The 72,089-nt window shown below is 36.2% G+C and overlaps 1 long non-coding RNA gene across 4 annotated transcripts; it reads left to right on the top strand.

Moving 5' to 3' along the window:
- The first annotated feature begins 50,994 nt into the window (after nucleotides 1–50,994).
- LOC113306651 lies at nucleotides 50,995–54,615 on the top strand. 4 transcript variants are annotated; one of them, XR_003338761.1, is made up of 10 exons: nucleotides 50,995–51,180; nucleotides 51,305–51,353; nucleotides 51,760–51,863; nucleotides 52,397–52,721; nucleotides 53,067–53,162; nucleotides 53,340–53,404; nucleotides 53,530–53,583; nucleotides 53,683–53,781; nucleotides 53,912–53,988; nucleotides 54,269–54,615. It is a non-coding gene; the product is annotated as an uncharacterized LOC113306651 (long non-coding RNA). The 4 variants fall into 4 exon arrangements; XR_003338762.1 differs by lacking the exon at nucleotides 53,067–53,162 and having other exon boundaries at nucleotides 50,995–51,158; XR_003338760.1 differs by lacking the exon at nucleotides 53,067–53,162.
- The last annotated feature ends 17,474 nt before the right edge of the window (nucleotides 54,616–72,089 follow it).

Genomic DNA, 72,089 nt, shown 5'->3' with positions numbered 1-72,089 from the left:
GTTTGGGTAACTAAGTTTACTTCCGATTATTGCAAGTTCAAAATTTGAAAAGTATCAGTTTTTCCCAAATTCTGATTTTTGGGTCATCGTACATTCGGGACTTTACAAAAAAAAATTATCCTCCGAATATTACAAGTTCAAAACAAACCATGCCATGGCTCTAGGTGGTTCCAAGGGCCAATATAGAAGGTTAGACAACCCATATTCGGAAGTTTGGGTAACTAAGTTAACTTCCGATTATTTCAAGTTCAAAATTTGAAAAGTATCAGTTTTTCCCAAATTCTGATTTTTGGGCCATCGTACATTCGGAACTTTAGAAAAAAAATTTATCCTCCGAATATTACAAGTTCAAAACAAACCATGCCATGGCTCTAGGTGGTTCCAAGGGCCAATATAGAAGGTTAGACAACCCATATTCGGAAGTTTGGGTAACTAAGTTTACTTCCGATCATTTCAAGTTCAAAATTTGAAAAGTATCAGTTTTTCCCAAATTCTGATTTTTGGGCCATCGTACATTCGGGACTTTACAAAAAAAATTTATCCTCCGAATATTACAAGTTCAAAACAAACCATGCCATGGCTCTAGTTGGTTCCAAGGGCCAATATAGAAGGTTAGACAACCCATATTCGGAAGTTTGGGTAACTAAGTTTACTTCAGATTATTTCAAGTTCAAAATTTGAAAAGTATTAGTTTTTCCCAAATTCTGATTTTTGGGCCATCGTACATTCGTAACTTTACAAAAAAAAATTATCCTCCGAATATTACAAGTTCAAAACAAACCATGCCATGGCTCTAGGTGGTTCCAAGGGCCAATATAGAAGGTTAGACAACCCATATTCGGAAGTTTGGGTAACTAAGTTAACTTCCGATTATTTCAAGTTCAAAATTTGAAAAGTATCAGTTATTCCCAAATTCTGATTTTTGGGCCATCGTACATTCGGGACTTTACAAAAAAAATTATCCTCCGAATATTACAAGTTCAAAACAAACCATGCCATGGCTCTAGGTGGTTCCAAGGGCCAATATAGAAGGTTAGACAACCCATATTCGGAAGTTTGGGTAACTAAGTTAACTTCCGATTATTTCAAGTTCAAAATTTGAAAAGTATCAGTTTTTCCCAAATTCTGATTTTTGGGCCATCGTACATTCGGGACTTTACAAAAAAAAATTATCTTCCGAATATTACAAGTTCAAAACAAACCATGCCATGGCTCTAGGTGGTTCCAAGGGCCAATATAGAAGGTTAGACAACCCATATTCGGAAGTTTGGGTAACTAAGTTAACTTCCGATTATTTCAAGTTCAAAATTTGAAAAGTATCAGTTTTTCCCAAATTCTGATTTTTGGGCCATCGTACATTCGGAACTTTAGAAAAAAAATTTATCCTCCGAATATTACAAGTTCAAAACAAACCATGCCATGGCTCTAGGTGGTTCCAAGGGCCAATATAGAAGGTTAGACAACCCATATTCGGAAGTTTGGGTAACTAAGTTTACTTCCGATCATTTCAAGTTCAAAATTTGAAAAGTATCAGTTTTTCCCAAATTCTGATTTTTGGGCCATCGTACATTCGGGACTTTACAAAAAAAATTTATCCTCCGAATATTACAAGTTCAAAACAAACCATGCCATGGCTCTAGGTGGTTCCAAGGGCCAATATAGAAGGTTAGACAACCCATATTCGGAAGTTTGGGTAACTGAGTTGACTTCCGATTATTGCAAGTTCAAAATTTGAAAAGTATCAGTTTTTCCCAAATTCTGATTTTTGGGACATCGTACATTCGGGACTTTACAAAAAAAAATTATCCTCCGAATATTACAAGTTCAAAACAAACCATGCCATGGCTCTAGGTGGTTCCAAGGGACAATATAGAAGGTTAGACAACCCATATTCGGAAGTTTGGGTAACTAAGTTTACTTCCGATTATTTCAAGTTCAAAATTTGAAAAGTATCAGTTTTTCCCAAATTCTGATTTTTGGGTCATCGTACATTCGGGACTTCACAAAAAAAAATTATCCTCCGAATATTACAAGTTCAAAACAAACCATGCCATGGCTCTAGGTGGTTCCAAGGGCCAATATAGAAGGTTAGACAACCCATATTCGGAAGTTTGGGTAACTAAGTTTACTTCCGATTATTTCAAGTTCAAAATTTGAAAAGTATCAGTTTTTTCCAAATTCTGATTTTTGGGCCATCGTACATTCGAGACTTTACAAAAAAATATTATCCTCCGAATATTACAAGTTCAAAACAAACCATGCCATGACTCTAGGTGGTTCCAAGGGCCAATATAGAAGGTTAGACAACCCATATTCGGAAGTTTGGGTAACTAAGTTTACTTCCGATTATTTCAAGTTCAAAATTTGAAAAGTATCAGTTTTTCCCAAATTCTGATTTTTGGGCCATCTTACATTCGGAACTTTACAAAAAAAAATTATCCTCCGAATATTACAAGTTCAAAACAAACCATGCCATGGCTCTAGGTGGTTCCAAGGGCCAATATAGAAGGTTAGATAACCCATATTCGGAAGTTTGGGTAACTAAGTTAACTTCCGATTATTTCAAGTTCAAAATTTGAAAAGTATTAGTTTTTCCCAAATTCTGATATTTGGGCCATCGTACATTCGGTACTTTACAAAAAAAAATTATCCTCCGAATATTACAAGTTCAAAACAAACCATGCCATGGCAATAGGTGGTTCCAAGGGCCAATATAGAAGGTTAGACAATCCATATTCGGAAGTCTGGGTAACTAAGTTTACTTCCGATTATTTCAAGTTCAAAATTTGAAAAGTATCAGTTTTTCGCAAATTCTGATTTTTGGGCCATCGTACATTCGGAACTTTACAAAAAAAAATTATCCTCCGAATATTACAAGTTCAAAACAAACCATGCCATGGCTCTAGGTGGTTCCAAGGGCCATTATAGAAGGTTAGACAACCCATATTCGGAAGTTTGGGTAACTAAGTTTACTTCCGATTATTTCAAGTTCAAAATTTGAAAAGTATCAGTTTTTCCCAAATTCTGATTTTTGGGCCATCGTACATTCAGAACTTTAGAAAAAAAAATTATCCTCCGAATATTACAAGTTCAAAACAAACCATGCCATGGCTCTAGGTGGTTCCATGGGCCAATATAGAAGGTTAGACAACCCATATTCGGAAGTTTGGGTAACTAAAGTTTACTTCCGATTATTTCAAGTTCAAAATTTGAAAAGTATCAGTTTTTCCCAAATTCTGATTTTTGGGCCATCGTACATTCGGGACTTTACAAAAAAAAATTATCCTCCGAATATTACAAGTTCAAAACAAACCATGCCATGGCTCTAGGTGGTTCCAAGGGCCAATATAAAAGGTTAAACAACCCATATTCGGAAGTTTGGGTAACTAAGTTTACTTCCGATTATTTTAAGTTCAAAATTTGAAAAGTATCAGTTTTTCCCAAATTCTGATTTTTGGGCCATCGTACATTCGGGACTTTACAAAAAAAAATTATCCTCCGAATATTACAAGTTCAAAACAAACCATGCCATGGCTCTAGGTGGTTCCAAGGGCCAATATAGAAGGTTAGACAACCCATATTCAGAAGTTTGGGTAACTAAGTTTACTTCCGATTATTGCAAGTTCAAAATTTGAAAAGTATCAGTTTTTCCCAAATTCTGATTTTTGGGCCATCGTACATTCGGGACTTTACAAAAAAAAATTATCCTCCGAATATTACAAGTTCAAAACAAACCATGCCATAGCTCTAGGTGGTTCCAAGGGCCAATATAGAAGGTTAGACAACCCATATTCGGAAGTTTGGGTAACTAAGTTTACTTCCGATTATTGCAAGTTCAAAATTTGAAAAGTATCAGTTTTTCCCAAATTCTGATTTTTGGGCCATCGTACATTCGAGACTTTACAAAAAAAAATTATCCTCCGAATATTACAAGTTCAAAACAAACCATGCCATGGCTCTAGGTGGTTCCAAGGGCCAATATAGAAGGTTAGACAACCCATATTCGGAAGTTTGGGTAACTAAGTTTACTTCCGATTAATGCAAGTTCAAAATTTGAAAAGTATCAGTTTTTCCCAAATTCTGATTTTTGGGCCATCGTACATTCGGGACTTTACAAAAAAAAATTATCCTCCGAATATTACAAGTTCAAAACAAACCATGCCATGGCTCTAGGTGGTTCCAAGGGACAATATAGAAGGTTAGACAACCCATATTCGGAAGTTTGGGTAACTAAGTTTACTTCCGATTATTTCAAGTTCAAAATTTGAAAAGTATCAGTTTTTCCCAAATTCTGATTTTTGGGCCTTCGTACATTCGGAACTTTACAAAAAAAAATTATCCTCCGAATATTACAAGTTCAAAACAAACCATGCCTTGGCTCTAGGTGGTTCCAAGGGCCAATATAGAAGGTTAGACAACCCATATTCGGAAGTTTGGGTAACTAAGTTAACTTCCGATTATTTCAAGTTCAAAATTTGAAAGCTATCAGTTTTTCCCAAATTCTGATTTTTGGGCCATCGTACATTCGGGACTTTACAAAAAAAAATTATCCTCCGAATAATATAGTCGTGTTTAGAAATACCAACCTAATCGGTAGATAAAAATTTAAGTTCGCTACCGAATGTCTTATTCTGAGGGAATACGTGTATCGTTAGCAACCGATTGTAGTGCATCATTGATACGAAACCTCAACGGCCATATTTTCAGAAACCTCAACGGCCATATTTTCAAAAATTAGAGCCGTTGGAACTCTAATCTATATAAGGAGGGTAACCCCTCTCAGTTATTATTGAGTAAAAAATCAGAATGAAAAACCTTTTCAATGGCAAGTCCATCATCAATCGACAACATACTTCGAAGATGCAAGCGAACAACTACATCAATTGCAGCAACGGAAGAAGAAATACAAAAAAGGAACAAACAACCCAAAAAGATTAAACCATCGTTAGTGGCAACGAAGGAGGAGGAAGAGGAAATCAAGGCAAAGAAGCGAGGTGAAGAACAATTCCATCATAGAGAAAGATTAAAACAAGTTGAGGAAGAGACCGAATGGACAAAAAATTATTACATTGTGAAAGATCTACCCAAAGAACAGCAGGACGATCGTATATTTTGGATTAACGTTTCATTGGGTGATATTCGTACACACAATTCCGACTCCAAGAAAGACGGACCATCAACTACCGGGGTGCTCGGCTATTAAGATCGCACTCGCTTTTCGGATCCGCATAGACCTCACCGTCTGCATTTGATGTGGTTTTAACTTGGCAACCATTACATGTCCAATTAAATCCAACGGATCATCATGGTTGTGACAACCGTTATCAACTTTATATATTTTATACTCTTTACCTTTAATACCATCGGGCTTATAGAAGATAATCTTAAATGGGCATCCTATCTTCTTGGTATTGCTTCGGTATTTCCTATTCGTCTTCCGTACGTACTTACTATTCTTTCCCTCGTGACTCTTTCGCGTCCCACCTCGCTCACAAATCATTTCAAATCGAGTGTCACTAACATGATTATTTTGAACTACCACGCACATGTTATCTTTTGCCTTGTTCATAAGCCATTCCTTTGCCTCCTTCTTACTTCCGAATGTCTAAACGTGCATAAAACAAAACAAATCTAATAAGCATAACCATTTAACATATAAATTTTGAAGAAAAAAAAAAGTAGTAATGAGTATACCAAATCGTTTGCATAGTATAGGGAAGTGTCGGGCCTCAAATAGAAATCATCAACAAACTCTTCAACGGCCTGCATATGAAAGCAACAAATTATTATACAATAATCGGAGGTTATTAAATAAGTCAAACTGCCGAATATACTATATTCGGAATCCTATCGGTTACCCAAAACACCCGATTTATGCAAATGAATGTACACAGTTTACTGAGTGCAAAAAATGATATAATCGGAATCTAAAATGTATAGTAAAACAACCGAATATAAATAACCGGGAGATAACTTTAATCGATAAACATCCGATTTTCAAGTTTTCGGAAATTTTATTTTGAGGCCACTATTATATTCGGCAGTCAAATAATGTTAAACTATTACCGATTGTAAAGGATAAGAATATTGAGTTTTGAAATTTTTTGAGGAATTCGTTTTTGGGGCCATTAGGAGGTAAATAACTCTACATAACTACCGAATGTATATTTTTTTGGAAAACCAATTTGGGGTTTTTTCTCATATTCGGAAGTAAACTACTATCTTGGAACTACCGAATATACATATTTGGTACTCAGTGTGTTATATTCGTAAGTTTATTCGAGAAATTATCTACCGAATCTGGGTAGTTCATGGCATTCAATTCATGCAATAATCGGTTTTTCTTGTTTACAAAAGCACACAAACGCATGCAAATCGAGTATTTGAGTTTCTTAACACAATACCTGTGTTTTACATGCATCGTTAGCTTCAATATCAGGCGATTCTCCATTTTCTTCCATGAAAGGGTCGTCTAGGTTTTCCTCTCCACAAAAGTTTGGATCATTCAACATATACCCCAAATCGTCTTCGCCATGATTCTCACCTTCTTCTTCATATCCATCCATTTTTGTAGTGATAAAATGGGTTTTCCCTTTTTTCCTTCACCTTCTTCTCTATAACTCTAACAACTCAAAAATGAAAAAGAAATGGAAAAAATGAAACAGAAATCATTCTAATACTGCACCGACTACAATCGGAAGTCTGGGTAAATTTTTGTCTTCCGATTGAAATCGGAGGATAAAAATGTTATCATATCCTCCGAATATATAAGGGTAATTTTGCCATTACGAATTACGCGAGATAAGGGCTGGCTACATTTTCCATTTGGGTGACCTTTTTTGTTTTATTGTTGGCCCCTAAATCCTTTTGAGTGGCCCCTAAAAACGCAAGGTTTGTTATCATGTGCATCCATACACAAGATAACACCCAATCATTGCATTGGGAAGATACAAAAACAAACAAAAAAATAAGAGAGATGTGTTTTCTTACATTGGAGAGTGCAAAACTTCACTTTCAATAAATAAACATTTTGTAAACCGATGTTAATTTGCATTCTCCAGTGCAAGTTTATACCATCTCTCTTATTTTTATATTTGTTTTTGTACCTTTCCAATGTAATGATTATGTGTTATCTTGTGCATGGATGCACAAGATAACAACACCCTAGTGTAATTTAGGTTCAGTTATTTTTTTCTTATGTGCAAGGTGGAGAGAGGAGAGAAGTCAGGAACAATTTCCAATATTTTGACTAAAAAATCTATAAACAAAATAATAAACCAGAGTTAAGGTATAACCAATAAAACAGGGAAGAATGTGAACCTCTCGTTAAACGGGGGCGCACGTAAATGCACTCTTAAAAAGAATACATTAACCCTAGATTAAATATTTGTTTAACTAGTATACCATTATTGTTGAATCACAAATGATTCATACAGTTCGATGAATCCTTTGAAGAAAAAGACGAAGTTAGTCAGTGGCCACCACCTTCTTAATTTTGTTTTGGATTAGTACCAATCAATCTGAAAGAGAATCTAGTGATTAGGATTGTTTTATTATTGGGTGTAAATAAAAGGTCAAGAGATAGTATTTAGGATATATCAAAAAATATGTGGGTGGCAAATAGAATAAATGGGGGTATCACTATCAATTAATGAGGGTGGCAAATAAGAAAAATGGGGGTGGCAAATAGGTGGGACCTTTTTCTTTTTTGATAAAACACACAATTTATCAATAAAGGGAGTCATTACAGTAGGAAGGTAAGGCCCTTGCTGTTTTACTAATCTCACAGATCTGTTTTTCTTTATTCGACTTTTTTTAATTCAAATTCATTTGTTTTGTTCATTCGATTTAACCTAATTTTAAGGGGGTTTTAATCGTTGCATATTGCCTTTCATTCGTAATTTCATCTGATCTAGGTTAACCCTGAGTAGCTTTTGCATCAGGTTGCTTAGACTAATAACCTATTTTATGAATATCATGGCTCTCGCTAGGTTAAATTTGGGTAGCTCGTGCACCAAGTTATCAAATAAGAAAGACACTTGTAGTGGCTCTTGTAATACTTGACAAAATAAGAAAATTTACCGGAATAATCTCGCGATAAGACGCTCCATAAGAGGCCATACAGAGTGGCCATCAACAGATGATTTACTCACATTATTTTCACCAAAAGACATAAATGAAATACCTATAGTATCACGGGCAAAATGAAAGTTAAAAACCCCAAAACAAGAATTTAGCGCAAACAAGTTTTTCAGAATTAAAATAAGGGAAAAATAGGGGAAGATCACTTCTTTCCAACATAAGATACTCCTTACTGATATAACTAAATAAAAGATCGGGCTCCATAAGATAAGAAGTTACTAAATCAAAGACATCTATAATAAAAATACCAAGGTAAAAGCAACTAATAAGATCATAAGCCATAAATAGAAACACAACAGACGATGAAAGCAAAAAATACGCAGAAGAAAAAATGAAAGGAATTTCTACCAGAGTCATCGCTGGGGGTGGGGGGACAAAAGACGAGTGGTTCCAACTTTGAGCAAAGCAGCAATTCCTGAGGGAGAAAGCCCAGCGAATGTAGAATAATTTCAAATGTTGTATTTTCTTCCCCAACCCCTCACCCCCACCCACCCACCCAAATATTAAGCTGGGAAATACAAGTATAAAAAGGACATAATATGGATACCATTGTCAACATTATATTTAAAGGCCCAAAGATCAAACATAAAGATCACAAACCAAGTCCATGTAAAAGAATATTGTAATCTATTTAACAATTATAGGAACTGATGAAAGAGAAATAAATAAAAATAAAACCATATGATAATGAAACAGATGAATGTGTTCTTGCTAGATTAAGCAACTAATGTTCGTTGTAATTTCAAATATTTGGGGTATAGAGGAACACTTTGTGACTATGCAATTGTAGTTTTAATTCATATATGGATTTAACTTATACCAACAATAAAATATCATAAAAAGGTGGAGAAAATACATAAGAATAATGCCTAGATTAGTAAAAGTAATTCTTAGTTCTTGAGAATTAAGTATTCCGAGCCTTTGTTTCTATCAAATGTGTGTAAATTTCAACGGTTTAACGGATTTGATTTCCTTTGGTAACGAAAAAGTAAGGTTATAGCTTGATATATGGATAATAATATTGAGGATCTTAAATTCAAGTCAACAAAATTCGAAGAAAAACCAAACATAACATCAAGGTTCAAGGGGATATGTTGACTCCCAAGGTCCAATAAAACGAAGAAGAACCGTAAAGAAAAACAAAATGATACAAGACATATAACCAAGTGGATATATTAAAGTATAAAACAAATCCTTTGACAAAGCCTAGCCATGTTAGTATTTTTTCTCTCGTTATCTTATTGTTTACCTACATTATGGGTGTTGTTTTCGTCCCTATATAAATATATACTTGTTGGTTTCCTTATCTAGTGAGAAGATTAGGTTATACGAAGTAGTTATTGCCAACTATAGTAGTATACTGATCATAGTACCCTGCTTATATATGTTTTAGTGTCAATTACAACCTTCATTATGTTAAATATAGTGTTCCTTTACTCCTAGTTGAATTAGTCTGCATCGTGTGCAAGTTTTTGTTCCACAGTTCTAGTATATTTTTTTTGTTTGTCTATTATTGCTTAAATGTGGTTTATGTTTGTAATACCCCGATATTCGGCAGTGGTTGGCTGAATGGAATATAAGTAATGGTTTGTCCTTTCCTATCACCGAGGCCTGATGAGTTCACTTGACTGAATTGTGGGAAAAAACTTCTCATTTAAGCGTGCTCGGCCGACAGTAGTCATAGGATGGGTGACCTCTCGGGAAGCTGCTGCAGGACAACCGCAGTAGTGCTGTTAAAAATCCCACACTGCTCGATAACCGCAGTGGGAAAAATATCGGTGTTTCTTGGGATACAACTAGGGGGTCGTTCGCTTGTGCTCGGATGGGGGAGTATGCTGGGGGATTATGCCAGATAATGCTCTCACAGGAGACAAGGAACGTCTACATTATACCGAGGCATTTTTAGCACAATTGGCTCCAGAGTTGGCAAAAAAAACTCAGCAGTTAAACGTGCTCGGGCGGGAGTAATCCAGGGATGGGTGACCTCTCGGGAATTTACTGCAGGATAACCGCAGCGATGCCCGTCAAAATCCCACACTGCCGGATAACCGCAGTGGCTAAGTGGGAACAGTTTCGGTGGAGGGTCGGGTCATTACAAATGGTATCAGAGCCGACGACAGTTCACCTGCCGAGGGTGGGAAGGTACGCTGGATGGGGTTTGCTCCAGGTGCTTCCCATGTATATATATATATTCCGGAACTGAGGACGGCTCCAATTTAAGGCGGTGGTATTATAATACCCCCATATTCAACAATGGTTGGCCGAATGGAATATAAGTAATGGTTTGTCATTTCCTATCACTGAGGCCTGATGAGTTCACTTGACTGAGTTGTGGGAAAAAAACTTCTCGGTTAAGCGTGCTCGGCCGAGAGTAATCACAGGATGGGTGACCTCTCGGGAAGCTGTTGCTGGACAACCGCAGTAGTACCGTTAAAAATCCCACACTGCTCGATAATCCCAGTGGGTAAGTGGGAACAATATCGGTGTTAGTTGGGATACAACCGCAGTAGTACCATTAAAAATCCCACACTGCTCGATAATCCCAGTGGGTAAGTGGGAACAATATCGGTGTTAGTTGGGATACAACTAGGGGATCATTCGCTTGTGCTCGGGTGGGGGAATATGCTGGGGGATGCCAGATACTTCTCTCACATGAGATAAGGAACGTCTACATTATACCGAGGCCTTTTCAGCACAATTGTCTCCAGAGCTGGCAGAAAACTCTGCAGTTAAGCGTGCTTGATAAAAGTTTTTGAGAGTCGTTGTTGTAGTAAATAGGATTCGAACTCAAAGATTTGTGAAGATTAAATTTAAAGGTTTAATAAAATTATATACAAAAAAAAATATTAACAATGGGCGAGAGGTACTGGGACTAAGGATTTGGTCGAATTCACTACACAGGGTCCATTCATATATTCTTTGACAATTTAAAACTCAATAAAATTAACATGAACTCTGATTTTGCCAAGATAGAATCTCAAAACATCGATTGTAAGTCCTAAGAATGATGTATCAAAACACCTAAGCTAAGCATACATCATCAAATTAAATAACAACCAATTAATTCAAATCATATTTAAATTTTAAATTAATGCAAAAGTCATAAAAAAGAATAAAATAAATTTACCCGTGTATGAAATTCACCCTCCTCCATCGTCCCAGTGTTGGGTTTAGCTCATCATGATAAAAACACGCTCAAAATATTTATTTATTGCTCAAATGGTGTTTACAGTGAAGAGAAAAAGAGAAAATGGTGTAAACAGCTAATGTGCGACCCACATGAAGCGTCACAAAATAACGATAAAAGAGAAGTGCTATTGTCGTTGTGGTTCTAAGACCCACACCTATGACCCACGCTGACCTGTCGTTGTCACTGTTGAAGAACGACGGTTCCTGGACGTCCGTTCTTCATGTTCTTCGCGTTCTTCAGCAGCAGCAGCAGGAACCGAGTTTCTGCAACTCGTGATTTCTGATTCCTGAGCTCTCCTCTCAACCCCAAACTCTCGACACCCCTTCCTTGTACCTGGAGAAACTTATTTATACTCAACAGGGCCCTCGAATCTCTCCATAACTTCAAAATATTTCCCATGACTCGGCAGTAAAGAGAAAATATTCTCGGATTGTTTTCTTTCCTTTCTTGCCTACTCACGCTGTCAACCAGTGTTTACACGCTCCAAACATGCTCCCAGATCATCAAGGAATGTGTCAAGATGTTGCAAACGCATGTCATCTTCCATACAACATCGACACAATCCCGAGTATCTTTTCTCAACCACGTATTCCCTGATTTCTTTAAACCGAGAATCAAGCCCAACTGGATCGATTCCAACAACCAAAATAGCTTCACATATCTATATCACGTCTACCCAACCAGAATCAGAGGTTTAGTCTATCTCTAACCCCTCCAAATATCCGATTGAAATCTTCCAGGGAAGAAAAAAAATTTCCCGCCAAAACTGAAATTTGAATTTGAGAAGAAGGACACCCCTTATCCAGTGGTCGCCCCTTATCCGCTGCTGGAGTCCGAATAACACATGTCCCTTGAGGTGTCTTTAGTAATTTTTCTGGGGTGTTTCCAACATTTTTTCTGGGTTCCTCTGGTGCATTTCTGGGGTGCTTCCGGTGCATTCTGCGGTGCCTTTAGTACTTTGTCCTGGGGTGTAAAACACTACTTTTCGAGCCCATTTCGCCGCAAGGACTTATTTCTCTAAAATTTCCTATAAATACATAAAATAACACAATAAATACAAAATCGAGGACTAACAATACATACAAATGAGACATATTAGACACATAAATGTGTCTATCAACACCCCCAAACTTATTATTTGCTAGTCCTCGAGCAAAACTAATATGGAAAATAAAATCTTAACTCACTAGGTGTCCCTAGTGACCGAGTTAATCTCGGGAGGGTTTACCAGAGGTGTACCCACAAAACCAATACTCCAGACCCTAGCTATCTACGCAGAACCTTGGAAGGCACTAAAGAATCTCCTTGGTTGGCATACAATCATTGACTATAAAAGGAAGTACCTTGATGCGAAATTCCAATTGCTGTACACGAGTTTGCACTCAAGCATATTAAAATTCATAAAAAGTGACAGAGCTCTACTCAGATAGTTGCACTATGGACATCATATTCGGAGTCAAACTAATCATATGGATAGAAAAAGGAAATGGAAATAGAAAAATGTAGATGGTTTTGATGTTAACCAAATGATCGATGTTTCACATATCTGTCTGAAGGCCACTGCCAGAATGAACCTATCCTAATGGACTGAGATATCGGTCTGACTAATATCAACAAACTGGAAAATACAAGGGAACCGGCAGTTGACTACACAGAACAATAACCATTTTTTTTTTAACTTAACGACATGAATAGATCTTTTTGATCCAAGCGCATGCTTCTTGTCAGCAGATTACACGATAGTTCCCACGGGTCCTGCATTCCACGCTTGCTTAGGCGACGGAAACAGGGAGAACACTCGCATATTGTTATCCAAGTGTTAATACTTATTCCGATTGGTCTAACTGGTCCGGTCTCTTTTTTTTTTTTAGTAACTCAGTCACTCTAATTCACCCTAGCAGTGGTAACAACTTGAATCGTGTGCCCCACCTAATCACTTAGAGAAACATAGTTTAAAAAGAAAAAAGAAATGAAAAGGACTCAATGAGATATGGTGCAAATATCATGTTATTTCTAACACCTGAGCTCTGTGCTTTTATGAATAGACTCTATAGATGTTTGCATCTAATCAGATTGGTTCCTCAACTCCTACAACCAAGATGCTTTCATCCACTTAGATTAGTTAGTGCCATCCTGAATACGCATAAATCTCTAGGCTCTGGAGCGTATTTATTTATTGCAACTAAAAGATTTTCCCATACCCCCAGACTTAAATCTAACATTGTCCTCAATGTTTTAAAGATGAAACTAAAAGCATGAACAAGGAGAAACTGTTACCATTTGAAGCGAAAGAGTTAAGGAAAGATATTACCGTGTTGCATGAGCATGGGATACCTCCCAAGAAGTGCTAAGTTTAAAGTCTTCAGCCAGACTTAGGAAAGGATTAGTCAACTCGAACCATAAAGTAACAGTCGAAATAACTGTGGGTCTTCAAAACTAAATAGAGCTGACCAAAGGAAACTGCAATGAACCAAGAAAGTGAACAAGACTAGCATGCCCTTACTTAGTTTCCTGATTAAGAAATTTATATCTAATTGTGGTTCAGGTTCTATGAAAGGGTCTACATAGAAAATTTTCATTGGCTGCGTTTCTTCATAGGTGGATCCGAATCATTAGGTCCTAGAGTCTGAAAAAACTCAAATATGATCTTAGAAGCGCACAATAATAACCTAAATAACTGAGGATCCTCTAAGTCAATAAGATTTGACTTACATAATTGACCACAATGAGAGTAGTGGTCATTCTTAAGCAAATGTGTCGATTCTAATTTCCTAAAGCATTTAGGTTTAGTCTCACAACTTAATATTCGACACATTTGGAATATAAACGTTCCCACAGTTGGAAGAAAACTATTTGGTGGGAAAACAAAGTCAATCTGGGGATCATAGCCTGGTCAAACCACATCAACCAGAGGATGGGTTTCTAACGACTGAACTTCTTCCTGGACATCATTAGGTTCGGGAAAACGAGTATGAAGGTAATCTTGTAAAATTGTCGAGGCAGAGATATCAAGTCCTAAGTGAAGGGACTTTCTGAGAGTTAAAGGTAAGGCACTAGGAAGGTGATAATCACCCCCAAACTTAGAGTTTTCAGTGTCTCTAGATAGACTAGTTACAATCTCCCTAATTTCTGGATCATTAGATTCTTGAAAATGGTCAATTGATTCTTCTAATTTATTATCAGGTAGTGCATCTTTACTCATCTCTACGGATATATCTTCTTCATCTAATACTATTGTTTCTAAGTCGCTAGACTCTAAAACAGCATTTTCGGAATAAACCCGTTCCTCTAAACCACTATCGGCTTCGTAATCAAAAGGAAAAACTACATCGTCTAAAACGGTGGTATCCCTAATCAAATCCTCGTCCTTTTGAATAAGTGAATAATCATAAAAATTATTTGGATTTGAACTAGAAATAATATAATCATTATAAATCTCAATTGGATTAATAGATTCCTGATCACTATGCCTACATATTTCAGATTCTTCATTACTACTATCCTCATCATCATAATAGTACAAAGATGATTGAACCTTATCTAAATAAGTAGTGTCTTTTATTCTAGCCTCGTCCTCTAAATTAGGAAAATATTCACTATTGATATCAAGGGTAGAATTAGAAACCCTATTTTGGAAATTTAGATTATTTCGAGCGGCATTAGCCAACTGTTCATTTTCTGCCTCTAGACGTGCCTGAATTTCACTGAGCATAACATTTATACGTTCACCACTCTCGTTTATCATCTTAGAATATCGTGTACACTCTTCTTTTGAACTATTCATTGCAACTAAACGTTTATACGTCCTTTCAATCCGTTGTTGGGTCTCTTCTAGAGATGGAACAGGTTCAGAAATATCATAATCAGGACTAGTTTCCAAAAACGAGTAACCAGTACTACAGTGTTCCTGATTTTCTTGCTCGTAAGACCAATTCGCGTGTGGATAATAATTGGGCTCACCATGGTATGAGCCATTACCTTGAAAAGGTTGGCGTTCCCAACTACTATTCCCACCATGGTCATAAAAATGATGATGTCCATATTCAAATTCAGATCGATACTCATTGTATTGGCTTCTATCATACCAGTTCGACATTCTTAATTGCAAGGGAATTCTACACAATCACAAACAAGTCTGACTCGACCAAATCAAACCTATAAAATTTAGCAAACAAAAAGCATGATGGCTCCACTTAGATTGTTTTCTAGACCATCTTCTATTCCTTCGAAAAGGAATTCGTTACAATTTGAGCACACCCCTCTGGAATCAATCCGAGCTAATGTAAGTTGAATCGAGGCGAGGGAAGCTCAGTGGAGCTTTGATACCCAAAGCCTCACCGGTATTACAAGGCGGCGCATTCACGCATTCAACTTACAGAAACCATCAAGAACTTTGAAGTATGATTAAAAGAGTAACCAATATTTTTCGAAAGATTTTCCTACCAAGCTCGTTACCCTATCGGTCTCGTTCTAATCAAATTTTAAGCTTGGGTTCGCGTTAGGTTTCGTTTTCCTAAGGCGGGGAAGAAGGGAACGGTGATGAAATCCGAACCCTTATCTTATATGGCCAGTTCTTGCCCTTTACTAGGAAATTAAAGCAGCCGGTTCAGTCCTCAACATATAATCACCTTAAGGCAGACAGTAAACCCGCTGACAGGAGATTCGCGGGTGTTTAGAAGTTTACCTCCCGTACCAGACGGGCGAAGAACCGCTGTAGTCGACTCGGGCCACTGACTCCGGTGTCAGTGTGCGAACCCGAGGGGCCGAGACGATATTGTAATCGTCGTCCTTCCCTGCAAACAGTTTATATTTAATTTTTTTTTTGTATAACCCTTCCGTATGGTTTAAAATTAAAATAAATTGTCCGAAGTCCAGTCCAATGAAAAGAAATACAAAAAATAATAATAATAATTACAAAAAATAAAATAAAACGAAAAGTCTCTTAAAAAAATAAATAAATAAATCCTTCTCTTTTTTTTTCTCTCTTTTTTCTTTATTTTTTTTGCTTTGTCTTTTTTCCTTCTCTTTTAGCTTTAAGCTTTGACTCCAAGGTCTTTAGTATCCAACTTCAAACCTGCAATACAAAGACACAACCAAAGAGACGTAAAAAGAACAAATGGAATAATAAAAAATAATAAAAAACCAAAAATTCTACCTAAGCACAAATCCGCGTCGGCGGCGCCAAAATGATAAAAATTTTGAGAGTCGTTGTTGTAGTAAATAGGATTCAAACTCAAAGATTTGTGAATATTAAATTTAAAGGTTTAATAAAATTATATACAAAAAAAAAATATTAACAATGGGCGAGAGGTACTGGGACTAAGGATTTGGCCGAATTCACTACACAGGGTTCATTCATATATTCTTTGACAATTTAAAACTCAATAAAATTAACATGGACTCTGATTTTGCCAAGATAGATTCTCAAAACATCGATTGTAAGTCCTAAGCATGATGTATCAAAACACCTAAGCTAAGCATACATCATCAAATTAAGTAACAACCAATTAATTCAAATCATATTTCAATTTTAAATTAATGCAAAAGTCATAAAAAAGAATAAAATAAATTTACCCGTGTATGAAATTCACCCTCCTCCATCGTCCCAGTGTTGGGTTTAGCTCATCATGATAAAAACACGCTCAAAATATTTATTTATTGCTCAAATGGTGTTTACAATGAAGAGAAAAAGAGAAAATGGTGTAAACAGCTAATGTGCGACCCACATGAAGCGTCACAAAATAACGATAAAAGAGAAGTGCTATTGTCGCTGTGGTTCTAAGACCCACACCTATGACCCACGCTGACCTGTCGTTGTCACTGTTAAAGAACGACGGTTCCTGGACGTACGTTCTTCATGTTCTTCGCGTTCTTCAGCAGCAGCAGAAGGAACCGAGTTTCTGCAACTCGTGATTTCTGATTCCCGAGCTCTCCTCTCAACCCAAACTCTCGACACCCCTTCCTTGTACCTGGAGAAACTTATTTATACTCAACAGGGCCCTCGAATCTCTCCATAACTTCAAAATATTTCCCATGACTCGGCAGTAAAGAGAAAATATTATCGGATTGTTTTCTTTCCTTTCTTGCCTACTCACGCTGTCAACCAGTGTTTACACGCTCCAAACATGCTCTCAGATCATCAAGGAATGTGTCAAGACGTTGCAAACGCGTGCCATCTTCCATACAGCATCGACACAATCCCGAGTATCTTTTCTCAACCACGTATTCCCTGATTTCTTTAAACCGAGAATCAAGCCCAACTGGATCGATTCCAACAACCAAAATAACTTCCCATATCCATATCACGTCTACTGATAGACGCATTTGTGTGTCTATATTAGTCTCAATTCTCTGTAATATTAGTACTCGATTTTGTTTATTTTGATATTTTATATCTTTGTAGGTGTTGTTGGAGAAATAAGTATTTGCGACGAAAATAACGAAATATGGCTGGCCTGGTACCTTCATATATCAGCAGCGTTAAATTGCTTCACTGCCTGCACATGAAAGTGGAAACAAAGAACTGTCTTTGTTTGTTCAAGAAGGTGAAGCCCACTAGTGGGTGAATACTTTGTGGACGATGCATCCATTTATCCATCACATGTCTGTGCGGCTGTATGGCAGAGATGGTTTGCCGGTGGAAGACGATGCTGAGGACTGAATACGGCAGCGACAAGCCATGATAACTGGTGGCTGAACTTGGACTGAAATTTGGTCGAAATGGAGGTTGACTGTGATGAGAATATCGAGTATAGATTGAATTGTGAATGAAGGAACAATTGTTGCTGCTGTTTAGGTTATGAGATGAACGGAAGTTGGTTGGTCAGACGGAGATGAAATGGCTTGTTCAGAGCTGTGGTTGGACACGAACTGCAACAACAATGTCAAAGGAGTGGGTCTGTGGTTAGTTCATTGAGAGAGGGAGATGAGTTGTCTGAGATGGCAGCGAAACAAGGAGCTGAGTTGCAGCTGTGGTGGTGATCGATCAGCAGCGAAGCTGGGTTTGCAGTTTGAGTGTGAACTGAAGTTCAGGAAGAAAAGGTCCGTAATGGCTGGAGTTCTAGGGGTTCTCGACATGAAATTGAAGGCCGGAATGGTGGAATTGTTTGAGATGGATGAGTTGGTTTTGCGGAGAATCGAAATGGAGGTGTTGTTATTAATGTTGCTGCCATTGCATGGCTGTAAACGACGGGTTTGATAAGAATTTGAAGGCTCCGAAGCTAATAACATAGAGAGTAAGTGGATGTGTATCGATTGCCCACAGTGGGATGTATTCGAAAGCATTTGGATACGGGGTTTATCAACTGCTCAATGGTCCGGAGATAGAAGATGGTGTTGTTCCGAGTTTGTGCTTATTTCGGCGAAGCAGTTACTGTCGAATGGAGATGTGAATGAAGACTAATTCTAAGTGGTACTGCGGTTCATACTGCCAAGAGTTTGAACTTGAATTGTGGAGTCTAGGTCTTGGTTCGAGTGAAGTTAATACATATGCAAGGAATTACTCAAGCTCTGCTGCTGCCGTGATATGATGATGGTGATTGGAGTTTGTTGTCAAGATGTGACTGGTGGACGATAAATGAATAGGTGAACTGATGATGCTCGGAGATTCGTGATGAGTCTGCAGCAACGAATACTTGTTGGTGCCGGTTTGCTGTGGTTTGATCGACAGAGAGCTTGAAAATTGGAAGCAACAGGCTGGCAGATGTAAAGAAGATCAGACGTATAGAAGATGGAGTTGGAGATGTGAACGGACATAATGGAACTGGTGAGGTGTAGTCGATTTTGGAAAGAAGGTAGATTTGAAGTCCGCTGGAGTATTGGGCTGGGACTTGGCAGCTGTCGCTAGGTATGGATGAAACTTATTCGTAGCATCACTATATATCAACTGAAAAGAAAAAAAGAAGGGAAGAAAAAACGGACAGGAGGAGGCGCGGCTACAGGCAGTTGAAGAGAGCCGCTGAGGAGATTAGGGTTTGAGGCTTATTTTCTCCATTTTGATTAGCTAGGATTTTATATTCATATTTGTTTATGGTTTTTAAGAAAGCCATGCCTAGCTAATTCCATGTTATGGTTTAGGTAGAACCCAATTTTATTATGAAAACTCTACATTTATATGCTTAATAATGAATTGAATAATTAGTAATTTATCTTCACAAGAGCTTGGTATCTAATTGTTTATGTGATTTTGTTGATTATTTATGCTTTTCAATTGATATTTCGTACTTTGGTTAAATCCCTTGACGTGATATGCTTTAGGATTGATAAATAATGCTTTAGAATCACTACCCATGAAGCGAAGATAATTACAGCGGAGAAACAGTATTTGAAAAAGCATGAAATATATTTTTAACGATTAGTAGAGCTTGCATAATTAATTGGTGGAAACCGAAAATCCTAACCACCCATTTCCATTTTATTCATTGTTAGACTTGTTATTATTTCATTTTGTTCCGAATTTCTGAAAACTCTTTAAAACATCATCTTGTTAATTAGTTATTCTTGGTATTAGTTGGTAGAGTGTTTCACACTCCCTGTGGGAACGAACCGCATTTTCTATCTATATTACAATTGACCTGTGCGCTTGCGGATAAACTAGGTTTCATTTAATCATTTATTTTGGTTATATAAAATCCAAAAAAAAAAAAAAAACTGAAGTGAAAAGGACTCAACGAGATATGGTGAAACTATCATGTTATTTCTAACACCTGAGCTCTGTGCTTTTATGAATAGACTCTTTAGATGTTTCCATCTAGTCAGATTGGTTCCTCAACTCCTAAAACCAACATGCTTCCATCCACTTAGATTGGTTAGTGAAAACCTTAATAGGCATAAATTTCTAGGTTCTGGAGTTTATTTATAATGCAACTAAAAAGTTTCTCCCATCTACCCAACCAGAATCAGAGGTTTAGTCTACCTCTAACCCCTCCAAATATCCGATTGAAATTTGCCAAGGAAGAAAAAAATTTCCCGCCAAAACTGAAATTTGAATTTGAGAAGAAAGACACCCCTTATCCAGTGGTCGCCCCTTATCCGCTGCTGGAGTCCGAATAACACATGTCCCTTGGGGTGTCTTTAGTAATTTTTCTGGGGTGTTTCCAACATTTTTTTGGGTTCCTCCGGTGCATTTCTGGGGTGCTTCCGTTGCATTTCTGCGGTGCCTTTAGTACTTTGTCCTGGGGTGTTAAACACTACTTTTCGAGCCCATTTCGCCGCAAGGACTTATTTCTCTAAAATTTCCTACAAAGACATAAAATAACACAATAAATACAAAATCGAGCACTAACAATACATACAAATGAGACATATTAGACACATAAATGCGTCTATCAGTGCTCGGGCGGGAGCAATCCAGGGATGGATGACCTCCCGAGAAGTTACCGCAAGATAACCGCAGCGATGCCCGTTAAAAACCCCACACTGCCGGATAACCGCAGTGGCTAGGTGAGGACATTATCGGTGGAGGTTCGGGTCATTACAATGTTAATGTTATTTATTTTGTAATTAGAGAACCAATTGTTCATGATTATAACTTGGCTCTTAGTTTGTTAATCGAAGTGAAGATCTTGTCACATTAACACCTGAAGTTATGAAGTAATCAGTTTCACAAGTATAAGAGCCACTCTCATGGTCAAGAATCTTTGCAAGTGATTCCCCAAAGACCGTCAATTGTTGAAGATACAACATTAAATATATTATCAAAATATATGAAATCCAAAATAAAAGACATTGACATGATGAATATTATTCACCCTCCATGGAGATGAAAATCTACGTGGAGAAGAGAGTTTAACAAGTCTCGGGTAGTGGTAAAGATTTAGAAGATGGAAAGTTGCACGAGGAAAATCACACTAAGCACAAGTAGGAAAAGTGGTCTAGAAGTGGTTAATAGCTTGCAAATATCCATTAATGCAGCAGATATATTGAAAAGAAAGAAAAAGGATAGATTGTTCAGACCTCGAATTATTCCTAGAAATAACGACTATGAACATAGATAATTATTTAGACCTTGGTTTCCCGACTATAAATAAGAATCAAAATTAAACTTGAACAAGTTCAATAAAATAATTTTATCAATCAAATCAACTGTGCGGAATAATAACTTTGCATACGTTTAGATAGACTTGGGGAAAAAATCCTAACTTGTGCAACAAGAAAGGATGGAAACAACCCAAAACCGACTCAAACCATAATTTGCTATTTTTGGCAAATTTTAGGTTATCTAAAAAAATTAAAGCACTCGCTAAATAAAACTATTTTCCACAAACGGAGACCCAAACGAACTCCTAACGAAGAAGTTATTAAGAAAACAAGAACTTCCCTAAAACGGAAAAAACAACCTCTTGGAGCTCTAAACTATGGAATTTGGATATATTCTGGTGACCATGTGGATCTATAGATCAACATGTCTTGATCTTTGGGACGTTTTCCATTAAAATAGACTCCTCTTGAGCTAAATTACGACACTCGGGTCCTTAACTTCCAAATAATCCAGCACGCGTGCTATAACTTGCTCATCTGCATCATTCTCCCGGGGTTGAGAGAAATTCGCCCTCAAATTTTTCTGATCATCATCATCTGAATTATCTCCATGATATGGCACCAAATGTTTTACATTAAAAACATCAGAAGTATTGCTAGGCAGCTTCAACTTATATGCATTTGGATTAATCTTAGCAATAATTTCCACGGGACCAATCTTCCGTGCCTTCAACTTATTATACTCACCCACAGAGAATCGATCCTTTGTTAATATTGATGTTAGAGCATTGCTCGGTCGAAATCGCATGTTGTTATCTCAAGAATGTTTGTCAATGTTAGTGATCAAAACTATAAGTCTTGATTTCTAGTCTATTATAGCTAAGTCTCAGACTAGGATAAAAAGTGTAGTTGAGCTCAAGGACTTCATGGCGATTCATCATACAAGTAGAAGAACTACTCAAGGAACCGGTGGAACTTCTCAACAAAAAGGCATGTGAAGACTTGAACTTATCTATCACTCAAAAGTATATCTACTCTATCTCCTACTCTTTGAGACAAGAAGTTGTATGCTATATATATAGACTTTGATTATACACATTTGGTATTTCGAGCCGAGTATACCTCGCTTATCTATATCTCGAAATATGAGTTGGTAAGCTTTTCGATTTAACCAAGTTTATCTTTACCATGTGACGAAAGTCATGATATGTTTCAATCATCTTGAAAATTGCTTTGACGAGAAATGGTGTAACAACTATATAACGTCCTCTAAGAATGTTTCAAAGATTGAAATGAGAGTTTAGATTGCATAACCAATGGTGAACATAAGCATTGTTGTGGAAACACATTTATGTATAAGTCATATTCCTTGAACCAAAGTTTGCGAACTTTGTTGATCAAGAGAACCGGAAGAATGGCGTGTGCCAAGTCCGCGAACTCAGTCCGCGAACTGCCGAAGTTCTCAAACCCGAGAATTTCTGCTGGAGTTGACAAACTACTTGCGTGAAACTAACTCCGCGAACCCAGTCCGCGAACCGGCGAAGTTCTCATACCCGAGAATTTCTGCTGGAGTTTGTAAACTCTGCCCGGTAACTTAAGCCCGTGAACCTAGTCTGCGAACTTGAGAAGGTTATATATCTGAAGATGATTTCTGAACTTAAACTTAAAAATACTAAGGAATGCAGTTTACAAACCGTGGCTATAAAAGTTCATGAACCGATTCGAGTGAATCAAATCATCTTTGCTTCAATTGTGTCTTGTGTAATACATGAGATTTCCTTGCAATTGAAAAACTCTCTAACTAGTTCATTTGAAGTCATTTGAACTAGTTATGGTGAAGAAGAATGTGGTTTATATGGAGTGCTCATATGGCTAACCTTTTGGTTAACTATTGTCGAACCAACAAGTGCATACGTTTGGGTACGGTTAACAAACCTAGAAGCGTGCATTTTCAAGTGTGTATAACAAGCTAAGTTTTTGATCTAACGGTTGAGAAATATTAGTTTGAATATGAATCAGGTTTTCATCTAACGGTGTATATTGATTACTTTTTTACCAAGGTAACTTAATTGCAAACCCTGATTTGAAAGACTATATAAGGAGAACTCTAGTATCTCTGCAAAACTAATCCCCACACTTCACGTATGATACCAGTTTGCGTGCTAGAGTAGTTTCTCCTTTAACCTTTGGTTTTCTTCTTCTAAAACCAGGTTAACGACTTAAATACTTCATTGGGATTGTGAAGCCAGACTGATACTACTTTTATCGTAGTTGTGTGATCTGATCTTGTATCTTCTATCGTACGAGTACAATCAGATTGATTGGCTTGAGATTGATATCTATGATAGGCAAGATATAAAAAGTAATCACAAACATATTCGTCTCATTGTTTGTGATTCCGCAACATCTTGTTTCGCTACCATAAGATTAAGATTGTTGTGAGGTGATTGATAACTCTAGGCTGTTCTTCGGGAATATAAGACCAGATTATCAATTGGTTCCTGTTCACCTTGATTATTATCAAAAGATGGAACAAAATCTTTTAGGGTTTATCTGTGGGAGACAGGTTGATCCTTTGATAGACTTGTCTGTGTGAGATAGATTTGTTTATTGTCAAAGCCTGCGATTTTGGGTCGTAGCAACTCTTAGTTGTGGGTGAGATCAGCTAAGGTAATCAAGTGCGTAGTATCCTGCTGGGATAAGAGGCGTAGGGAGTACAACTGTACCTTGGATCAGTGGGAGACTAATTGGGGTTCAACTACAGTCCAGTCCAAAGTTAGCTTGGAGTAGGCTAGTGTCTGTAGCGGCTTAATACAGTGTGTGTTCAATCTTGACTAGGTCCCGGGGTTTTTCTGCATTTGCGGTTTTCTCGTTAACAAAATTCTGGTGTATGTGTTATTTCTTTTCCGCATTATATTTGGTTATATAATTGAAATATCACAGGTTGTGTGTTGTTCAATCAATTAGAATATCCGACCTTTTGGTTGTTGATTTAAATTGTTTGACACTTGGATATTGATCTTTGGTACCATCCAAGTTATCTCTCTTTGATAAAGACTCGCAGATTTGTATTTGCTTGAGTATAGATCAAATCGAGAGATTGAGATATAAAACTCTTCGATGTACTTGTATCTAGATTGAGTCTGACTGTCTAGTTGATTCTCTAGAAAGTATATTGGAGTTTGTCCATACAAATTGCTAAGTAAAAGATTAGGTGTGGTTGTTAGACCCCCGTTTTTTCAATTGCCCACAAAATCTCCTACTTCAAAATTCACCTCTCTGCGCTTCATATCTGCCGCCTGTTTATACTTCTCATTAGCCCGATTTAACTGTTCTTGAGCCAACTTGTGAACTTGTTGCAATTATTGGATACGCTCTTCAGCTTTAGATTCAACTCTCTTCAAATCAGGAACTGGTGCTAAATCTACTGGTGCTCGTGGGTTGTAGCCATAAACAACCTCGAAAGGACTCATACCCAAACTACGATTTACTGAGCGATTAAATGCAAACTCAGCTTGACAAAGTTTCTGATCCCAACTCTTCAGATTTTCTCCGACCAGACATCGCAGTATATCACCCAATGATCGATCCACAACTTCTGTTTGTCCATCACTTTGAGGATGATATGCGCTACTGAAGTTAAGTCTTGTATTAGCTAACTTCCATAAAGTCGTCCAGAAATAACTATGGAATCTTGTGTCCCGATCACTAACAATTGAACAGTAATTCAGCTACCTTCAGTGCATTAGTAGTCTTCTTGCAAGCAATAAAATGCGCCATCTTTGAAAAACGGTCAACCACCACAAAAACTGAATCATTTCCCCTCTGAGTTCGAGGTAAACCCAACAAGAAATCCATGCTGAAATCTGTCCAAGGTTGACTTGGAACTTTTAACGGCATATACAAACCTGTGTTAGTCGCTTTTCGATACTTGACATATTCGACATCTATCCACAAATATTCCAACCTCACGTCTCATGGAAGGCTAGTAATACGACTTCGAAACAAGTTGAAAAGTCTTGTCTCTTCCCATATGTCCTTCGTCATGTAAATCTTTGAGAATCTTAACCCTTAGACTAGAATCTGGAATACATAACTGATTTCCCTTGAAGAGAAAACCATCATGCATATGGTATTCAATTCTTTCTCCTGTCTTGAGAACATTCGCAATCTCCACGAAATACGGGTCAGTTTGAATAAGATCAGAATATGAATCGAAATCCAATACCTTAGTTCGCATAGTATTGAGCAACAGACTCCTGCGACTTAAGGCATCAACAACTTGATTCTGCGATCCAGCCTTGTTTCAGCACAAAAGTGAATTCTGGTAGATAAGCAGCCCACTTACCATGTCTAAAAGAAAGCTTTTCCTGACTATTAATGTGCTTTAGAGAATCATGATCAGAAAACATTACAAACTCGTTATGAATAAGATAGTGACGCCAATGCTTTAAAGCCTAAACTATTGCATAGAGCTCAACATCATAGGTACTGTAGTTGAGCTTAGCACCATTCAACTTCTCACTGAAATAAGATACTGGTCGTCCTTCTTGACTCAAAACAGCTCCAATCCCCACCTTTGATGCGTCACAATGTAATTCAAACGGCTTGCTGAAATCAGGTAGCACTAACAGCGGTGCAATAATCAGCTTTGTTTTGACAGCTTCAAAGGCTTCATCAGCTTTTTCAGACCATGAAAACTTTCCTCCTTTCATGCATTCAGTGATTGGGGCCATAATTGTACTGAAGTGGGGAATAAAACGTCGGTAAAAAGAAGCAAATCCATGGAAACTTCAACCTTGGACTCGTCTACTTTGATCCCGTCCTTGGTAACAACATAACCGAGAAACAATACCCGATCTGTCATGAAGGAACACTTCTTAATAGCTGCAAACAGTTTCTCCCCGCGTAACACAGAAAGCACTTCTCGAAGATGTTGGACATGCAAGTCCACATTAATACTATAAACGAGAATGTCATCAAAATAAACAACCACAAAAGTACCTATAAAAGGTCTCAATACTTGATTCATGGTACGCATGAATGTACTTGGTGCATTGGTCAAACCGAATGGCATAACTAGCCACTCATATAAACCCTCTCGAGTTTTAAAAGCAGTCTTCCACTCATCGCCTTCAAGAATCCTTATCTGATGGTATCCGCTTTTCAAGTCTAACTCGGTGAACACCTTTGCTCCACTCAACTGATCTAACAAATCATCCAACCTTGGAATAGGAAAACGATATTTGACAGTGATTTTGTTGATAGCACGACTGTCAACACACATCCTCCATGTACCATCTTTTTTCGGGATTAACAAGGTTGGTACAACACACGGACTAGGACTTTGTCGGATCAATCCCTTTTGTAACAACTCTTCAACTTGGCGATGAAGTTCTTCATGCTCTTTAGGACTCATTCTGTAATGTGCTTTGTTTGGCAAGCTTGATCCAGAAATTAGATCAATACGATGTTGAATATCCCGGAGTGGTGGTAACTTATCAGGCAATTCGTTAGGAAAGACATCCGCAAATTCTTCAATTAGAGGTTCAGCTGCAATGGGGATACTACTTTCAGCATGTTCTTCTTTTCCAAACAACACGTATATCTTACTTGCATCATCTATCTCATCTTCAAACTGCTTGAACGATAAGAGATTGGTAACTTCTACAGTAGATGGTTTAGGAACAATCTCTTTACTGGGTACAAGTACTATACGGACATCGTCCCATAAAAAACTGTATGTATTCTTATAACCATCATGATTAATTTTTCTGTCAAATTCCACTACACCAAAACCAGGATTTTGTAACAGTGCAACCTGTCACAGTTTATTTTTCAGTCATAGATACACCTGTGATAAGTCTTGCAACAGTTATAACTGTTATTAAATTTTGTATTCGTGATAATAATTAGAAATATTAAATTCTTTTATTAGTCACAATAATATTTGTTGACAATTTTATAGACAATCACAATTATAATTCAAAGTGATGATTCCACCCAAATATTTCTCCACATCTAAAACAACCCCAAAATTATAACACTTTCAATTTTACTTGTCACTAATTTTCCCACATTTGTACAAACTAACAATTATATTTCATTTCTATAATCAAAATACATTTTTCTTTTTCTTTTTCTTTTTAATTTTCTTAATATTAGAAAACGGGATCAAGACCAAGTCAACAAGTCATGACTTTGTAGAAATTTGACTTTGACATATTTGCTTCTTCCGAAGACGGTGAAAATTATCAGACTAGCCTAATCGGAATAAGTGCAATAAAAATTCTGAAGATTGTGAATATGACCAGACTACCCTTATCGGAAAATAGAAAAGTGAATATTACATATTATTAAAATGACCATATTACCTTTAATGGAAAAAAGTGCAACAAAATATTATGCAGACTGTGAAAATGACGAGACTACCCTTATCAGAAATAAGTGAAGTAAATATTATAGACTGTGAAAATGACCATATTACCCTTAATGGAAATTAGTGCAATAAATATTATGGAAACTATGAAAATAACCAGACTACCCTTATCGGAAATAAGTAAAGTAAATATTACAGACTATGAAAATAACCATACAACCCTTATAAGAAATAAGTAAAGAAAATATTACAGACCGTGAAAATGACCATTTTACCCTTACTGGAAATAAGTGCAATAAATATTATGGAGACTGTGAAAATGACAAGACTACCCTTATCGGGAATAAGTAAAGGAAATATTACACATTTTGAAAACGACCATATTACCCTTACTGTGAAAATGACCATATTACCCTTACTACAAATAAGTGCAATAAATATCATGGATACTATGAAAATGACTATATTACCCTTATTAAAATATGTGCAGTAAATATCATGGAGACAATAAAAATGACCAAACTATCCTTATCAGAAATAAGTAAAATAAATATTACATAATATGAAAATGGTTACTTTACCCTTACTGGAAATGAGTGTAATAAATATTATGGAGACTATGAAAATGACCAGACTACCCTTATCAGAAATAAGTAAAGTAAATACTACATACTGTGAAAATGACCATATTACCCTTACTGGAATTAAATGCAATAAATATCATGGAGACTATGAAAATGACCAAACTACCCTTATCAAAAATAAGTAAAAATAATATTATATACTGAAAATTACCATAATACCCTTACTGAAAATAATTGCAATAAATATCATGGAGATTATGAAAATTACCAAACTACCCTTATCAAAAATAAGTAACGTAAATATTACAGACTATGAAAATGACCACTTTATCCTTAATGGACACATATGCAATAAATATCATGGAAACTGTGAAAATGACCAGACGACCCTTATTGAAAATAAGTAAATTAAATATTACAGAATGTGAAAATGACCATATTACCCTTACTGGAAATTAGTGCAATAAATATTATTGAGAATGTGAAAATGACCAGACTACCCATATTAAAAACAGGTAAAGTTAATATTTTAGACTGTGAAAATGACCATATTACCCTTACTAGAAATTAATGCAATAAACATCATGGAGAATATAAAATGACCAAACTGCCTTATCAAAATAAGTCAAATAAATATTATAATCTGTGAAAATGACGATTTTACCCTTACTGGAAATAAGGTTAATAAATGTAATGGAGACTGTGAAAATGACCAAACTACCCTTAAAGGAAATAAGTAAAGTAAATATTACAAACTATGAAAATGACCATATTACCCTTAATGGAAATTAGTGCAATAAATATTATGGAGACTGTGAAAATGACCAGACTATCCTTATCAGAAATAAGTACAGTAAATATTACAGACTGTGAAAATGACCATTTTACCCTTAATGGAAATTAGTGCAATATTGTGAAAATGACCGGACTACCCTTATTAAAAATAAGTAAAGTTAATATTTCAGACTGTGAAAATGACCATATTACCCTTACTAGAAATTATTGCAACAAATATGATGGAGACTATAAAAATGGTTGAACTTCCCTTATCAAAAATAAGTAAAGTAAATATTATAGTCTGTGAAAATGACCATTTTACCTTAGTGGAAATAAGTGCAATAAATGTTATGGAGACTGTGAAAATAACCAGACTACCTTTATCGGAAATAAGTAAAGTAAATATTACAAACTGTAAAAATGACCATATTACTCTTATGGAAATTAGTGCAATAAATATTATGGAGACTGTGAAAATACCTAGACTATCCTTATCGTAAATATGTAAAGTAAATATTACAGATTGTGAAAATGACCATATTACCCTTTTCCGAAATAAGTGCAGTAAATATTATGGAGACTGTGAAAATTACCATTTTACCCTATATTATTTACGTAACTTATTTCCGTCTATAATATGGTCATTTTCACACTCTATAATATTTACTTAGCTTATTTTTGATAAGGGTAGTTTAGTCATTTTATTTGTCACCATGATATTTATTGCACTAATTTCTAGTAAGTGTAATTTGGTCATTTTCACTGTCAGTAATATTTACTTTACTTATTTCCGATAAGTGTAGTCTGGTCATTTTCACAGTCTCCATAACAATTATTGCACTTATTTCCCCATAGGGTAAAATGGTCATTTTTACAGACTGTAATATTTACTTTACTCATATCCGAAAAGGGTGGTCTGGTCATTTTCACAGTCTCCATAATATTTATTGGACTTATTTCCAATAAGGGTATTATGGTCATTTTCACTGTCTATAATATTCACTTTACTTATTTCCGATAATGATAGTCTGGTCATTTTGACAGTCTCCATAATATTTATTGCACTTATTTCCAGTAAGGGTAAAATAGTCATTTTCACAGTCTGTAATATTTACTTTACTTATTTTTGATAAGGGTAGTCTGGTCATTTTCACAGTCTCCATAATATTTATTTGACTAATTTCCAATAAGGGTAGTTTGGTCATTTCGACAGTCTCCATCACATTTAGTGCTCTTATTTCCCCTAAGGGTAAAATGGTCATTTTAGCAGACTGTAATATTCACTTTACTTATTTTCGATAAGGATAGTCTGGTCATTTTGACAGTCTCCATAATATTTATTGCACTTATTTCTCGTAAGGTTAAAATAGTCATTTTCACAGTATGTAATATTTACTTTACTTATTTTTGATAAGGGTAGTCTGGTCATTTTCACAGTCTCCATAATATTTATTTCACTAATTTCCAGTAAGGGTAGTTTGGTCATTTTCACTGTATCTGTGATATTTATTGACTGATTTTAGTAAGAGTAATATGGTCATTTTCACTATCTGAAATATTTATTTTACTTGTTTCCGCGGTAGTATGGTCATTTTAATTGTCTCTATGATATTTATTTCACTAATTCCTAATAAGGGTAATATGGTCATTTTCACTATCTGTGTGATATTTATTGCACTTATTTCTATTAAGGGTAATATGGTCATTTTCATAATCTGTAATATTTATTTCACTTATTTCCGATAAGGGTAGTATGGTCATTTTCACTATCTCCGTGATATTTATTGCACTAGTTTCTAGTAAGGGTAATATGGTCATTTTCACTGTTTGTAATATTTAGTTTACTTATTTCCGATAAGGGTAATATGGTCATTTTCTTAATTTGTAATATTAATTTTACTTATTTCTGATAAGGTTAGTCCGGTCATTTTCACAATAGTAATCTTTGAACCTGTGATGTTCAATTCTGATGTTACATGTTACTAGAGTTAGAAACTCAGGTCGAACTCTAATAACTGATGTTCATCCGAATCAGAAAACTGAGTTCTAACTCTGCTAATCTTTGAACACGGGATGTTCAAATCTGATAAATTTCATCTTCAGTTCACCCGAATGAGAAACTCAGGTCCAGCTCTATTAATCTTTGAACCTATGATGTTCGAATTTGATATATTTCGTCTTCAGTTCATCCGGACGAGAAACTAAGGTCTAATTCTAGTAATCTTCGAACCTATGATGTTCGAATCTGATATATTTCGTCTTCAGTTTATCCGAACAAGAAACTCATGTCTAACTCTAGCAATCTTTGAACCTGTGATGTTCGAATCAGATATATTTCGTGTTCAGTATATCTGAACGAGAAACTTAGGTCTAACTCTAGCAATCTTTGAACCTTTGATGTTCAAATCTGATATATTTCGTCTTCAGTTCATCCGATCGAGAAACTCATGTCTAATTCCTTTAATCTGATATATTTCGTTTTCAGTTCATCCGAACGAGAAACTCAGATTTAACTCTAGCAATCTTTGAACCTGTGATGTTCGAATCTGATATATTTCGTGTTCAGTTCATCCGAACGAGAAATTTAGGTCTAACTATAGCAATCTTTGAACCTGTGATATTCGAATCTGATATATGTCGTCTGCAGTTCATTCGATCGAGAAACTCGTGTTTAATTCTAGTAATCTGATATATGTCAGCTTCAGTTTATCCGAACGAGAAACTCAGGTTTAACTCTAGCAATCTTCGAACTTGTGATGTTTGAATCTGATATATTTCGTGTTTAGTTCATCCGAACGAGAAACTTAGGTCTAACTCTAGCAATCTTTGAACCTGTGATGTTCGAATCTGATATATTTCATCTTCAGTTCATCTGATCGAGAAACTCAAGTCTTATTCTAGTAATCTGATATATTTCGTCTTTAGTTCATCCGAACGAGAAACTCAGGTCTAACTCTAGTAATCTTTGAACCTGTGATGTTCGAATATGATAAATTTCGTCTTTAGTTCATTCGATCGAGAAACTCAGGTCTAATTCTAGTAATCTGATATATTTCGTCTTTAGTTCATCCGAACGAGAAACTCAGGTCTAACTCTAGCAATCTTTGAACCTGTGATGTTCGAATCTGATATATTTCGTCTTTAGTTCATCCGAAAGAGAAACTCAGGTCTAACTCTAGCAATCTTTGAACCTGTGAGGTTCGAATCTAATATATTTCGTGTTCAGTTCATCCGAACGAGAAATTTAGGTCTAACTCTAGCAATCTTTGAACCTGTGATGTTCGAATCTGATATATTTCGTCTGCAGTTCATTCGATCGAGAAACTCATGTCTAATTCTAGTAATCTGATATATTTCGTCTTCAGTTCATCCGAACGAGAAACTCAAGTCTAACTCTAGCAATCTTTGAACCTGTGATGTTCGAATCTGATATATTTCGTCTTCAATTCATTCGATCGAGAAACTCAGGTCTAATTCTAGTAATCTGATATATTTCGAACGAGAAACTTAGGTCTAACTCTAGCAATCTTTGAACCTGTGATGTTCGAATCTGATATATTTCGTCTTTAGTTCATCTGATCGAGAAACTCAAGCCTAATTCTAGTAATCTGATATATTTCGTCTTCAGTTCATCCGAACGAGAAACTCGGGTTTAACTCTAGCAATCTTTGAACCAGTGATGTCCCAATCTGATATATTTCGACTTCAGTTCATCCGAACGAGAAACTCAGGTCTAACTCTAGCAATCTTTGAACCTATGATGTTCGAATCTGATATATTTCGTCTTCAGTTCATCCGAACGAGAAAATCAGGTCTAACTCTAGCAATCTTTGAACATGTGATGTTCGAATCTGATATGTTTCTTCTTCAGTTCATCCGAACGAGAAACTCAGGTCTAACTCTAGCAATCTTTGAACATGTGATGTACGAATATTATATCTTTCATCTTCAGTTCATCCGAACGTGAAACTCATGTCTAACTCTAGCAATCTTTGAACCTGTGATGTTCGAATCTGATATATTTCGTCTTCAGTTCATCCGAACGAGAAACTCAGGTCTAACCCTAGCAATCTCTGAACCTGTGATGTTCGAATCTGATATAATTCGTTTTCAGTTTATCCGAACGAGAAATTTAAGTCTAACTCTAGTAGTCTTTGAACCTGTGTTATTCAATTCTAATATATTTCGTCATCAGTTCATCCGAACGAGAAAATCAAGTCTAACTCTAGTAGTCTTTGAACCTGTGTTGTTCAATTCTGATATATTTATTCCTCAGTTCATCCGAACGAGTAACTCAAGTATAAACTCTAGTAGTCTTTAAACCTGTGTTGTTCAATTCTGATATATTTCGTTTTCTGTTCATCTGAACGAGAAAATCAAGTCTAACTCTAGCAATCTTTGAACCTGTGATGTTCGAATCTGATATATTTCGTCTTCAGTTCATCTGATCGAGAAACTCAAGCCTAATTCTAGTAATCTGATATATTTCGTCTTCAGTTCATCCGAACGAGAAACTCGGGTTTAACTCTAGCAATCTTTAAACCAGTGATGTTCGAATCTGATATATTTCGTCTTCAGTTCATCCGAACGAGAAACTCAGGTCTAACTCTAGCAATCTTTGAACCTATGATGTTCGAATCTGATATATTTCGTCTTCAGTTCATCTGAACGAGAAACTCAGGTCTAACTCTAGCAATCTTGAACCTGTGAGGTTCGAATCTAATATATTTCGTGTTCAGTTCATCCGAACGAGAAATTTAGGTCTAACTCTAGCAATCTTTGAACCTGTGATGTTCGAATCTGATATATTTCATCTGCAGTTCATTCGATCGAGAAACTCATGTCTAATTCTAGTAATCTGATATATTTCGTCTTCAGTTCATCCGAACGAGAAACTCAAGTCTAACTCTAGCAATCTTTGAACCTGTGATGTTCGAATCTGATATATTTCGTCTTCAATTCATTCGATCGAGAAACTCAGGTCTAATTCTAGTAACCTGATATATTTCGAACGAGAAACTTAGGTCTAACTCTAGCAATCTTTGAACCTGTGATGTTCGAATCTGATATATTTCGTCTTTAGTTCATCTGATCGAGAAACTCAAGCCTAATTCTAGTAATCTGATATATTTCGTCTTCAGTTCATCCGAACGAGAAACTCGGGTTTAACTCTAGCAATCTTTGAACCAGTGATGTCCGAATCTGATATATTTCGTCTTCAGTTCATCCGAACGAGAAACTCAGGTCTAACTCTAGCAATCTTTGAACCTATGATGTTCGAATCTGATATATTTCGTCTTCAGTTCATCCGAACGAGAAACTCAGGTCTAACTCTAGCAATCTTTGAACTTGTGATGTTCGAATCTGATATGTTTCATCTTCAGTTCATCCGAACGAGAAACTCAGGTCTAACTCTAGCAATCTTTGAACATGTGATGTACGAATCTGATATCTTTCATCTTCAGTTCATCCGAACGAGAAACTCATGTCTAATTCTAGCAATCTTTGAACCTGTGATGTTCGAATCTGATATATTTCGTCTTCAGTTCATCCGAACGAGAAACTCAGGTCTAACCCTAGCAATCTCTGAACCTGTGATGTTCGAATCTGATATATTTCGTTTTCAGTTCATCCGAACGAGAAATTCAAGTCTAACTCTAGTAGTCTTTGAACCTGTGTTATTCAATTCTGATATATTTCGTCATCAGTTCATCCGAACGAGAAACTCAAGTCTAACTCTAGTAGTCTTTGAACCTGTGTTGTTCAATTCTGATATATTTATTCCTCAGTTCATCCGAACGAGTAACTCAAGTATAAACTCTAGTAGTCTTTAAACCTGTGTTGTTCAATTCTGATATATTTCGTTTTCTGTTCATCTGAACGAGAAAATCAAGTCTAACTCTAGCAATCTTTGAACCTGTGATGTTCGAATCTGATATATTTCGTCTTCAGTTCATCTGATCGAGAAACTCAAGCCTAATTCTAGTAATCTGATATATTTCGTCTTCAGTTCATCCGAACGAGAAACTCGGGTTTAACTCTAGCAATCTTTGAACCAGTGATGTTCGAATCTGATATATTTCGTCTTCAGTTCATCCGAACGAGAAAATCAAGTCTAACTCTTGCAATCTTTGAACCTATGATGTTCGAATCTGATATATTTCGTCTTCAGTTCATCCGAACGAGAAACTCAGGTCTAACTCTAGCAATCTTTGAACCTGTGATGTTCGAATCTGATATGTTTCGTCTTCAGTTCATCCAAACGAGAAACTCTGGTCTAACTCTAGCAATCTTTGAACATGTGATGTACGAATCTGATATCTTTCGTCTTCAGTTCATCCGAACGAGAAACTCATGTCTAACTCTAGCAATATTTGAACCTGTGATGTTCGAATCTGATATATTTCGTCTTCAGTTCATCCGAACGAGAAACTCAGGTCTAACCCTAGCAATCTATGAACCCGTGATGTTCGAATCTGATATATTTCGTTTTCAGTTCATCCAAGCGAGAAATTCAAGTCTAACTCTAGTAGTCTTTGAACCTGTGTTATTCAATTCTGATATATTTCGTCATCAGTTCATCCGAACGAGAAACTCAAGTCTAACTCTAGTAGTCTTTGAACCTGTGTTGTTCAATTCTGATATATTTATTTCTCAGTTCATCCGAACGAGTAACTCAAGTATAAACTCTAGTAGTCTTTAAACCTGTGTTGTTCAATTCTGATATATTTCGTTTTCTGTTCATCTGAACGAGAAAATCAAGTCTAACTCTAGTAGTCTTTGAACCTGTGTTGTTCAATTCTGATATATTTCGTCTTCAGTTCATCCAAACGAGAAATCCAAGTCTAAACTCTAGTAGTCTTTGAACCTGTGTTGTTCAATTCTGATATATTTCGTCTTCATTTCATCTGAACGAGAAACTCAAGTCTAACTCTAGTAGTCTTCAAACCTGTGTTGTTCAATTCTGATATATTTCGTCTTCAGTTCATCCGAACGAGAAACTCAAGTCTAATTTTAGTGGTCTTTGAACCTGTGTTGTTCAATTCTGATATATTTCGTTTTCAGTTCATCCGAACGAGAAACTCAAGTCCAACTCCAGTAATCTTTGAACCTGAGATGTTCCAACCCTAAACCTTAAACAGACCCATTTTCCTCAACTTCGAGGCATGAACCTGGCTCCAAGATCGAAACCTGGCGGTAAATGGACTATTATAAGTCGGAAACTTCGTAAGAACAATGAATCCAACCATATAGTTAACCGAAGTTAGCCACATGAGCACTTTTAACTTAACCATATTTAGCTAACACTTCTAGATCAAATATCATGAAAGATAATCAAATGAATCTAATTGTGTTTCAAACTTTGCATTAAGTCGCGATTTGCAAATTTTGCATTCCTTGGATCATAAATGTTCTAGTTCATGATTATGAGAATTAGTCCACCCGAATGAGAGACTTAAGTCTAACTCTAGTAATATTTGAACCCGAGATGATAAGAGCAGATATAATCCATCATCAGTTCATCCGAATGAGAGACTCAGGTCTAGCTCTAGTAATATATGAACCCGAGATGATAAGATTGGATACAATCCATCTTCAGTTCATCCGAATGAGAGACTCGGGTCTGAGTCTAGTAATCTTTGAACCTGGGATATTCAAATCTGATATATTTCCTCTCCAGTTCATCCGAATGAGAGACTCAGGTCTAAGTCTAGTAATCTTTGAACCTGGGATGTTCAAATTTGATATATTTTTCTCTTTAGTTCATCCGAATGAGAGACTCAGGTCTAAGTCTAGTCATTTTCGATAAGGATAGTCTGGTCATTTTCACTGTCTCCCTAATATTTATTTGCACTAATTTCCATTAAGGGTAATATGGTCATTTTCACAGTTTGTAATATTTACTTTACTTATTTCCGATAAGGATAGTCTGGTCATTTTCACAGTCTCCATAACATTTATTTCACTTATTTCCACTAAGGTAAAATGGTCATTTTCACAGACTGTAATATTTACTTTACTTATTTTTGATAAGGGAAGTTTAGTCATTTTTATAGTCTCCATGATATTTGTTGCACTAATTTCATTAAGGGTAATATGGTCATTTTCACAGTTTGTAATATTCCGATAAGGATAGTCCGGTCATTTTTACAACTCCATAATATTTATTGCACTAATTTCCATTAAGGGTAATATGGTCATTTTCATAGTTTGTAATATTTACTTTACTTATTTCCGTTAAGGGTAGTTTGGTCATTTTCACAGTCTCCATTACATTTATTAACCTTATTTCCAGTAAGGGTAAAATCGTCATTTTCACATATTATAATATTTACTTGACTTATTTTGATAAGGCAGTTTGGTCATTTTATATTCTCCATGATGTTTATTGCATTAATTTCTAGTAAGAGTAATATGGTCATTTTCACAGTCTAAAATATTAACTTTACCTGTTTTTAATATGGGTAGTCTGGTCATTTTCACATTCTCAATAATATTTATTGCACTAATTTCCAGTAACGGTAATATGGTCATTTTCACATTCTGTAATATTTAATTTACTTATTTCCAATAAGGGTCGTCTGGTCATTTTCACAGTTTCCATGATATTTATTGCATATGTGTCCATTAAGGATAAAGTGGTCATTTTCATAGTCTGTGATATTTACGTTACTTATTTTTGATAAGGGTAGTTTGGTAATTTTCATAATCTCCATGATATTTATTGCAATTATTTTCAGTAAGGGTAATATGGTAATTTTCAGTATATAATATTATTTTTACTTATTTTTGATAAGGGTAGTTTGGTCATTTTCATAGTCTCCATGATATTTATTGCATTTAATTCCAGTAAGGGTAATATGGTCATTTTCACAGTCTGTAGTATTTACTTTACTTATTTCTGATAAGGGTAGTCTGGTCATTTTCATAGTCTCCATAATATTTATTGCACTTATTTCCAGTAAGGGTAAAATAGTCATTTTCACGGTCTATAATATTTACTTTACTTATTTTTGATAAGGATAGTTTGGTCATTTTCACTGTCTCCGTGATATTCATTGCACTTGTTGCCAGTAAGGGTAATATGGTCATTTTAACAATTTGATAAGGGTAGGATGTTCAATTCTGATATATTTCATCTTCAGTTCATATAAATCAGAAACTCAGGTCTAACTCTAATAATCTTCGAACCTGAGATTCTGATATATTTCGTGTTCAGTTCATCCGAATCCGAAACTCAAGTCTAACTCAGTAATCTTCTAACCTAGGGTGTTCAATTCTGATATATTTCATCTTTAGTTCATCTAAATCAGAAACTAAGGTCTAACTTTAGTAATTTTTGAACCTGGGATTATGATATATTTCGTCTTCAGTTCATCCTAATCAGAAACTCAAGTCCAACTCTAGTAATCTTCTAACCTAAGATGTTTAATTCTGATATATTTCATCTTCAGTTCATCCAAATCAGAAACTCAGGTCTAACTCTAGTAATTTTTGAACCAGGGATTTTGATATATTTCGTCTTCAGTTCATCCGAATCAGAAACTCAAGTCTAACTCTAGTAATCTTCTAACCTAGGATGTTCAATTCTGATATATTTCATCTTCAGTTCATCTAAATCAGAAACTGAGGTCTAACTCTAGTAATCTTCGAACCTGGGATGTTCAATTCTGATATATTTCATCTTTAGTTCATCTGAATTAGAAACTCAGGTCTAATTCTAGTAATTCTGAATCAGAAACTCAGGTCTAACTCTAGTAACCTTCGAATCTGGGATGTTCAATTCTGATATATTTCATCTTCAGTTCATCCGAATTAGAAACTCAGGTCTCACTCTAGTAATCTTCTAACCTAGGATGTTCAATTCTGATATATTTCATCTTCAGTTCATCTAAATCAGAAACTCAGGTCCAACTCTAGTCATCTTTGAACCTAGGATGTCCAAATTTGATATATTTCGTCTCCAGTTCATCCGAATGATAAACTAAGGTCTAACTCTAGTAATCTTTGAACCTGGGATGTTCAAATCTGATATATTTCCTCTCCAGCTCATTATAATGAGAAACTCGGGTCTAACTCTAGTAATCTTCGATCCTGGATGTTTAAATCTGATATATTTGCTCTCCAGTTCATCTGCATGAGAAACTCGGGTCTAACTCTAGTAATCTTTGAACCTGGTATGTTCAAATCTGATATATTTCTTCTCCAGTTCATCTGAATCAGAAACTCTAGTACCTGTCTAGTAATCTTCAAACCTGGGATGTTCAAATATGATATATTTCGTCTCCAGTTCATCCGAATGAGATGCTCAGGTCTAACTCTAGTAATCTTCAAACCTGGAATGTTCATCCGAATGAGAAACTCAGGTAATGTTTTCTTAAAAACCCAATTTCTTTTTACAATTTGATTTGGCATATTGATTTTATTTTGTGTTATTAGTAATGGACCGTTATCTGAAGGGGGGGTTTATATTTAACTTTGTGTTATTAGTAATAGAGTGTTATCTGATGGGGTTTTTTATTTTTGAAAGATGTTGTGAAAGTTCTGTATGAATGTGAAGTAGGAGTATAGATTTTCCGAGGAATGGGCAATAGTAGGGCTGCACAAAACCAACCCGCACCGCCAAACGATACCCATACCCGAACCATCCCGCCTAGGAGCGGGTCGACTATGGATCACATAATTTGAACCCGCCACGTGTTGGGTTGGGCGTGGGTTACGGGTAGCAGCCTCCCTCATCCAATCCAACCCTCCCACCCAACATAAACTACCCTAACCCTTTGATTACCCTCATCAGTTAATCCTAGCCGTTTATACAAAATGAACTTCTTATCTAAACCTAATCGCAAAGTGATAGACGCATTTATGTGTCTATTTTGTTCTCAATTATGTGTATTGTTAGTGCTCGATTTTGTACTTATTTGATTATTTTATGTTTTTGCAGGTGTTTTTGGAGAAATAAACTTTTATGGCAAAATTGGCTCAAACAGTGGTATTTGCGCTCGTGGGAGAAAATCACTAAAGACACCCCTCATTTGGATAAGGGGTATCTCAATTACTAAGGGGCACCCACTTGATATATACACCCCAAGACACCCTAAGTGTTAAAGGCACCCAGCATCAGGATAAAGGGCGTCATCTTCTACATTTGAATTTTTGCTTTTTGGCGGGGAACTTGTTGCAGCGAAGTTCAGTTTTAGGGTTTGATTTTTGGAGAGGTTATAGAGAGATTCAATCGCAAAAACTTCTTGTATGGGCCTGTTTTGGCTTAACAGGAAAGGTATAGTTAATGGATTCGGTGAAATTGGGCTAGGTATCGATCAGAAACAAAACAGGGGAGAAAACTAATTACGGAAACATGGAAAGATTTGGTCGATGTTTTGTTGGATTTCCTCGACTGTTGGATTTGGTACTAGTTGTAACAACACAACAAGATTTCTACGCGTGCTAGAATTGAGAGAAAATAGGAGTTGTCGACAAGTCAGGAAAGATATTCTCGGCATTGTTTTGATTTATCTTTGGCAGTTACGTGCAATGGGAGAAGGTATAATCTTCATGGATTCGTATCTTCCAGATTTGGGAAGTTCATAACCATCAAAAGACGCCTTAACTGAGGTGGCAGAGTTATTATCGTTACTTGGCAGAAAATAAAAAAAGATAACTCCGTAAATTTTGGTGAAAGGAAGGAGAGATTTTATCGAGTATTTTTGGTCCTGTTTCCTATATATAGGTTGAGAAGGAGTCATAACAGGGTAATCGAGAGTTGGGGGAAGTTTAGAGAAGAACAAAGAACGAAATCAAGAGTTGCAGGAAATCGTTTATGCTGGTGCCCAAGGAAGAACGCGAAGAACAAAAGGCCATTGAAGACAGTCGTTTCTGGGGTCTTAAAATCAGCGACAAACAACAGTATTTACAACAGTTTTCTGTAACAGTTCCATTGTAACAACTGTTTTGTAACTCCGATACACTGTTGCAAACAGTCTATGTTATTACTTTTCACTCTTTTAATCATCTTTTGAGCAACAAACACGTATTTTGAGACCATGATTAATATGAGGAGCTAAACCCCATTGCTAAGGCGACAGAGGAAGCTATTTTTCCAACAAAAAGTGGTATATTCTATTTTATCTTTTTATTTGCAATAATTATATGATTATTTTCCTTGAACTATTATTGAATATGATTTTTATTTGAGTGATTGTGATCTATTTTGATGGAGTATGCTTAGTTTTAAGACTTTTGATGCTTCATACTTGGTATTTACAATTACTACTTTTGAAAATCTACTTGTTGCAATATTTTAGAATCAAATTAAACGAGAAAATTGCATAAATATAAGTATTGGTTTAATCAATTTGAACTTGGAAAATAGTGGAATCTTAGCCTCAGTGTTTCTTTTAATATTGATATCATCTTTGTTTGAGTTTGCTATAATTTTTATTGTGTTTTCTATTTTAGTTTTGAATTTAAGTCTAAAAAAATCCTTCACAAGTCTGAGAAACGACACTCTTTTTACCACTATCTACAAATCACGTCAATTTTTGGCGCCGCCGACGTGGACTTGTTTTTAGGGTTTAGATTTATTCTGTTTTTATTTTATTTATTATTTTTGTTATTTTTTATGTTTTTGGGTATTTATCTTGTGTCTACAGGTTCTGGATCATAAAGAAAATTGAGCCAAAGAGTTTTGTGATTTCATAAAGACTTGGAGCTAAAGATTAAAGCAAAAAGAACAGAAAAGAAGACAATTTTATTTTAGACAATTTTAGTTTAGGGTTTGTTTATTTTCTTTTAGAAAAAAAAAATTGTATTAGGGTTTATTATTTTTGTAATTTTTCTTTTCTTTTTGGACTTTGGGACATTATTTTTTTATTACCCCACGGAAGGGTACTTTAAATATAAACTGTTTGCAGAGAAGGAGGACAATTACGATATTGTCTCTGCACCTTGGGTTCTCACACTTGACATCGGAGTCAGTGGCCCGGGTCGACTACAACCGATTCATCCCCCGTCTGGAACGGGAGGTAAGATTCTAAACACTCGCGAATCCCCTGTCAGCGAGTTACTGGACTCCTTCGTATGCATATATGTTGAGGACTGAATACAAACATTTATTTTTCTAGTAAAGGGCAAGGCCTGGCCATACAAGATAAGGGTTCAGATTTCATCACTGTTCTCTTCTTGCCCGCTTTAGGAACACGTAACCTACGCGAACCTAAGCCTAAAATTTTGACTAGAACGAGACCGGTAGGGTAACGATCTTAACAGAAAAGTCATTCGAACAATATTGGTTACTCTTTTAAACATACTTCGAAGTTCGTGACGGTTTCTGTAAGTTGAATGCGTGACTGCGCCGCCTTGTAATACCGGTGAGTGCTTGGGTATCAAAGCTCCACCGAGCTTCCCTCGCCTTTATTCAACTTACTTTAACTCGGATTGATTCCAGAGGGGTTTGCTTAAATTGTAACGAATTCCCTTTCGAAGGATTAGAAGCTGGTCTAGAAACAATCTAAGTGGAGCCATCATGCTTTTTGTTTACTAGAAATCAATAGGTTTGATTTGGTTGAGTCGGCCTTGATCTGTGTTTGCTTACCCTTCCAATTTAGAAAATTCTATTGTAGGCCTGAACGTAAAAGAGACGCACTAGGTAGATTTGTTAAAGAGAAACCTAGTAGTTCGAAGCGTATCGATTACCTTAATCTAGAGAGTCTGACTTTTGAAGAGTCTATTTTTGAACGTCCTTTGACTGAGGAGAGAATCCCTGTTGCTCCGATAGCGCCAGAAATGGAAACTTTGAAAGCTTTGTTGAATCCAACTAGGACTACTCGTCCTTCGTGTATTAAGTTAACTGAAACGGAGGCACTCTATGAACTGAAACCAGGGACCTTACAGATGCTCCCAATCTTTTTAGGGAAAGAAGATGAAAACCCCTATTACCATGTTAGGGATTTTGAGGAAATTTGTAGTACTCTAAGAATTAGAGGCTTAAATGATGATGCTTTAAAACTTAGGTTATTCCCGTTTTCCCTAAAAGATAAGGCCAAGTTGTGGATATATAGTTTGGACTCCGAGTCAATTGAGACATATGAACAACTTACATCTGCCTTTTTCAATAAGTTTTTCCCTAGGCACAAAACATCGTCTATTAGGACGCAAATATGCACATTTTCACAACAAGAGGGAGAATCTTTATATAGGTATTTGGAAAGGCAATGATTTATTATCCCAGTGTCCTCATCATGGTTTAGAAAAGGTTAGGCTAGTTCAGATCCCTTATGAGGGTTTAGATTATTCCACAACGACCATGGTTGAGTCTCTATGCACTGATGGATTTGAAAACCAAACTGTTGATGCGGCGATGAATTTTTTTAATGAAATCTCCGAAAAAACCCAGCAATGGGAAAATAGTAGGGAACCCCAGAAAACAATTCTTTTAAGTAGAGGAAACGTTAATAGGGTAGAAGGAGGCTATGAATCAGATGCCAAAATTGCTGCTATAGCAAAAAGGTTAGAAGCTTTAGAAGTGGGCCAGACTAGTGGTAGAGTGGAGCCTTTTTGGGAAGGACAGAATATTGAAGAGAAAGCCAATGCTCTTTATAATAACACTAGATTTTCTAACCGTCAAAAGATTGACCCATATTCAGAAACCTATAATCCTGGTTGGAGAAACCATCCGAACCTTTCCTGGTCTAAGGGCCGAAGTCAATGTCAGTTTAGTAATTCTAATGCTCCCCCAGGTTTTGGATATACTAAGAATCCTTCAGGACTAGCTCAGTTTCAGAATCAGTCAGATAAGAAAATCCTAAGTTTAGAGGAATCTCTCGCCTTGTTAACTCAGCAAACTGCAAAATTTCAGTTATCCGTAGAACAGAGTCTACAAGCTAGTAACAGGATAGGACAAGAAAATAGTCAGGCTATTTCCGAGTTAAAAACCCAGGTTGGTCTGATAAGTGATTCTTTGAGAGAAAAAGGTAAGTTTCCTAGTCAAACACAACCCAACCCTAGAGGAGTTCATGAATTAGGTGCAAAACCATCGAATCAATTGAATGCTGTTAGAACCCTTAGGAGTGGTAGAGTTGTAGACAATAAGGTAACCATGCCCGATAGTGAACATACTGTAGTTCACCCCTCGGAATCTCACCTCTCAGGACCAGTAGCTGAGGAGACTGATAAAGTTTCTGATGATGTGAATTCGGTTCCTGAAAGGTCTGATTTTATGCCTAGAGCCCCATTTCCTCAGCTATTAGTACCAACAAAGAAGGAATCGAACTTTAATGACATAGTGGAGGTTTTTAAGCAAGTTACCATAAACCTTCCTTTATTAGATGCAATTAGGAAAATTCCTGCTTATGCCAAGTTCCTTAAGGATATGTGTACGCGAAAGCGAAAACTTAGCGTCCATAAGAAAGCCTTTTTAGCTAGTCACGTAAGTTCAATCATTCAGAACACCACTACTCCAAAGTACAAAGACCCAGGTTCTCCTACCATTGCTTGCACAATAGGTAACTTCCGGGTAGAAAAAGATTTACTTGACTTAGGAGCCAGTGTGAACTTACTGCCATTCCATGTATACTTACAGCTAGGACTTGGTGAAATGAAACCTACTCAGATGACACTGCAGTTAGCTGATAGGTCTGTTAAAATCCCTCGAGATGTTATCGAGGATGTTATTATTGAGGTCGACAAGTTTATTTATCCAGTGGATTTCGTGGTCCTAGATACCCAACCTGTCCCTGACCCAGAGAACCAGATACATATGATTTTAGGTCGCCCGTTTTTAGCTACGTCTAATGCGATCATTAACTGTCAAAATGGTGTGATGAGTTTATCTTTTGGTAATATGACTATGGAGATGAACATTTTTAATGTCAGTAAGCAACCTGATGAGCTAGATGACACATGTGTTGAAGAGGTGAACATGATAGAAGCCTTAGTTCAGGAGTCATTACCAAACATTTTGTCTGAACACCCATTAGAAAGTTGTCTATCCCATTTTGGTTTAGATTTTGACGACAATAGCACTATTGAACAGGTGAATGCTCTATTAGATTCTACCCCCGTGTTAGACACTGATAGATGGAAAGATAGGTTCGAACCATTACCAGTTTCTGAGACTACCCTAATTCCTTCTTTAGAAAAGCCTCCGAAGTTGGACCTTAAACCACTACCCGATACTCTAAAGTATGTGTTTTTAGGCCCATCTGAGACTTTACCTGTGATTGTAGCTTCCGATTTGGATAGTGAACAGGAAAGTAGGCTAGTAAATGTACTTCAAGACAGTAAGGAAGCTTTAGGGTGGACTATAGCAGACATTAAGGATATAAGTCCTACTGTGTGTATGCATCAGATTCATTTAGTAGACTCCAAACCTTCTAGGGAGATGCAACGTCGACTGAACCCTAACATGAAAGAGGTAGTTCGAAAAGAGGTGCTTAAGTTGTTAGATGCAGGTATTATTTACCCAATTTCAGACAGTAAGTGGGTCAGCCCTGTTCAGGTTGTCCCCAAGAAATCAGGTATCACTGTAGTCCAGAATGATAATAATGAATTAATCCCAACCCGAGTGACCACGGGATGGCGTGTGTGTATTGACTATAGGAAATTGAGCAAGGTCACTAGGAAGGATCACTTTCCCCTTCCTTTTACCGACCAAATGCTAGAGCGATTAGCTGGACATAGTCACTATTGCTTCTTAGATGGCTACTCCGGTTATAATCAGATCGTTATTGCCCCAGAAGACCAAGAGAAAACCACTTTTACCTGTCCCTTTGGTACCTTTGCGTATAGACGCATGCTTTTCGGGCTATGTAATGCCCTTGCAACTTTTCAGCTTTGTATGATGAGCATATTTTCTGATATGGTAGAACGGTTCTTAGAGGTCTTTATGGATGATTTTTCAATGTTTGGTTCATCTTTCGATGAGTGATTGCATCATTTGACATTAGTGTTGACTAGGTGTAAGGAAAAAAAATTAGTGCTTAATTGGGAAAAATGCCATTTCATGGTTAAATCAGGAATTGTGTTAGGGCACATCGTCTCTTCAAAGGGTATAGAGGTAGACAAAGCCAAAGTTGACCTTATTAAGACTTTACAGGTCCCAAAAACTGTAAAAGATATTAGGTCATTCCTAGGGCATGTAGGTTTTTACCGTCGATTCATTAAGGATTTTAGCTTGATTTCTAGACCTCTTTGCAATTTGCTTGCTAAAGATGTTAAGTTTGTCTTTGATGATGCTTGTTTAGAGGTTTGAGAAGCTTAAGACTGTACTCACTACCTCTCCCATAGTCCAGGCACCTAACTGGAACCTACCCTTTGAGATTATGTATGATTCTTCAGATTATGCTATAGGCGTCGTTTTAGGACAACGAGAAAACAAATTAATTCATGTGATTTATTATGCTAGAAAAACTCTGAATGATGCCCAAATAAACTACACAACTATCGAGAAGGAAATTTTAGCCATCGTGTTTGCCTTGGATAAGTTTAGGTCCTACCTATTAGGTTCTAAGATCATAATCTATACAGATCATGCTTCTTTGAAATACCTTTTATCTAAGAAGGATACCAAACCTATATTGATTAGATGGATCCTATTGTTACAGGAATTTTCCCCAGATATTAGAGACAAAAAGGGTGCAGAAAATGTAGTAGCAGACCACTTGTCTAGGCTATTTGTTAGTTCCCCTAGTGATTCCATTCCTATAAGGGATAGCTTTCCTGATGAATAATTGTTCTCTGTTTCCCAATCACCTTGGTATGCAAATATAGTGAATTATCTTGTTACTGGTCGAACCCCTCAACATTGGGGTAAACAAGATCGTTCTAGGTTTTTAGCCGAGGTTAAGCATTTCTTTTGGGATGATCCTTATTTGTTTAAGTATTATCCAGACCAGATCATTAGGCGATGTGTATCTGAGAGTTACCAGTCTAGTATTATCTTCTTTTGTCATGAACATGCATGTGGGGGTCATTTTAGTGCTAAGAAGAATGTGCTAAGATTTTGCAGTGTGGATTTTACTGGCCTTCGTTGTTTAAAGATTCCCATAGTCATTGTGTTTCTTGTGAGCGTTGCCAGAAGTTAGGAACCATTTCCCGTAGAAATATGATGCCTTTGAACCCTATTTTAGTGATTGAGGTCTTTGATGTGTGGAGAATTGATTTTATGGGTCCATTTCCTATTTCGTTTGGTTATCTTTACATACTTGTCGCTGTAGACTATGTGTCTAAATGGGTTGAGGCGGTTCCGTGTAAAACGAATGACCACAGGGTCGTAGTCCAGTTTTTGAAAAAGAATATACTTACACGTTTTGGTACGCCGCGAGCTATAATTAATGATGGAGGTTCACACTTTTGTAATAGACCGTTTGCTCTTTCAATGAAACAATACGGTATAACCCATAAAGTAGCATCCCCATATCACCCTTAGACTAGTGGTCAGGTAGAGGTTTCCAATAGGGAAATTAAACGTATTCTAGAGAAAACAATTAATCCAAACAGGAAATACTGGTCGTCGAGGCTTACTGATGCCTTATGGGCTTACCGTACTGCGTTTAAGACACCCATTGGAATGTCACCTTATCGTTTAGTGTTTGGCAAGGCATGTCACCTGCCTGTTGAGTTAGAGCATCGAGCCTATTGGGCTATTAAGAACTTAAACTTTTCACTTGACAAGGCAGGAGCTCAAAGAAAGCTCCAGCTCAATGAGTTGGACGAGATTCATAGAGATGCATACGATAGTGCTAAGGAGTATAAGAACAAAATGAAACTTGTGCATGATAGGAATATTTTACGAAAGTCATTTTCTCCAGGTCAAAAAGTTCTTCTGTATGACACTCGTTTGCATCTCTTCCCCGGGAAGTTGCGCTCTCGGTGGACCGGTCCTTTTGTGGTCCATACTGTTTTTCCTCATGGCGCTGTTGAGACTGAGACACCAGATGGTAGTAGTTCTTCGAAGGTTAACGGTCAGCGATTGAAGCCCTTTTTAGAGCCTTTTCCTACAGGTGATGTTGAGGAGGTCCCTCTGGAGGACCCTGTTTACCTTGATTGGCGATCGAGGCGATTTTGTATGTTATATAATATTTTTGTAGGTTTTTGGTTACACTTCACCCAGGTACTATCTTTCCGACTTCTCTCTTTACTATTTCCTCATGTTACTTATATTTTTGGTACTGTTCTTTAATTAGAAACATTGAGTAAAATGTTAGATTTAAGTTTGGGGGTGGGTAGAACTTTTTGTTACCTTTTCGTTGCAATAAATAAACTTCAGAGCCTAGAAATTTATCCCTATTAAGGATGACACTAACCAATCTAAGTGGATGGAAGCATTTTGGTTGTAGGAGTTGAGGAACCAATCTGACTAGATGGCAACATCTGAAGAGTCTATTCATAAAAGCACATAGCTCAGGTGCTAGAAATAACATGATAGTTTCACCATATCTCGTTGAGTCCTTTTCACTTCTGTTTTATTTTGTTTTGTTTTTAAACTATGTTTCTATAAGTGATTAGGTGGGGCTCACGATTCAAGTGGTTACCAATGCTAAGGTGAATTAGAGTGATTGAGATACAAAAAAAAAAAAGAAGAGAGAAATTGAGACCAGACCATCAGACCAACTGGAATAAATTCAATAAAGTCGACCACTGGAACCCTTGTATATGCCAGTTGTGTTGACCTAGAGTTAGGATTATCGACCACTGGTACCCTTGTATATGCCAGTGTGTTGATATTAGTCAGACTAGTATCTCAGTCCATTAGGATAGGTTCATTTTGGCGGAGGATTTCAGACAGATATGAGAAACACTGTTCACCTAGTAAAGATCAAAACCATATATGTTTTTCTCTATATCCATCTTCTTGATCTATCCATGTGATTAGTTTCGACTCCGGATATTGATGTCCATAGTGCAACTATCTGAGTAGAGCTCTGTCACTTATATATGAATTTTAGTATGCTTGAGTGCAAACTCGTGTACAACAATTGGAATTTCGCATCAGGGTACTTCCTCCTGTAGTCAATAAGTATGCCAACCAAGGAGATTCTTTAGTGCCTTCTAAGATTCTGTGTAGATAGCTAGGGTCTGGAGTATAAAGGTTTTGTGGGTATACCTCTGGTAAGCCCTCCGGAGACAACACTCCGCCACTAGAGACACCTAGGGGTTTAAAGGCTTATTGCATACGCTAAATGCAATCGACGATGCCTGCGATAGTGAGTGAGGATTTTATTTTTTTAGATTTGATTTGCTCGAGGACTAGCAAATAATAAGTTTGTGGGTATTTGATAGACGCATTTATGTGTCTAATCTGTTCTCAATTATGTGTATTGTTAGTGCTCGATTTTGTACTTATTTGATTATTTTATGTTTTTGTAGGTGTTTTTGGAGAAATAAGCTTTTGCGGCAAAATTGGCTCAAAAAGTGGTATTTGCGCTCGTGGGAGAACATCACTAAAGACAACCCTCATTTGGATAAGGGACACCTCAATTACTAAGGGGCACCCACTTGATATATACACCCCAGGACACCCTAAGTGTTAAAGGCACCCAGCAGCAGGATAAAGGGCGTCATCTTCTACATTTGAATTTTTGCTTTTTGGCGGGAAACTTGTTGCAGCGAAGTTCAGTTTTAGGGTTTGATTTGTGGAAAGGTTATAGAGAGATTCAATCGCAAAAACTTCTTGTATGGGCCTGTTTTGGCTTAACAGGAAAGGTATAATTAATGGATTCGGTGAAATTGGGCTAGGTGTCGATGAGAAACAAAACAGGGGAGAAAATTATTTACGGAAACATGGAAAGATTTGGTCGATATTTTGTTGGATTTTCTCAACTGTTGGATTTGGTACTAGTTGTAACAACACAACAAGATTTCTACGCGTGCTAAAATTGAGAGAAAATAGGAGTTGTCGACAAGTCAGGAAAGATATTCTCGGCATTGTTTTGATTTATCTTTGGCAGTTACGTGCAATAGGAAAAGGTATAATCTTCATGGATTAGTATCTTCCAGATTTGGGAAGTTCATAACCATCAAAAGACGCGTTAACTGAGGTGGCAGAGTTATTATCGTTACTTGGCAGAAAACAAAAAAAGATAACTCCGTAACTTTTGGTGAAAGGCAGGGGAGATTTTATCGAGTATTTTTGGTCCTGTTTCCTATATATAGGTTGAGAAGGAGTCATAACATGGTAATCGAGAGTTGGGGGAAGTTTAGAGAAGAACAGAGAATGAAATCAAGAGTTGCAGGAAATCGTTTCTGCTGGTGCACAAGGAAGAACACGAAGAACAAAAGGCCATTGAAGACAGTCGTTTCTGGGGTCTTAAAATCAGTGACAAAGCAGCAGTATTTACAACAATTTTCTGTAACAGTTACATTGTAACAGCTGTTTTGTAACTCCGATACACTGTTGCAAACAGTCTATGTTATTACTTTTCACTCTTTTAATCATCTTTTGAGCAACAAACACATATTTTGAGACCATGATTAATATGAGGAGCTAAACCCCGTTGCTGAGGCGATAGAGGAAGCTATTTTTCCAACAAAAAGTGGTATATTCTATTTTATCTTTTTATTTGCAATAATTATATGATTATTGCCTTGAACTATTATTGAATATGATTTTTATTTGAGTGAATGTGATCTATTTTGATGGAGTATGCTTAGTTTTAAGACTTTTGATGCTTCATACTTGGTATTTACAATTACTACTTTTGAAAATCTACTTGTTGCAATATTTTAGAATCAAATAAACGAGAAAATTGCATAAATATAAGTATTGGTTTAATCACTTTGAACTTGGAAAATATTGAAATCTTAGCCTCAGTGTTTCTTTTAATATTGATATCATCTTTGTTTGAGTTTGCTATAATTTTTATTTTGTTTTCTATTTTAGTTTTGAATTTAAGTCTAAGAAAATGCTTCACAAGTCCGAGAAAAGACACTATTTTTACCACTATCTACAAATCACCTCAGAAAGCCTCCCGCTGCCTCATTTCTTCTTTCTTTCTCTCAGTTTCTTCTTCACTCTTCTTCTTCTTCGAAAAGCACTGCCGCTGCCTCCCATTTTCACTTCAGATTTCAATCTTTTAATTCAAATCGAAGTACCGCGCAACATGATTTTGTACTGCCGCTGCCGTTATTTTGTAATAGATCTTTATTTTTCAATATCTGAATTTTCTTGTAATTGAATTGAGTTAGGGTTTTATACTTTAATGGAAGAATCGATATAGTATTGTGATTGGGTTTTGTCTATTTTTCTAAATTCAGGGATTCACCAGCAGGAAGAAGAAGTATTAACTGATGTACCGGCAATTAGGTAATTTGGTGGTTCGTTTTAGGATCACTTCTAGTTCCCTACTTCTGATTTTGATTTAAATCATTTGATTTTGTTTTCATTTTTGGGGTTTTTAATGAAAATCGAACCCTAAGTTTTCTATTTGTTTTTTTTTTGAATTTGATTTTGTACTCATCTATGTTTCCGATGGAGGTTGGATTCTTAAATGGTTTTTTTTTGAAAGTAAGTCAGAAGATGAACTGGTGAAGTAATAATTTCTTTCTAAGTCAAGCTTTAGATAATTAATGCGAGGCTTTGGTTCCTAATCTAAACCCCAGTTTTGGTTTGTAGTTACAACTTTCTTTGTAGTATGAAAATTCAGCTCTGAATTATGTTTTAGATCCTGACTAGTTTGTTTTTTATTTGTCAACTTGTTGTTTGTGTGTAGGATATGAGATTGCAGAGATTATGGTTTACTGTCAAATGTCATGACTCCTTCCTTTGTATTGTATGCGCACAACTCATTCGACGAAAGTCCCAACGGAAGAAGGGGTAATAGTTCCTATTTTTTTGGTATATATATACATGTATATTTCGGTAATGGTTTGGTTTGAGCCTTTGTTTCACTTTGTTTTAATGTTGTATTAGTATAGTTTTATCACATGCTATATGGGGAATTCGGAGATAGAAATTTTTCATAGGGAATAACCTCTTCTTGATAAACTTTGGATGTTCTGTAATACGTAGGCATAGTTGCGCACTTCTTTAAATTATTTATTTTGGATTCCTGGGGAAGGAAAATAGATCTCCTATGTAGTATGCCTTTATAACTGTTGGCTTGTTATAAAGTCGTGTATGGATTATTTATATTAGAGGCTTAATATACCTTGATTGCGCTTTGCATTTTACCGTTTCTGAATCGAATGGAATGACCTGCAACAATATTTCGTACTTGGAAGTTCAGTAGGATCATTTATAAAGGTTAAGCGCTCCCGTTATAATGTGTGGAATGCAATTTTTTTTTTGGATTATGGCTAAATAGTTTAGTGTCCTGCATTTTTCCTAAAGAAACGACTATGTGACAGGTACTTCGTAGCTCAAGGCTGTATCAAACCACTGTGCGATCTTTTAATCTGCCCCGATGCTAGGATTGTTACCGCCTGTTTGGAAGGTCTCGATAAGACTGAGAAGACCATGGAATACACTGATGAGGAAGAGGGATTGGAGAAGATTGAAAACTTACAGAGTCACGCAACACTGAGATATATGAGAAGGCGGTGAAATTCTTGAGACTTACTGGGTGGAGGAGGAATATGAAATGCCTCCTCTAAGTGATGCTGCCCGGACAAAGTTCCATTTTGGAGGGACCCAGCCCCAACTTCCTTCTGGTGGATTTAACTTCGGCTGAAGGTATGCCCACAGAACGACCATATTTTATATTTCTGTATGGATGAGAGGCATGGAAAATGCTATACTGAGTAGTATCTTATTCCAATATGTGGGCAAAGTTTTGCTATGATTAATATATTATCTCTTATTTGGGGCAGTTGGGTTAAGTTTGTTATTCTGCATCTTAATTATAGGAATTAGATATGTGTGCCATTGTCCATCACTGACAACATACTTCATATACATTTACTCTTCGTAAGGAATGTCATTTGCGTCATCAATATGGTGTATTCTTGTGGCTTTTAAGGTTGACCCTTCTATTATACATTGTTACTCTTTTTTGGCTTAAACATTTTGTCGATGTAGGCTCAAATGAATGCGCAGCTATGAATAACATGATTCTTCCCATGTATCTCTACACCACTATAACTAGAGTAATGCAAATGGCCCTGCTGTATTGAGGTCTGTAGACCATTGGTTACCAGATAACGATTTATTTTTCTATTCTCTTTTGTTAACTTTCATGTCATACATGTTTAAAAACATCTGTCAGCGACTCAGTTGTGTGTCCTTATATACTTGTGCTTATGGCTTGAATCTGATCTGTACCATTGTTGATGATGTCTGATTGATCATTAGGAGTGAGAGTACCTGTTGTGTAAATTCGTCTCTATACTGCACTAGGAAGAATCCGACCCTCTATGGTAAGCATTGATACTCATTTATCCTAGAAACTCTTCACCAGTCTGAATCTTGTGTTATTTGGTCCCTTAATCTATATGTTCCAAATTCAGAATTCGGTTGATAGGCTTTTAACTTTGTTCTGCAGTTCAAAGACTTCAGAAATCGTGATGCTTTTGAATTTTTCAATCGTGATATACAGGTAAAGTCTTTATTCACTATTTTTTAGTTCTTGTCATTCTAAAATACAACCTTTGTTAGGGGAAGTTTAGGTCTGATCACGGTTTGTGATGTTCTGCAGGGGACAACATCTGTTGTGCTTGCAGGGATTTTTTCCGCCTTGAAGTTGGTTGTTGGGACTTGAGCTGACTATGTATTTTTGTTTCTTGGTTCTAGAGAGGTAATCCATCTATCTCTACAAAAGTTTGACTTTAGTTACTGAAAAGCAATCTTATGAAATATAATAGATAGAAAAGAAAGGTGGCTTACAAATGTCGTAATGTCACAATAACATCTTACGTACTATGCAGAAAACTCGTAGATAGAGAAATCTTGAATTGAGTTGATCGTTAGCGACTCGAAAGAAATTTGGCTTTGTAAACTCCAGGTACTTGAATAACAACCACTTTATGGAATACAGATCACATTGGATGTGCGTAGTTTGTCAGTACCTGCTTTAATATTGGCAGTTTGAATTCTACCGAATACTACATAGATTAATGTATGTAATGGGATTCTTTTAAATCATTTACCAGCAATATTTGTTCATGTTGCATTCACAAATTGCATTGTTTATGAAGTTTAACCTTACCTCTCTTGGTACAATTACTCTTGGTACACTTCTGCATATCCATTATATGTAACCACTTGGAATTCTATCTTGGCAGCTAAAGCATCGGAACAATTCCTGCAAGATCTCTGTGACAAGATATATGATGTTACCATTCATTGAGGAGTTAAAGACCATGAGTTCTTTGTATTTGTAAGTGGAAATCATCATTTAGTTTGAAATCATCATCTTCGCACGCCATGGTTATATTTCTTAGAGAATGTAATACAAAAAAGATAGAAAACATAAATTGGTGGTTTGTTTATTTATAGCTTCTGTTTCCTCCTCTTCTGTCTTTGTGTTTCTGTAACGAGTGTATAGATGGTGGAAAATGTATGATTCACAGATTGAAAATATATGAATTACTGATTGAAAAAAAACATATTGCAATTGTGTGTCAGGCTCAGGCTTAATCATATTGCAGGTCTGTAAACTGGAAAACCTGGTTCATGATGCCGTCCTGGAATACCCATTTTTTTTTGAATTAAAATTTTAAATTTTTTCACAGGAGTAACTGTTACAACATAGGAGGAAAAATGTATGTAAAATAACACGTGTCATCATCCCAGTAGTTGTTGCAAAAGAAAAGTAACAGATTAACTGTTACAATACTCGTGGTATAAGGCTGACACGTGTCCTCTAAGGAGTCGTTACAAAATGAAAAGTAACACATATAACTGTTGTCGTATGTGTGGCGGTTTGAGACACGTGTCATTCAAAGAATTATTGTAAATAGAGAGTAACTGTTAAAACCTTAAGATATATGTGACAAATATGACACGTGTCGCAATCATAAAATTAGGTCAATTGTGGCGATTAATTATTGTAACGCTTTTGACACGTGACAGTATTTGGCTATTGTCACAGATAAAACACCATCACAATATTAATAACGGCCTATTTACAACATGTTATAACCGTTACAAATTCAATAAGTAACAGGTATAGCCTGTGACAAAACCCTGGAAATGGTGTAGTGTTCCCATGGACGACCTAACAACAAATGACAAGCATCCATACTAGTAACATCACACCATGCTTTATCTTTATATTTGTTACCAATTGAAATGGAAATCAAACAACGTTTGTTTACTTTTAACTCATTCCCTTTCTTATGCCAAGAAAGCTTGTAAGGATGTGGATGTGCCTTGGTTTCCAGCTTGAACCTTTTCACAACCTCTTCATCAATCAGATTTTCACAACTGCCAGGATCAATAAAAAGACGACAAACCTTTCCTTCGATCCTGCAAGTTGACTGGAATATATTGGTACGCAACCACATATCATCATCTTCTTGACGCAGAGTAAGGCAACTTCTTCTCACCACAAAGTTGACACCTTGATCTCCGTAAAAAACTTCATCACTAGGGTCATCATCTTCATAAGCATCATCAAAAATTCCATCATCATCATTGTTTTCTTCAGTGAACAACACCTTATTCACCCTTTCGCCTTTTTGACAGTCGCTTCCTTTATGTCCAGAGTCTCCACACTTATGACATCGGTCTCCGAAAGTATTAACTGAGGTTTTATTTGATGTTGACACAGAATTAGGTTTACTAGATGTACTTGGTCTCCGAAAGTATTAACTGAGGTTTTATTTGATGTTGACACAGAATTAGGTTTACTAGATGTACTTGTTATTGGAGTACTACGGTTACTCATTGGAGATGATGCCACATTGGAACCCCAACTCGAGCTTCTACGCCCCGCTTGATTTTCTATCTGCCTTGCTCTATGGTGTACATCCGAATCGAAAGACAATCAAACATGTTGAGTGTGTCATGATATTCTTGTGGTAGACCACCTATATAACGAGCCACTGTTTGCGCCTTCGTCTCCGACAGGTCGTTAAGAGTAAGTAGTCGGTAAAACTCGTTGGTGTACTCATCGACAGAACGTGCTCCTTTGCGTAGGTTTTGTAGCTGCTGGTACATCATGCCAACGTGGTTATGGGGAAAAAATTCAACTCTCATGTGTTTCTTCATCTTCTCCCATGAGACTAACTTCCCCTTTCCCTTAGGACTGCATTGCAGTTTGTGTTGTTGCCACCATGAATTAGCTCTTCCACGGAACATAGTTGCTACCAATGAAACTCGTTTGTTATTTGGTACATCTTTAAACTCCAAGACTTCCTCAACCGTGTTCAACCAAGAAAGAAACTCTTCTAGTTCTAAACCACCATGAAATTCTGGAATCTCTACTTTAATTCCTGCTTTCCAACGATCAGAATCTTCACGTCGGATTATCCTGCCGTTACCTTCTTCTTGTTCGTCTTCTACATATTCTTCACGCAGAATGTTACGACGAACCAACATACCTTCGATATCTGCTATTAGTTGTTCTCTCAATTCATTGACGTTGAAACCTTCTGGAGCACCTCCTCGATCTCGACCTCGTCCCCGTCCTCAACCTTGACTGACTTGTACTCTTGGAGGCATCGTATAAACCCTAAAATAAACTTTACTCTGGTAACCAAAATAATGCAGCGGATATATTGAAAAGAAATAAAAAGGATAAATTGTTCAGACCTCGAATTATTCCTATGAATAACGAATATGAACATAGATAATTATTTAGACCTCGGTTTCCCGACTATAAATAAGAATCAAAATTAAACTTGAACAAGTTCAATAAAAATAATTTTACTAATCAAATCAACCGTGTCGAATAATAACTTTGCAGACTCTTAAATAGACTTGGGAAAAAACCCTAACTTGTGCAACAAGAAAGGATGAAAACAACCCAAAACCGACTCAAACCCTAATTTGCTATTTTTGGCAAATTTTAGTTATCTAAAACAGTTAAAGTACTCGCTAAATAAAACTATTTGTCACAAACGGCGACCCAAATGGACTCCTAACAAAGAAGTTATTAAGAAAACAAGAACTTTCCTAAAACGGCAAAAACGACCTTTTTGAGCTCTAAATGATGGAATTTGGCTATATTCTGGTGACCATGTGGATCTATAAATCAACATGTCTTGATCTTTGGGCCGTTTCCCATCAAAATAGCCTCCTCTTGAGATAAATTACGACACTCTGGTCCTTAACTTCCAAATAATCCAGCGCGCATGCTATAACTTGCTCATTTGCATCATCCATGCACATACGAAAGAAGATTGAAAGCCAAACATATATCAAAAAGTTTATTTGGGAAGCTCAACAATCTAGTTGTGGATACCGCATTCCATACGTCCTCCTAAAACCAAAGGGCTAGTATTTAACAAAGGCGTCAATCCCAAGTCCAAGCCTAAGAATACTGTAGAAATGTATTTAACTTAGCTAATATACCCATTGAGGAGCACCGGATCGTTGAGGAGGCACTCCTTAAAGGCTATAAATATGTATTTTATCCTCAAGGTTAAGGATCCCATCTTGATCTCCTCAAGGTCCCATTTTCAAAATTTTATCAATGAACTGCAAGTTCTTTCTAGTATCTTTTTAGTTGTGTTTTAGATTAGTAGTGAGTTTATCTTAATATGTGCAACAAACCTTTGAACCCCCAGGTGGTCCTAATGGATGAGTTTAGTCTCGTGAGGGTTTATGAAAGATTTATCTACAAATTCTAGAACAGTAGTTTTCTTAATCTTCTGCTCCATCTTGTGGTGGATCCAAAGGTGTAAGTTTTGGGGTAAGCTCAAGAAAGACGCATCTAATGATCAGGTAATATTCATAATTTGAATTGTGTACCAGTATTCCAAAAGTAATAACGTCTCCAAAATTCCTTCTGGAGAAATCAAACATGAAACAGTTTGGTGATCAAATTAAAAAATAATAGTTTAATATATATAAAGCAAATGAAAAGTGCTTACAATGATTTCAAATGTCATTTGAGGAGCTCTGCTTCTATCAAATTATTTTTGGATATGTAAGTAGAGTTTTACTGCCTTTTTAATAACAACAACCTTATAACCGAACTTGTTCGTTAATAAACATTCACAAACTCATGAATGTAATTATTGTAAACCTGCTCACAAAAGTTGATAGCCGGAATATAGTGGTGTAAGACATCAAGTTGAAGTACATCATTGACCCAAGATTTGGTGATTGTTTTATCTTATTCAACAGAGTATCGGGGTATGCTTATTTAAGAGGATATGCAAATAGAATTTAGAGAAGATAAATATGGTACATGTTATAATTATGATGTGTGTTGTATGGTGGGCAGCAACTCAAGTTACATGAATTTGTTTTTAAAGTAGTCTTTACAAAATAGTCGTTATATGATTGCATAAGACTGTTGCAAATTTGAAACTGAATTCTAAGAGAATTAAAATTGAATTAAAATTGCTTGAGTTTGAGTGGTCCAGAGAGAGAAAGTATAGTTAATGTATTGTATGATTAAATGAAACTGTTGCATATTTGAAATTAAATTTTAAGAGAATTAAAATCGGATTCAAATTACTTGAAGGTATTCTCGAGTGAGATAAAATATATCCGTAGTATGGTACGATTCAATAAATACGACAACAGTTATATTACAAGTCCTCTAAAAATTTTAACTTACTTTAGTAAGAATTACAATTACCCTTAGCTTGTGAGACAAGCCTTTCAACCTCCATTTGACGCTAGTGGACTAGTTAAGTCTCGTGAGGGTTTATAGAAGATGTACCTATAAAATATTAAGTACCAATTTTGTTAATCTTCAGCTTCATATTTGGGAGAATCGCTGGATGTAACTTCCGGGTTATGCTCTGGAAAATTGTCCTTAAAAATTAGCTAGCATTCACAAAATTTGAATTCTCTACCGGTATCCATCCATAAAATAAACATAAGAGATAGTTTAGTGTTTATTTGTACTGCTAATATTATAATAATACTAAAGTAAGTACAATCGCTTAGAGTTTTTTCAACTGTCATCTTAGAGCTCCGTAACCATAAATCCTTCTTTGAATTTCTACGTACTTTTTGTTGCCATTAAAATGATAGCAACCATAGCTTGTATAAATTGCCTCTTTTCGATGAACATTCAAAAGCTTTATTCAAAATTATTATGCACCATATCCAAAACTTTAGTTGTCGGAAGCCGGTGTTGTACTATATCTGGAAGAAGCGCGACATTCACATAAGCAGTGTGATTTCCATATTTCCTTATACAAAATATATAACCTTAAGTATAAAGACATTTTCATATACCAAAGGAGAGGGTGAAAAATATTTGTATACTCATTAAAAAGGACAAAATTTATAATTTTTGGTGTATGTTATTTGGTGGAAAGCACCTCAATTCATATGAATTTGTTTTAAAAGTAGCCGTTACACAATAGACATTGAAGATGCGTATATTTATTTTGAATAAGATTCAAAATTATTGAAATTGAATATGTTTAGGGAACTAAAATTGAATTCAAGTTAGTGGAACTTAAGTTGGAAATGAACTGATAATATATCCTAAATTATAAGTTCACTTAAATAAGAACATAACCTAAATTACAAGTTCAGTCCAAGCATCTTCGAGAGTTCTGCGAATCGGGCGACAACTGAGTTAACTCAGTATTCAAATTTTCTTTCCTGTTTTCATATGTTGTGATCTCTATTCGTATGATATTTCTTATGATTTACAAATCCTGATTAGTGTTAGAGCATTGCTCGGTCGAACTCGCATGCGTTGCTATCTCAAGCATGTTTGTCAATGTTAGTGATCAAAACTATGTCTTGATTTCTAGTCTACTATAGCTAAGTCTCGGACTAGGATAGAAAGTGTAGTTAAGTTCAAGGACTTCATGGCGATTCATCATACAAGAAGAAGAAATACTCAAGGAACCGGTGTAACTTCTCGAAAAAAAGGTATGTGAAGACTTGAACTTATCTGTCACTCAAAAGTCTATCTTCTCTATCTCCTACTTCTTGAGACAAAAATTCGTATGCTATATATATAGACTTAGATTATACACATTTGGTATTTCGAGCCGAGTATACCTCGCCTATCTATATCTCGAAATATGTGTTGGTAAGCATTTCGCTTCGACCATGTTTATCTTTACCTAGTGACGAAAGTCATGATATGTTTCAATCACTTTGAAAATTGCTTTGACGAGAAATGGTGTAACAACTATATAGCTTCCTATAAGAATGTTTCAATGGTTGGAATGAGAGTTTAGATTACGTAACCAATGATGGACATAAGTATTGTTTTGGAAACACATATGTGCATAAGTCCTATTCCTTGAACCAAAGTTTGCGAACTTTGTTGATCAAGAGAAACCGGAAAAATGGCTTGTTGCCAAGTCCGCAAACTCAACCTGCAAACTGCCGAACTTCTCATCCCGAGAAATTCTGTTGGAGTTGACAAACTTATTACGTGATTACCAGTACGCGAACCCAGTCCTCGAACCGGCGGAAAGTATTTGCCGAGATTTTCTACTGGAGTTTGTAAACTCTGCCCGGTTGCTTAATTCCGCGAACCTACTGTGCGAAATTAAGAAGGCTATATATCTGAAGATGATTTCTGAACTTAAACTTATAGAGACTAAGGAATGCAAATTTCAAACCGTGGCTATAAAGTTCATGAACCGATTCAAGTGAATCAAATCATCTTTGCTTCAATTGTGTCTTGTGTAGTACATAAGATTTCCTTGCAACTGAACAACTCTCTAACTAGTTCATTTGAGTCACTTGAACTAGTTATGGTGAAGAAGAATATGGTTGGTATGAAATTCTCATATGGCTAACCTTTTGGTTAATTATTGTTGAACCAACAATGTACACGTTTGGGTACGGTTAACAGACCTAGAAGCGTACATTTCATTTGTGTATAACAAGTTAAGTTTTTGATCTAACGGTTGAGAAATATTATCTTGAATCTAAATCAGGTTTTCATCTAACGGTGGATATTGTTTGCTTTGTGACCAAGGCGAAACCCTGATTTGAAAGACTATATAAGGGGACATCTAGCAACTCTGCAAAACTAATCCCCACACCTCACGTGTGATACTAGTTTGCGTGCTAGAGCGTTTCTCCTTTAACCTTTGGTTTTCTTCTTCTAAAACCAGTTTAACGACTTAAAGACTTCATTGGGATTGTGAAGCCAGACCGATACTACTTTTATCGTAGTTGTGTGATCTGCTAGCATCTTCTATCGTACGAGTACAATCTGATTGATTGGCTTGAGATTAATATCTCCGATAGGCAAGATATAAAAAGTAGTCACAAACATCTTCATATCATTGTTTGTGATTCCGCAACATCTTGTTTCGCTACCATACGATTAAGATTTTTGTGAGGTGATTGATTTATCTAGGCTGTTCTTCGGGAATATAAGACCGGATTATCAATTGGTTCCTGTTCACCTTGATTATTATCAAAAGACAGAACAAAAACTTTAGGGTTTTTCCGTGGGATACAGATTGATCCTTTGATAGACTTGTCTGTGTGAGACAGATTTTTTTATTGTTAAAGCCTGCGATTTTGGGTCGTAGCAACTCTTAGTTGTGGGTGACATCAGCTAAGGGAATCAAGTGCGCAGCATCCTGCTGGGATCAGAGGCGTAGAGAGTACAACTGTACCTTGGATTACTGGGAGACTGATCAGGGTTCAACTACAGTCCAGTCCGAAGTTAACTTGGAGTAGGCTAGTGTCTGTAGCGTCTTAATTCAGTGTGTTTTCAATCTGGAATAGTTCCCGGGGTTTTTCTGCATTTGCGGTTTCCTCGTTAACAAAATTTCTGGTGTCCGTGTTATTTCAGTTTCCGCATCACATTGTTTTATCTTTATAATTGAAATAATACAGGTTGTGCGTTAGATCATCAATTAGAGTAGTCCAACCTTTGGTTGTTGATTGTCATTGATTGATCCTTGGATATTGGTCTTTGGTACCATCCAAGTTATTCCTTGTATTTGATTAGTACTTGCAGTTTCTGTTTGAGGAAATCAAATCAAGAGAAAGAGATATAAACGTTGATGTACTTTTAATTGATTGAATCTTGATGATTCTCTTAAAAATATATTCCAGTTTGTCCATATAGATTGCTAAGAGAAATATTGGCTGGTGTTGTTAGACCCCCGCTTTTTTAATTGGTATCAGAGTAGGAAAACACGTTCAAGACCTCAAAAGTCTGTGTTTGTAGCGATCTGACTCTATGGACATAGGTGTTATCTCTATTAACATACTACCAGTCTTGGATGACTCTAATTACTTATGGTGGAAAATTGTTATGCGAGCTTTTCTTCAAGCGCGTGATTTTCAATCGTGTATATATTTTGTTAATGGCTATGATGCTCTTGTTGTGTCAGTTGGAGATGTAAACGTTCCAAAGAATATTAGTGAATATAATCCTGCCGAGATACTTGCTGCAAAGCAAAACTCCGACGGTTTGAATGCCATCATTCATGCCATTGTCCCAAATCTTCAGCACCATGTGTCAAATTGCACTAGGTCTAAAGATGCTTGGGATATCTTAGAAACCGTATTTGAAGGTAACTCCAGTGAAAAGGAAGCTAGGCTTCAAAACCTTAATTACGATTGGGAGAAACTCCGTATGGAATATGAAGATACATTTGATGAGTTTAATCACAAAGTGTCTGAAATTGTTAATGCATCTTTTGCATTGGGTAAGACTATTCCTGAAAAGGACATTGTGATGAAAATTCTCAGACCGTTGCCATCTAGACACGAGTCTAATAAGCATGCCATCGTTGAGGGAAATAACCTTGATAATCTTTCCAGAAATACATTGGTTGGAAAGCTAAAGATCTTTGATCATGAGCATACATCCAAAATCAGAAAGGATGTTGCCTTTAAAGCACAGAGGAACACTAAGTTACTTGATAAAAGTAAAGGTGTTCATGTCTCTGAGGATGATCAGTTTGAGGGTGATTTTTCGGATGAAGATCTTGATAAATCAGTCTCCTTGATCACAAGACAGTTTAGGGATCTTCTATTGAAGAGAAGTAAATGGTTTTCAAGAGACAAACCTAGGTCGTCAGATAAACCTCACAATCGCGTCCCTCCTAAAAACAGGGATGCTAACGAGGCTGATGACGAGGATATGCCATAGTGCTTTAAGTGTAAAGGTTTTGGTCATTTTGCAAACGAGTGCCCAAATCGTAGAAAATACATTGGGAACAAAGGTCTTGCTGTAACACTTTATGAGATGTCTGAGATCTATGATTATGATGAAGATATGAAATCAAGTGTTGGTCTTCTATGTGAAAATATTAATTTTGATAATTGTAGCAATACATATATCAACCTTTATGGTTTCGGTGAAGAAGAGAATCCAATCAAGCTGGAAGAATCAATTGACCCATCCTTTGGAAACTCTTGTTGTAATGTTTCAGGATCTACTACGTGTCTGGATGCTTTCACACTACAGATGCCTGAATACTATCCAAGTTTGACGTGCTCGTTTTGTTCAAGAAGGGTCATGAACTATCAAGATGTTACAAGTACAAACATCAAGTAAGGCGCTCCAACAAACTTCAATGAAGATCAAATCGATTGGCAAGGAAGTTTAAACTTGCTTAGAAGACTACTGAGGTATGTAAGATTTTATCTTCGTCTAAGAAGTTGGTTTCTAAAGACAAAATAAGACCATTAGAGAAGAAGGTATGGTCAAATCGCTTTGATAGACAGAAGTCGGAGGATTCCTCTCAAGAGGAAAAGGGTGGACAAATTGTTGTTCACCACAACACAAATTAATTGTGTTGTTTGGTAAATCTTGTCTCATGTGCCTGATCAAAAAGAGATAAGATTGTGTACCGCTCAGGCTTTAGGAAAAGTTTTTTTTTGGTTTGTTTTTCCTTTCTATCAAATAAAGTAAAGGGTTATTATCAACAATTCTACTCTTTATATGGTTTAGAATCGGGCGTCCACGAACCTGTTTAAAGGTTGCAAACCCTACATTCCTTTTTCCTCTCTGATATCTTTTATATTTTAAGACTGCTTAATGAGATTGTGAATTCCACTCACAAAAAAATCAGTTGTTTATAACTGTTCTCTAAGCATCATGTCTTTGGATGGAAAAGATGTCAATATGATTGTTAAGCCATCAATCAAGGAAAAAGAGAAATCTCCAGTAACTCCTTCCTTGAAAAGAAAGAGGAGGAATACAAGAAAGCCAAGGGATGTCCCTTCTAACTCTCAGAAGTTTTCCGATGTTCTTGATGAGTTGAAGGAAGTAAGAAAGGAGATTAGTGAAATAAAGGCTTGCGTTTTAAGATCTTTGGAAATTCAGAAGGCCCTGGTTCAACATCATCAGCCAAGACAGTTTGTTGGTATTGACTCCTTCCTCCACGAACCTTATATTCCAATGGCTGTTGACGACAAATAGTTCGGGAATGATAAGGAATTTATCAAAGATATTGTTGCCTAGTATGTCTTCTTTTTGGTTTAGTTGGAAGAATAACCAGTGCTTGAATAACAATGATTATGACTACACATAGCTATTATTTTTTATCTTCTTGTTCTTTTTTTAGGTTTATTGATATTAAATTCTAAAAATATTTGGAGGATGATGGTTTGCAGTATTTAATCTTTATGATTTGTTATATTGCAATTTTATTATGGGATATTGGTGTTTACGTCCGTGAACTATGTTGTCCCATATTTTGTCAAAAGTAAAGTCGTTCATGATCGGTATTCATGTATTGATTTAAGAATGAATAGACTTTTGACATATACAAAATTTAAGCCTATATTGTAAATTCTTTGTGGAAGATAGGTTAAAATCTTTTGTGTAAATCAGTTTTTCATCTAACGGTGGATATTGTTTGCTTTGTGACCAAGGAGAAACCCTGATTTGAAAGACTATAAAAGGGGACATCTAGCAACTCTGCAAAACTAATCCCCACAGCTCACGTATGATACTAGTTTGTGTGCTAGATTCGTTTCTCCTTTAACCTTTGGTTTTCTTCTTCTAAAACCAGGTTAACGACTTAAAGACTTCATTGGGATTGTGACCAGACCGATACTACTTTTATCGTAGTTGTGTGATCTGATCTTGCATCTTATATTGTACGAGTATAATCTGATTGATTGGCTTGAGATTAATATCTCTGATCGGCAAGATATAAAAAGTAGTCACAAACATCTTCGTCTCATTGTTTGTGATTCCGCAACATCTTGTTTCGCTACCAGACGATTAAGATTGTTGTGAGGTGATTGATTTATCTAGGCTGTTCTTCGGGAATATAAGACCGGATTATCAATTGGTTCCTGTTCACCTTGATTATTATCAAAAGACGGAACAAAAACTTTAGGGTTTTTCTGTGGGATACAGATTGATCCTTTGATAGATTTGTTTGTGTGAGACAGATTTGTTTATTGTTAAAGCCTGTGATTTTAGGTCGTAGCAACTCTTAGTTGTGGGTGAGATCAGCTAAGGGAATCAAGTGCGCAGTATCCTGCTGGGATCAGAGGCGTAGGGAGTACAACTGTACCTTGGATCAGTGGGAGACTGATTGTGGTTCAACTACAGTCCAATCCGAAGTTAGATTGGAGTAGGCTAGTGTCTGTAGCGGCTTAATACAGTGTGTTTTCAATCTGGACTAGGTCCCGAGGTTTTCCTGCATTTGCGGTTTCCTCGTTAACAAAATTTCTGGTGTCTGTGTTATTTCAGTTTCCGCATTATGTTGTTTTATCTTTATAATTGAAATAATACAGCTTGTGCGTTAGATTATCAATTAGAGTAATCCGACCTTTGGTTGTTGATTGTCATTGATTGATCCTTGGATATTGGTCTTTGGTACCATCCAAGTTATTCCTTGTATTTGATTAGTACTCGCAGTTTCTGTTTGAGGAAATCAAATCAAGAGAAAGAGATATAAACTCGTTGATGTACTTTTAATTGATTGAGTCTTGTTGATTCTCTTAAAAGTATATTCTAGTTTGTCCATGCAGATTGCTAAGCGAAATATTGGGTGGTGTTGTTAGATTCCCGCTTTTTCAATTAGTTTTTTGTCTCACCTCTGATCTTTATCATGTTTCCTATATTTTAAATTTTTTTCCTCTATGTCTCTCGTTCTTTTATCATAATACTTTTGTCATCTGATTATATTCTCTATATTTTGCTTCTCTGTTTATTTTCCTATATCAATAATTTCTCACCACATCCAATGGAGTTATAATTCCACTTGCAGGCCTTCTTAATCTGGATATGGACCACATCCTGTTTTGGATCTATGTTCAAAGATTTTGCATTTTTCTCTTGAGAGTATTGTCACTTTTGGCTGTTTTGCCCGTCAATAGATTTCTACATCCGACAATTTTGTCAAGTTAAGTTTTTCTCAGTATGAGAACCATAATTCCACCACCATTCAAATGTTTGAATCCATGATCTACCATTACTTTTCTCTAAGTCAAAACCCGATTCAAGTTCAAAAAATTCAAAAAAATCAACTTTCCTCCCATAACCATCCGTCATTCTAGGAAATCTCAATATTCTGCGGAATGCATGCACACGCTATCTATAAAATTTAATCTTTTCTGTTTTTGGAATTATTCTATGCCTGATTTAAGGAAACAGATTATATGCGTCACAGTTTACATTAACTGCTCCTATCATGATAAAAAAGAAAATCGTAAACAAACTTGCAAACCTGAAAGATATCCAAACCCTAGACAATATTTTGTAGTTTTTGTAGAAATGGATACTCAAAGTCCAAGCAATATAAGTGATATCATTGAAAGAATGAAGACTACTTCGATTAGATCCAGAGGTGTCACCGGATCTACAAAAAATCTTAATGAAGCTGCTAATGAATGGACAAATATTGGCAAGCTAGTAACTGATGATGATGATATCGAAACCTCAGACGTGAAGGATGAGTTAAATCTGCTCTGGAAAAACTATAGAAGAAGGGAAGTCAGAACTGTGGAAAAATATCTTTACGTTTTCAAGTTTAACTATGACAAAGATATGAAGGATGTTTTGAAAAAATCTCCCTGGATTGTCCAGAGAAACCTACTGGCACTACAGGTGTACACTACTGCAGTTGCATATAAAGACTATGTTTTTGATAAGCAAGAATGGAATGTTCAGTCAAGGGGTTGCTGCTGGAACATCATCATGAAGCGGTTATGAATGAAGCTATTGAAGATATGGGTAAAAAAAATAGCACAAATCCTAGAAACTACATGCCACGTTCAGGAAATATGATAACTGCGAGAATTGAGATAGATCTTAAAAAGCCTCTCAAAAGAGGAGAATGGTGGAATACAAACTCAGGAGAACCAACTGGATCATGATGACAATAGATGTGAAGAAGTGGCTGAAATTTTAAAAGAAAGATCTACGACACAAGAAGAATATGAGGAGCACCTTAAGGTTAAAAACAATGTTGTTGCTGGAGAAACTGCTGATCAGGAAAACGTTGGAGATGACTTTGTTCACATTGAAAAGGATACAGAACAAGCTGCTGATACGGATAAAACTAGAACTTCTAAAAGAGATAGAAATCAAAACAATCAAACCCTTGGGTCTAGCTCTTCCATACAAGGTCCCATCTTAGCTGCTTATGGTGGGGTGGGAAATAATATGGATGCTAATGTTGAACATATGGATGCAGTAATATTGAATGACAGAGAAAATCATGATGCAAGTGCTTTGGATTGTGCTAATCAAACTCAAGATGGCTATGCAATTAAAGTAATATACTCTACACACACTATTCTCCTGTTCACTGCAAACTTTTATAAAGTTGATAAATTTCGTTTAATTCATTTACTTTATTATTGCTCTTTTTTCACCTGTGATTTATACCATATTACAATGAGGGTCTTAGCATGGAACTGTCAGGGTTTTACTAGTAAAACTACTAGGGATCATCTCAAAGATTTGACATATAGGTATAACCCAGACATTATTTTCATATCAGAAGCCAAAATAGGAGAAGATAAAATGAGAAAACTTATCAAACCTTTCAATATCCAAATAGTAAATTAATATCTTCCATAGGATTGGATGGAGGATTAATTCTTCTTTGAAAAGATGGCTTTCAATTTAAAGTTGTGAATGCAGAGTCTTGGATTATTATCTGTTTGGTGCAGGATGATCCTTCGAAGCCAGAGTCGTTACTAACATGCATTTATGGTTCTTCTTATCCTAATAATAAAGAGAAACAATGGACTTATATTAAAAATATAAGTTCAAATGTAAAGCAGACGTGGGTGGTTCTGGGAGATTTGAATCTGGTCTTCAAGAATGAAAATCGAATATGTGGATCTTCTAATATTTCTCTTACTTATAATACTTCTACTTTTATTGCTTCATCTTCAAGAGATTCCCCTTACATAAGCTCATTTATGATGCTGGGTTAGAAGATTTAGGGTGCACTTGAAGGTTTTTCACTTGGTCAAGTAATGTTCATGGAACTGGAATCAGACGATCAAGACTTGATAGGGCTTTAGTAAACGGAGAATGGATATTCACTTTGCTGATGCTAAACTTATTCATCTTCCTCAACTTGGGTCAGATCACTGCCCAATTATGTTAGATACTTCTTCGACTAACGTGGATAGAAGAAGAAATTGGAAATACTTTCAATATTGTGAAAGTGATGAGTCTCTGAAGGACGAAGTTGTTGCTGCTTGGAGAGTACCAGTCAATGGCTCACATGCCTTTCAGTTATCAAAACATCTCATTACCACTAGGCGCTATGTGTCTAAGTGTAATAGAGAAAAATTTGGTAATATCCAAAGTAATATACATCTGATACATCAACAAATGGAGTCCATTCAACAAGAAGATGTAAATTCAAATATTAATCAACAAATTCAGCATATTGAGAACCAGAATGAACACTGACATCAAGTGCAAAGTGATTTTTGGGGCCAGAAAGCAGGAGATGAATATTATCTTCAAATGGACAAGAACACAAGGTATCATCATCCTAATGCAAATAGAAGGCGATCGAGAAACAATATTACTGCCTTAAAAATGAGAGTGGACAGTGGTGCACTATAAGGGAAGAACTAGAGCAGCCATGGAAGGCACCTGGTCCGGATGGATTTCCACCAGGTTTTTTCAAAACACATTGGGAGATTGTTGGTACAGATGTGATGGAGATGGTGAAGCAATTTTTTCGCAATGGTTTCATTTTAAAGAGTCTAAATGCTACAAATGTCTCACTCATCCCAAAAACTAAGAACAAGAAATTCCCTTCAGATTTGCGTCCAATTGCTCTCTGCAATACCTCATATAAGATTATCTCGAAGATACTTGCATCTAGAATGAAGAGGATAATGGGAAAGATCATATCCCCACTTCAGGATGCATATGTTCCAGGCAGGAAAATATCAGACAACATACATCTTTCTCAAGAGATCATACACATACTGAATAATAAAAAAGAATCAATTAAGCAACTTGCTTTGAATCTGGACATGTCAAAAGCCTTTGATATGCTTGAATGGTCCTTCCTAATAGATGTCATGCAACAAATGGGTTTTATCCAAGACTGGTGCAATCTGATAATGCAATGCATTAGCACTACAAAAATCTTGATTCTCCTCAATGGTGCACCGTGTACTGCTTATCAACCAACAAGGGGTGTTAGGCAAGGTGATCCATTATCACCTTACCTATTTATAATTGTTATGGAAGCTCTTTCTCGTCAATTACTTAAAAAACATGCTGAGCACAACAACAAGATACAAGGAATTAAATTGGCTCCAAGTGTACCTCCAATCTCCCACATGTTTTTAGCGGATGATTGTCTCTTGTTCATCAATGCAGATATTCATAATGCTAATAATCTCCTCAAAATTATTGAAGATTTTGGTGCGGCCTCAGGCCAGTTAGTGAATTTTAATAAATCAACCGTTTATTACAGTGTTGGGGTTCCACAAAGATTCTGCCGATTACTTACTAGAAGGTTGAAGGTGCCAAAGATGAATTCCAATGAACGATATTTGGGATTATCACTCTTAATTGGGAGGAAAAAGACTGAATGTTTCTCTAAGTTGGTTGATAGAATCAAAGGAAGACTATCTGCTTGGAATGGAGATTCAATGTCTCAATGCAGCAAGTCACTAATGATCAATACTGTAACTAGCACTATTCCTTCTTACTCGATGAACTGTCTACAAGTACCTGTTGAAAATCAAGCATATTGATTCTCTATAACGCAAATTCTGGTGGGGATTCACGGACAAGAAAGGCACGTACATCACTTCTTGTAAGAAGCTAGGCTTACATAAAAATCTAGGAGGGCAATGGTTTAAGAATTTGAAGATTCTAAACCTAGCACTTCTAGTCAGAGCTGCATGGAGAATATGTATAAATTCAGATGCGCAGTGGGTTAAAGAAATGCAGAAAAAATATTTTTCATGTACCAGTATGCTACAACTGATAAACTCATATGAAACCTGACAAGAAATGGAAATTCCACCCTCAAATCAGCTTACAATAAACTTCATGAGACCAACTTAGGTAATATGCAGGTGTCATTAAAGATTGAAGGTACGAATTTAAGCTGGAAGGATTTTTGGAAAATACAAGGATGACCAAGAGTGAAACACTTTTGGTGGAAGTGCTTAGATGACATCCTACCTACGAAGGAAAGGCTATCTATAAACTGCAGACACATAAATCGTGATTGTCCTTTTTATGGTCAGTCTGAGGAAACTACTATGCATTTTCTCTTCTCATGTTCGTTCTCTAGGGTTGTTTGAATGTTAGTGCCGGGTGGGTCTACAGTACTATCAAGAACTCACACTAAAGCATCTACAATCTTTGAAATGTGGATGAGCAAGAGCCAACAACAAATTGTCACACCAATGTGGTTAACAATGGATATGACAGTTTCATGGACCATATGGAATGAACGTTGTGGGGTTAATTTTCAGAACAAAAAGGCAGATCCAAGGGCAGTGTCTAGGAGGGATATTAGTTTTGCAGACTACATCAACAAACTGAATCTACAAGACCAATTATAAAGCACTAATATCCCAAACCCTATTTTTCCAAAATCAGTTTGGAAACCACCTGCATCTCCATATTTTGTTATCAACTGTGATGCATCATATGATGGTAACTCTGGACTAACTGGTGTTGCACTTTTTATACGTGATTTCACAGGAAAATGGTGGGGATGCTCAGCAAAATGCTATGCAGGAATAAAGAATTCAGAGCATGCAGAGTGCCTGGCGTTTTTTGATGCTGTTAACTAGTAAGGAACTGCACCATACTCATGTAGTTTTGGAGACTGATTTACAAGGAATCAAAAGCTATATCAACAAAGCAGAACCAGTTATTGCGTGGGGAAATGAAGACATTCTATTAGATGCATTAGATGTTTTAAAAACTATTCCTTATTGGTTATGTCATTATGTTCCTAAGTATTGTAATAAACCTGCTGACAAACTCGCAAAGTTTAGCAGGAAATTTGGAGTCACTAGAGTCTGGTTTGATAAACCACCTAGTATCATCGAGAATCAGTTGATTCAAGACAATGTACTAGTTTCGGTTTAATATATTTCTCATCTTTAGCATAAAAAAAATTCCTAAATTACAAGTTATGCTAAATAAAAACATAAATTAAGTACCTATTTTAATATTAAAAAAACATTAAAATCTAACCCATTTAATTAAAATCTAACATGAATAACTTATTACTCAAAACTGTTAGTTAGTATACAATTTAATTTCATAGTGAGGTTGGTTGTAACTGGTAGAATGGTTTTCTGGTGATGCTGGAGGAAAATCAACACCATTTATTCTTCGCAAAATTGTGTGTTGTTTCATCATTTCATAATATATTCTTGCATTTAGGGCCAACATTGAGAGATCCTTTTCCATTATACGCATGGAGATGATTTTGTACTTGTTGTGTTGTTAACAAATTCTGCATAATGCCGATGTCACTTTAGTACAGTAAAATCATTGGTTGATGATACCAGTGACTTGAGTTTGAAACTCGTCAACATCAATTCTTTACT

Source organism: Papaver somniferum, chromosome 8, assembly GCF_003573695.1.
Source record: "Papaver somniferum cultivar HN1 chromosome 8, ASM357369v1, whole genome shotgun sequence".
NCBI lineage: Eukaryota > Viridiplantae > Streptophyta > Magnoliopsida > Ranunculales > Papaveraceae > Papaver > Papaver somniferum.
This window is presented reverse-complemented; position numbering and strand designations above follow the sequence as displayed.